The 72,089-nt window shown below is 34.3% G+C and overlaps 5 protein-coding genes across 5 annotated transcripts; 3 read left to right on the plus strand and 2 right to left on the minus strand.

The window, feature by feature from the left end:
* Positions 1 to 19,719: 19,719 nt before the first annotated feature.
* LOC133329595 (cAMP-dependent protein kinase catalytic subunit 1) lies at positions 19,720 to 21,524 on the minus strand. The gene has a single exon (XM_061538066.1). It carries the CDS (start codon positions 21,033 to 21,035, stop codon positions 19,974 to 19,976), a length of 1,062 nt encoding a protein of 353 aa, XP_061394050.1. The 5' UTR covers positions 21,036 to 21,524; the 3' UTR covers positions 19,720 to 19,973.
* On the plus strand, positions 21,043 to 24,867 carry LOC133329597 (NHP2-like protein 1 homolog). The gene is made up of 2 exons (XM_061538069.1): positions 21,043 to 21,285; positions 24,401 to 24,867. Exons 1-2 carry the CDS (start codon positions 21,043 to 21,045, stop codon positions 24,779 to 24,781), a joined length of 624 nt encoding a protein of 207 aa, XP_061394053.1. The 3' UTR covers positions 24,782 to 24,867.
* A 5,234-nt stretch (positions 24,868 to 30,101) lies between these two features.
* Positions 30,102 to 34,069, minus strand: LOC133329605 (serine/threonine-protein kinase 25). The gene is made up of 8 exons (XM_061538078.1): positions 33,663 to 34,069; positions 33,090 to 33,188; positions 32,383 to 33,021; positions 32,176 to 32,321; positions 31,431 to 32,109; positions 31,012 to 31,374; positions 30,755 to 30,948; positions 30,102 to 30,519 (listed from the first exon to the last, which is right to left on the minus strand). Exons 1-8 carry the CDS (start codon positions 33,675 to 33,677, stop codon positions 30,507 to 30,509), a joined length of 2,148 nt encoding a protein of 715 aa, XP_061394062.1. The 5' UTR covers positions 33,678 to 34,069; the 3' UTR covers positions 30,102 to 30,506.
* A 2,810-nt stretch (positions 34,070 to 36,879) lies between these two features.
* On the plus strand, positions 36,880 to 39,209 carry LOC133329602 (uncharacterized). The gene is made up of 2 exons (XM_061538074.1): positions 36,880 to 36,950; positions 37,007 to 39,209. The coding sequence occupies exons 1-2, from the start codon at positions 36,880 to 36,882 to the stop codon at positions 39,207 to 39,209; spliced, it is 2,274 nt and encodes a 757-aa protein (XP_061394058.1).
* A 12,522-nt stretch (positions 39,210 to 51,731) lies between these two features.
* LOC133329603 (uncharacterized) lies at positions 51,732 to 52,508 on the plus strand. Its single transcript, XM_061538076.1, has 3 exons — positions 51,732 to 51,789; positions 51,884 to 52,060; positions 52,300 to 52,508. The coding sequence occupies exons 1-3, from the start codon at positions 51,732 to 51,734 to the stop codon at positions 52,506 to 52,508; spliced, it is 444 nt and encodes a 147-aa protein (XP_061394060.1).
* The last annotated feature ends 19,581 nt before the right edge of the window (positions 52,509 to 72,089 follow it).

Consider the following 72,089-nt stretch of genomic DNA (forward strand, 5'->3'; position numbering starts at 1 on the left):
ACAGATCTACATTTGGAAGATTTTGAAGACAGATGAAAAAACTTAGAAGTAGATTAATAATAGGTGTCTGAATATAAACATGGTCCTTCGACTTCAATTTATATCTGTCTTGTGAGGCCATTAAAAGTCGAAACTCTGAATAAAACCTACAAAAACTGAATTAAAAAATACAAATATAAATTGCATACCATGACGAGATTATTATTGCAAGGATTTGGCATTCGATGTCAAAGCAGAGCTATATTTCGAAGATTTTAAAGAAATGTGAAAAAAAAACATAGAAGTAGAATAATTATAGGTGGCTAAACATAAACATGGTCCTTCGATTTCTATTTATATCTGCCTTTTGAGGCAGATACAAATATAAAAACATTGGTCCTTCGACCGAAATGCATTGTCATTTAGAAATATAATTTTTTATTGATTGCAATATATTGCAAAGATCAAAACTGAAAGAAAGCTATTTTACAATTTGAATAATTAATTTGACTTTTAAAATTATTTTAGCATTTTCGAAATTTCTTCCCTTCTATAATTTTCCAAAACAAAATATTGTGGTCGACCACAAACAGACACATAATGCCTTTCAACATTGCATTGTATTTCTATTAAATGTAATTTAACAAACGATGAGGATATGCAATTTTCTGTGAAATTGTTGTCTGTGCGTGTGTGTGTGTTTTTGTAATTGCTCATTTTGTGAAATTTTACAATTAATCAACTTCCTGGCTACAATGTAAATTAAAATTAAATTTAACAAGCTTGTGGACAGACATCGACGACAACAGCAATTTTCATAGTAATGACTCAAATCTCAATCTCGAATCTCAAATGAATTAGATTTTATTTAACCACAATGCAAATGGAGGAGGTGGTTCCTGACGTTCTGAGTAATCTCAGCCAATGCAACACAATTGCAACAAATCGTATAAATACACATATTTATGGTTCACCTCCAAAAATAATATTTGAAATAAAAATAAAAAATAAATCTAAATGTGTGCGATGTGCGGTTGCAAGGTGGTTGTTGATAAAAACGACACCCAGCATTCAATCAACTACTATGGATCAAGAGATTTTTTGAGTTTAATCTTCAGTATGAGGGATTTTAGATTTAAGTGAAAATAAATCCAAATAGAATATAAAATTGAATTAGATTAAAGAAGTCAACACCATAGCAAATACTGTAAGATAGTTTTTTATATATATTTTTGAGCTCAAGAACTCGAAGTCAAAAAAATATCAAATGGATCTCTAAAAAATATATCGAAAATTTGAAAATAAGTTTAATAATTTTCTATATATACAAGAATTAGTAGCATTATGATGGACTGACTGCCAATTGTTATCAATAAATATTTCTAAGATTAATACGCCTTTTTTGTGATTTACAAACATCCAGCCAAAATACAATTAATTAATAAATACAAAAAATTAAACCACAATTTCTGATGGCTGCACAACAAGAAATCACATGATATAAATATTGGAGTTCAAGTTAAAGTTTTGTTTTTTCTCGCATACACGTGAGATCATTAAATGTTATTTGTTTTAAAAATAATAACAAAATGTAAGTCAACCTACTGAGCAGCGTACATCCGCAGAGAACCCTGAAGCGTAAAGGCTTTTGAACCATAATTGAATAAGCAAAGAGAAAACATCAGTTGTTGAAAAAAGATGAAAAAATCGGAACAAAGAAAACGTGCATGACACAACAGCATCAGTTTAGCGTAAAATGAGTTGGCATTTAACTTCACCAAGAAATTAATGTTTTGGAGAACACAATATAGTCATGAAAATACTCCTCTTCTATCTATAAAAGATCTACAGAATAAAAATCCATCCGATGAATGACTATTCATTTTATTAAAAAAAAAAAGTATTAAAGGCCTCTTCTAAATATGGAATTTATCTTATAAATATAAAAAAACCGCTACTATCTATAGAAGATCTACTAAAGACCTCATTTATCCTATATATATAGAATATCTCTTTGATATATAGAATACCTTCTCTTCAAATAGTTTAGGGATCTATTAAGAATATGAATTTGTAAGAAATACAAAAAATGAACATGAACAGCTGATTGCGTATGGAAACAAAAGTCTAGTGCATACTTTTAGGGGCCACTACAGATTTTACGAAAAGACTCATATATTTATATAATATCTCTTTGATATATAGAATACATTCTCTCTATATAGTTTAGATGATCTATTACGTACGTGAATTTTTAGTAAATATAAAGAATGAATATTGTACCTGAAAATAAATGTCTGGTGCATACTTTTAGGGGCCACTAAAAATAATATCTCGTAAACTTTTAAGCGTCACTCGAATGAATGGCGCCTCATATTTTCTCTATTATTTTCTTACGTCGTAACATGGTTGGATTTTGCAATATAAATTAGTATTCGCTAATCATCCTATTGCAATAGCTTATTTCCTTAATATATTCTACTACAGCTCGATCAACCTGACAGTAATGAACGACCCGTTCACTTGACCATTAACAATAACTACAACTACTAACCAGAGCAGCCTTATGTGGCCATACCAGAGTCGTCGGTTTCTCATGTCTTATATTACATGCTTCTATTACACAATCATAGGGAATTTGCGTAATTAGACAAATCTCAATATGTTTTATGACGTATCGATCGTTTGGCAGCATCTTGTGAATTTAGGTAAAGGGTATCTTGACTTTAGTCAATAATTTATTGTTTACCCCAACAGTGGTGTCTATATTCTATCACTACAAAATCTTCTACATCAAATGAGTTGGCCCCTTTCGCTTTAGCTCTTTTTTTCTCTATAATCTTGAAAATTCGTAATATATTTTATAACGTATCGATCGTTTGGCACCACCTTGTCAAAAACATAGGGTTCCTTGAATTTAGATTATCAATTCTTGTTTACCCCAACAGTGGTGTATACATTCCGAATCACTACAAAATCTCGCACACCAAATTAGTTGACCATCACCCCTTTCGCTTTAGCCTTTTTTTACACTATAATCTTGCGACCACGCAATGCCGTCTTCAGCCCTATCTCTGATCTGCTGAACACCATTTCATTTATTTTAGGGAAGGCTTTTCTATTTGTAGAATATCTCTTTCTATATATTTTAGGGAATCTATTGAGAATACGAATTTCTAAGAAATGCCAAAAAAGACCAAGAACAGCTGATTGAATCTGAAAATAAAAGTCTAGTGCATACTTTTAGGGGCCACTAAAGATTTTACGAAAATTCCACTATTTTTAGAGATATTTAAATTATGTTTTCTTAATATTAATTTAATGTAACCCAACGTGCCCACAGCCTACAAACTGCAGCAAAGCAACAATTGGGTACCAAATACCACCATTAAGAAACTCATGGTACGATCAGGAGTGTCGCAAACGTATTTTCAGAAAAAAGAACAAGAAAAACGTGAACGGGAGCTAATCGTACAGGAGTCAGAACGAACTCTGGAAATTTTACCAACCAATTGACTCTGGAAATTTTACCAACGATTAAAACACGAAACCGAAGGCTTCGGCGCAGGAACATCCTCCTTTTGAGATGAAGATGGGAACCTGGTGACATATGCAGATAGCGTGTTGAGAATCTGGAAGGAGCATTTTGAAAACTTTTGGCATCAAAAAGTGCCGGTGAAGAAGATACCCCAGAACCAAATAGAGAGACAGTATAGAGTGTATACCATCTAGCCAAGATGAGGTCAGAATAGCAATCAATCGGCTGAAGATGGGGCCTACAAATCCATAAAAGTCCTCTTGAAAGATCTTCTATCAATGTAAGACCTTGGAGACCCATTGAAGGATCTCCTATCTACAACAAATCTATTGGAAGGATCTGTTAAAAGTTCGTCTATGTATAGAATACCTTTCGAAATGTTTAAAAAAATAGAAGGCGGTTCAAACATAATGTTATGCATAGACAACGTATAAGTATCTCCCTAATTAACATAAATTCCATTCTTCCATATGGAATGCTATGCTTTGCGACTTGTTTATATATATATATATATATAATATATTTATATAATTATATAAAAGCAAATACTTGACCTAATCTATAATTTTTATTAGCCAATAAACATTGTGGAATTTTCAAAAATATTTCGATTTGTTTTTGCCAAAAAAAATCTTAAAATTAACACGATGCCAAATATATGTCTTAAAATAAAAAAACGATGAATCGATTTGATTTTCTACCCCCAACACCTAACCCTCTCCAATCTATCCCTCACCACTATGGACATAATTCCTTTAAATATTTACAAAACACAGCCAAAAACAAAATTAAATAAATGGCAAAAAAATTTCGCCGCCGCTGAGATGGTGATCATGAAAAAAAAAACGGAGAGAAGATGTCATAACACAAAATTTTAATGGACCCCGAAAAAGAAAAAAACAAATGAAAACGCTCAAGATGTGTACATATAAATATAAATACATACTTTTTTAATCTAGATAACATATTGTATTTTTTTATGAATATAAAAATAACTACACATAGTATATTTAAGAGAGAGAGGAACAACAAATTATAATAATACACAGTGGTATGAATGTACTAACAGCTGCCTGCCTGTCAGACAGTCAGTACGGCCGGCTGTCTGACTGCCTGCCTTCTGATATACTATAGGTGTCTGTATTGCTGCTGCCGCTATTTTTTCACATTTGAAAAATGTCTGTTTTCACGTTTTGGTATCGCGAAAAAAATCCCACGCATTTGAGACGAGAGGAAAACAACAAAACAGCGCCTTTCGATAATCATGTTCACACATTTGGTAAATAATGTTTTCAAAGATGAAGAAACACAGGCACACAAATTGAAAATATTTTTTCTTTTGTATTTTTTATAAATGACCTACACACAATGACAGCCAGCCAGCCCGTCATATTTTTGCAGTTTTTTTTTATTTTGTTATACAACTCATTAAATATTTTTATTAAATAAGCAAATTAACTAATAATAATCACTTCAAGGCATACGACGATGGCTACCAGTTGATGTTATTGTTTACAAAACTAAAAAAAAAACTATCGAAATATGGGAAGTCATAATGACTTCAAAATAATTCCACAATGTTAGAGAAGTCAAAAACTTTTTTAAATGAAAACTTTAAAAATATTAGGCTTAAACATAATTCACTGAAATAGATAAGATGAACTTTTAAAAAATGTTAAATTTGCATTAAAACCCCCAAACAGCTGATTGCAAATAAAAAATAAAAGTCTGGTGCATACTTTTAGGGGTACCAATAGTTATTATAATAATTCCATAATTTTAGAGAGACCCTAAGAAAATTATTAAATATGAATCTGGTAGTTCGCTTGCCTATCAGCAGTTGGCACATAAACATAAATTTCTAGTGCATACTTTTAGAGTCTTAGACAGTCACATAATTTTATGAAAAATAACATCAATAACATTGCCAAAAAACAACCGTTATCTCAGTAAATTTCTATTAATGACTATGTTACTGTTGTATCTTGTTCTATACTCCCCTAGTTTCATGCTAAAAGTAAATTTTATTCTAAAATATCTATTTATAAATAAAAGATTTATGTTTTAAAATTAAATTTACAATTTTGAATAAAAAATCTCTGCCGTTATCTGGGTTAATATTTAAAAAATCAAATTGATCAGCTGATTGCAAACGAAAATTAAAGTCTAGTGCATAATTTTAGGGGCGTCTGAATAATTTCATAATAATGGAGAGATAATTTTCCCGGTGATTATTAAAAATTGGACATCAGCAATGTGATAACATTCTCGAGCCATATTTAACATTTTTCTATAAATGAAAAGTAAAACTTTCTGTATTATTCGGGATATTAATTAATCTGAAGACTGATAAATAATAGAAACTGGTCATCTAAGGACATATATTTCTTCTTTAATGTTGTTTGATTCAATTTTACCTTATAAAATTTGCCTGTATGGCTGAAAAGAATTCATGTTACGAAGTTTGCTTCTAAATTTAGTGATCGAAATTATATTGAAGTTTAATTAATTTCTAAAAATATTTTTTTCTCTCAAGATCCTCAGAATTTTATGACTTATTTTCTAATATAAATGTCTGTTTACTAAATTTGTTCGTTCCGGAACCAACTACTTTGAAATACCTATTCCACAAAAGGAACGATCGGTACTTTTTCCTGTTCTTTCGTTCATCTAAGGTCTTTTACACCAGTCGTTGCTTTTGATTCAATCGTTCCTTGACAAGATCCTTTTGCGGGGCGAACCAAAAAATATGAAACCGCTTTAGAAACGAGATTTCCCCAAAAAAAATTATTAAATCGGATCCTCTGCATCTGAGAAATAAAGTCTAATTAAGCCCAACTAAATTTACGAAGACAGTATGTACCATAGAATTGAAGAAATCATTTCATGAGAAATCTTTTTAATTTTTTAACTTCAACTTTGGTGAAATTGACCTGCTTTCAAGTTTAAAACGCTTAACCTTTAACAAAATTAGCTAAATAGTCATTAATAGCACATTTCCATTCAATTGAGGCACAGCCAGCTGAGTATCATTTATATTATTAAGCATGATGCATACTTTCAGGCTGCGGTATTCAAATGATTATAAGATAAAGGAAGTAGCGAATATATTATCAATATTTAGAGTATCTTGGTAGTCAAATTCCCATATATGCTACCATGTTTCATATTTGAGACTTGCTTACAAATGTATTTGAAATAGAAAAAGCTGATTACAATTTAGTTTATTCTGTACAATGCATAGTTTTGGGCTCCGGTATTAAAATGAAAGAAATAAAAGAGGTTGAAATGTTTTCAAAGTATTTCAGTGTCACTATACGAAAATCATAAGGTGAAACTGCAATCGCTGCTTGAGGTATCTTATGATTTGTTTATCAGTATGAAGTATATCTATTTTTTGTACCGGATAAAAGTTTTTTTTCTTAATATTTTGTATTAATCTTTAGTAAAATTTCGAGTTTCAAATCTATAACCTTCTAAAAATGAGCTAAAATAACCAGTGGCATTACATTTCCAAACAATTGAGAAGCAAACATCTGATCAACATTTATATTGTTGTGTATGGTGCATACTTTTAGGCTGCGGTATAAAAATGATTGTGAGATAAAGGTAGTTATCAAAATACCGAATATATTATCAATATTTAGAGGATCCCGTTAGTCAACTATAGGAATATGATATCAAGTGCCAATATGATGTGTGAGACTACAGTAGTTTTAGGTTGCGGTATTAAAATGGAAGAAATAAAGAAGGTTGAACATTTTTAAAGGTATTTCGATGTCGCTATATTAAATGCATAAGGTTGAACTACGATCTCCTCTTGATGTATCTCATGATTTCTTAAAAATTATGAAGTTTATCGATTTTTTTTTACCTGATAATAAAACCGATGCAGTATAGAGATCCTTTCAATTGATATGGGTCTCCATACTACATCGTTTTTAGTTTTTGCGCACTTTGCTAGTTTCTACAAGGAAAATCGAGAAAATCGGTTATGTCAAAATATATTTTTCGGCATAAAGTGTATATAATATCCCTCTCCATGTATTTTTGCAGTCCACAATAATAAAAACCCACAACAAACACCATTTTTTTGTAAATAAACTACAAAAAATCCATTTAAAACCCTACCCTCAGGCAATAATAAATTTGCTACTATGTATATACAATGAACCTGACACGACACAATACAAAAACAACACAAATAATAATTACAACAATTATTGATTTGAAAAACGCAGAGAATAAACAATAAACCGCAAACGAAAAAACGTTATTTTTCCAAAATAAATACGACAATAACAAAACGTTTTCGGTCTCTATTTACATTGGCACATAAAAAAAATAACAACAGACACACAAATAAAAAATAAAATAAAAAATAAATGAATACAAAAAAGAAAGAGGAATATCTATCGCTGCTGCAGAACCCAAAAATAAACGAATAGCAGCAAAAAAAAACATTTATGGCAACAAGAACAACTAAAAAACAAAGCTGTTAAAATAATTTACCCTACCCTAACTCTTCCAAACAACTATTCACTACTTATGGCCTGGCCCAACAATTTTAAATGATAATCTCTTTTTTGGAAAAAAATGGCACTCTATTCCCCCTCTCTGTTATTTTTTCTAAATCTCAAACTTTTTAACACTTCAACCCAATAGCAACAACAGCAGCTACTTCATGCTCAGCGCCACCGCCACCGCCACCACTACTAGGCCGGCCAGTCCAGCTGCAGAGGTTCTTGTCTGACAAGTTTAAGTCATGGACTCAAATCTCCACCAACCAAGCCAATAATAGTTTTTTTTTAAGGAGGTTTGCATGTTTTATGAACTAGTCAAATTTAGCCTCGAGACAAATCAATTAAGACGGGTCATTCGTTTTTATGGATTTTTATTTGTTCATTGCCCCCTTTCGTTGCGGATCTTCCTCGCTATACTACCACACCCTCGAATTGCTGTTGATTAGTGGTAGTTATTTTTTGAACTTTTTTTAATGTTGCTGTTATAATTGTTGTTGTTGTTTTTGTTTGCAAAAGGCCGTGTCAATTTTTATTAATAATGTCAATTTTGCATAGTTTTTTTTTAAGTAAATTTTATTGATTGATGTGTTAATGGCACAGAAACATATGTTCTAAGCAGTGTGGAATATATTCAAATAAAATAACGGTTTGAAAAGTGGAGAGAAATTTTTAAATCAATGTTTAAAGTAATTAAAAAAAATTAGTTGGAGTCGGTCGTGTCTAAAAATGTATGCACTCGATGATGAGTCCATAATGCGGGATTTGATTGGCATAAATGGATCTAATGATTTCCAAAAATGAGTCCAATGCTTTCAGAAAAGAGAGTATAAAAAATATCCTACAAATAGCGAAAAAACATCGAAATCGACTGAATGAAATAACAGCTATATCTCCGAAATCAAAATCAAATCTTCGAGTGAAGTACTCCATAAAAAAAGGAACATATTTGGTCCTTCGACCTGGCTAAAGGTTGTAACTTCATCATTATTCAAGAAAAACCGATTGATAAATTTGGTCCTTCGAGCTGATATCATATAGATTGTTAATTAATATTTATCTGGATCTCGTTGAACTATAAATAGGTTAAAGAGTCTGGGTTTACATTTAACTACTAATGGAAAAATACATAATGTATCCTTCATTGATATTTGGTCCTTCGACCTGGCTTAAGGTCATTATTCAAGAAACGCCGATTGATATATTTGATCCTTTGAACTGATATCACATAGATTATTAGTTTGAGAAGAAAATAATCATATATTTACATCAGGAAGAAGAAATTGTTCAATTGTATTTGTCCTTCGACTAGCTCAAAATTTTTCACAATAGGACAAGAACTGAAATTAATATTTCTTTAATATACCTCTTTTGAAATACATTCACCTACTGAATACCCATTAGTCAAATTCCAGAAGCATTGATTGATATAGTTCTCGAATAATATATAAATTAACGTACTATCAAATCTAATCATTTGTCCTTATAGCTTCGTGTAAAGTTAGACTTAAAAAAACTCCGATTGATATATTTGGTCCTTCGAGCTGATATCTGTATATCAGCTAGTTAGAGATGAAAATAATCATTCCATAATCATATTTATCATATTTACTTCAGAAAGAAGAGAAACTTTTTCAATTTAATTTGGTCCTTCGACTAGCTCAGTATTCTTCGATTAGGAAAGTCGCAAAAGGATAAGAACTGAAATTATTAGTTTTAATTGAAATGAAATACATTCATCTACTGATGATGTTCATTAGACGAAATCTAGAATCGTATATTGAAATTTTTGGTCCTTCGAGCTGAAGTCATATAGAAAATTTGTATGAAGGGAAAAAAATAAAAAAGCCACATATCCTAATGGCAAGAGTACACATGTTGTGGAATCAAATAAATTCTTCCAAAAGTCGAATAACATATAAATGTATGCACTATCAAATTTCATCATTAGTCTATTTAGACTTCAAAAAATCCTGATTTGTATATTTTGTCCTTCGAGCTGACATCAGCAGATTTAAGAAGAAAATAATAATAACTACAGGGAGAAGAAAAAACTTTTCAATTATATTTGGTCCTTCGACTAGCTCAATTTTTTTTTGATTAGGGAAGTCGCAATATGATAAGAACTGAAATTATTATTTTTAATAAAACCTTCTTTTAAATGAATAACATTCACCTACTGACTATACTCATTAGTCGAATTGTAGAATCATTGAATAATATATTTGGTCCTTCGAGCAGAAGTCATATAGAAAATAAGTTTGAGAGGCAGATGACAAAATAGCCAAATGTTCTAGTGGTCGGAGTAGGCTCGCTGTGAACTCTAATAATACGACTTTTAAATGTTGAAATATCCCATAGTATAGCTAACCACACTACATAATGTATCCTTTATTGATATAAGGTCCTTCGACCGGGCTAAAGATTGTAACATGTCATTATTCAAGAAACGCCGATTTATATATTTGGTCCTCCTTCAATTTATATGATTGTTAGTTTAAGAAGAAAATAATCATATATTAACTTCAGAAAGAAAAAGAAAAATGTCAATTATATTTGGTCCTTCGACTACATCAAAAATTTTCTCATGAAATTGAAAAGTATGTGGTCCTTCGACCGGGGAAGAATATAAATGGTCCTAGACAATAATACAAATGCTTGTTATGGATTATTCCCCCTGAAATGCTTCCATGAAAATCAAGACCGTTTTTTATTATCTTTTATAAATATATTTTTTCAATTGCTTATATCATATTTATTTTTAACGACCTACATTATGTATCCCCACTCTTTCCCCCCTGATTCCTGATTTTAATTAAAAGATGTCATCATTCTATATATCTCAATAAATTAATTACCACAACAAACCACACAAATAAATTAAGAAAAATTATTTTCATTTTGAGTTCATCAGGTTTTCAGTGCTAATTCGAATGCGAATGAATCACATGTAAGTGGATATTTATTTAGTCGACATTTTAATAACATTGTATAATTTGCGTATTTGTTGTTTTGAATAAAATTGAAAACAAATTAAACAAGATTAAAAGCTGAAACTGTACATTTTTTAGATGTAATTAAATGCAATTTAAAAAAAATCACTTGATTGTCAAATAGAAATAATTGATGGAAATTATTGCATTATAAAGAAGAAAAAACAACAACAACGAATGACACATTTTTGCGTAAGTTGTTGTTTTTTGGGATTCACAATAAGCGAACTATATTCTAAATATTTGTAATATTAAACATTGGTTTGCATTCTGCCATCTCAACCTACCTACGTACCTTGACATAGTTGAAGGTAACACTTGGAAGACAATCATACATCGAACCAAAGTGTGTGTGTTGTAAAAGGAAACCCCCTGACAGCCAACCAAGCCAAAACAAATGTGTAAGAGACCTTGACAACCTTAAAAGTAAATTGATAAAATTGCTTTACAGGCACGTTTGAATTTTATTTACCACCCTCCAAGACTGATGATATAACTTGAGTTTTTTTTATAGAAAATTAATTGAAATTTACCTTACACCTGTAAGCTTGTACTTTTCCGCTTACAAACAGCTTAGTTAAATGTTACTCAATTTTTGTTTACCATTACATCTAGAACACAATATTGTTTTGTTACTCTTAAGCCAAGTATTTTTAAGGTTCTATTTTTGTTGTATTTTTTTTTAATCCACATTTTGTTGCATCATTTTATTCCATGTAATCCACAACTGCTTAAGAAAAAACTACAGTATTGAGGAATAAAGAAAAGGGGACCTAATAGGAAAAGTACGTAATAATCTTTCATCCCATCCTCCTCGTACTATAAGATTGTGCTCTAATATTTTCTAAAATTAAACTTTCGTGTTGGAGGGACAGTACAGATAGGCTAGAACTTTTTAAACTTCCTACAAATTAGACAAATAACACTACCATAATCATATTTACTTCAGGAAGAAAAAGCAATTTGTCAATTTTATTTGGGCCTTCGACTATCTCAAAATTCGTCGATTAGGGAAGTTGCAATAGCATAAGAACGGAAAGTCTTATTTTCCTTTGAAATACATTCACCCAATGACAATACTCATTAATCGAATCGTAATAGAATTGTTGAAGACATATTTGGTCCTTCGAACTGAAGTCAAATAAAAATTAGTATGAGGGGAAGATGATTAAATAGATTAAGAGATTTTGGACTCAAATAAATTATTCTAAAAGTCGAATAAAATATAAATTTACGCTCTATCAAATCTCATCATTTGTCTTTTTAGCTTCTTGAAAAATTGGACTTCAAAAATCGCCTATTAATTAATTTGGTCCTTCGAGCTGATATCATATAGATTGTTAGTTTGAAAAGAAAAACTTCATGATATATTTATTTCAGAAAGAAAAGGTAATTTTGTAATTATATTTGATCCATCGAATTGTTCAAAATTCTTCGATTTGGAAAGTCTCAAAAGGATAAGAACTGAAATTATTGTTTTTTGTAGAACCTATTTTGAAATGAAATACAATCACCTACTGACTATACCCATTAGTCAAATTTTAGAATCATTGAGAACCATTTAAAATATATGATCTCTTAGATATTATAATGGCCTCTAGAGCAACTAGAAAAGCTGACAAAAATAAAGTTTTCGGTTCATTGTACCCCTTAATATCATTTCAACATCGCTGAAAATTATAGGCATCGTCCATGACTATAACCGTAACCTTATGCATAATTTCGAAGCGAACAGACACACTCCCAAATCCGAGTGCAAACAACCATTTAATTGGTATCAATTTAAATGTCAACTCCTATTGGATATATTATCAACGTATCGGCTATATGTCCTTCAGGAGTAAATTTTGTCATTTTTCACACCAAAGTCTGGGACCATTTAAACCGCTAAATATTGACCAATCTTTAACAAAACTGTCAATGCTTATTATATGGCCAGAGCCTTCTCTCTGTGTAACGACAGAACGACCAGAAAAACAGACAAAAATAAAGTTGTTGATCCATTTCATCCCCTTAATATGGACGAATCATTACCAAAAACAAAAGTGCTATTCTTTGAACAGAACACATCCTGCATGCAAAATTTCGTGACGATTGGTCCATAATTGTGGCCTGTGTCGTATTTACACACTCTAACGTACAGATGGACGGACATACATGTCTAGATCGACTCCGCTAGTCGAGATATGACGATTGGTATGCTTAAAAGTGGGTCTTGGGTATTTCGCGGCCCTACAAACTTTTGGGGCAGCACAAAGCTATAATACCCTGACAACATAGTTGTGTAGATTTTAAAAAGGCATCCTTCTTGAAAATCCTGGCTGTATGCCACTGAAAAAAAGTTTTATTAAAAATCCACAAGTATAGGCCCTTGAAAAAATTATTCCTCAAAAGTTCAGGTCTGTAGGCTGCGGAAAAAATATTACATATTAATAAATATGGAGAGTAGGTCCTTTCAAAAATTATTTCTTGATAGCCCAAAAAATATTTCTATAATCCATATCAGGTCTTTAAAGCATATATTACTCTCATCAAAAGATTCTTAAAAAATATTCTTTGGAAGTCTCGCCAAAGTGGGTCGTTTATACCGTAGAAACCCAGTTTTATAGATTCTTTAAAAATCCCAACTATTAGAAAAAAATATTCTTTAAAATCGTGCCTGTAAATCCCCCCCTATGGCGCCTATTCTAGCTTGGAAGAAAATATATTTAAAAGGTAAAAAACAGTCATAATAAAAATCTGAAAATTTGTAGCCCTCGATTAAAATCAACTGTTCATTTTTTTTCTTTAAAAATCCCGTCTACTGAAAAAAAATCTTTAATAATCCTGCCTTGGAAATATGAAAAATATTTTAAAAGGTCAAAAACAATCCTAATAAAAATCATGATATAAAATCTTTAAAAATTCCGAATACTGAAAATATTAGAAATCCTGCCGTATGTCTTGGCGACTTATTGTTTCTTGCAAAAATTAAAAAAAATATATTTTAAAAGGTTAAACACAGTCATAATAAAAATCTTAAAAATTCTACCCCTTGATTTAAAATCATTAAAAATCCCGACTACTGAAAAAAACTTTAATAACAAAAAACAGTCCTAAAAAATCTGAAAATTCTAGCCCTTGATTTAAAATCCACTGTCCAAATATTTTTTTTCTAAATAGTTTTCTAGTTTTCTATACTTTTCACGCAATGTCAAATAAATTCCTCATAAAACCAAAAAAATCTGGCCCCAAAAAATGACAATATAAAAAAACCTAACTAACTAAGCGACCCAAAAACAACATTCCATTCTAAAATATTAAAAGTTATTGACACATTATTCAAAACAATAGCCACTTATTTCCGGTAAAACAGAAGCAGAAGAAGAAGCAACAAAATTAATAATCAATGATCGGAAATATGATAGCAAAAAAAAGAAAAAAATACAGCAAAAAACTAAATTTTGTGAAAAAAACTAAACTCGAATTTAAAACTCATTAGAAGTGGGAAAAAGTCACACATCAATGATAATTAGGCGATAATAAATTTGTACAGAGAAAGAGAAATGACAAAACACAAAAATAACTATATTTCAAATGAAAAAATAATTATAAAGAACAATTTTGGAAAATTTACACAAAGTTATGTGAAAGAAATTCTTTGCTATAGACTTAAAATAAAGAAATCAATTGTTAAACCAGTTGTGAGCTTTGAAATAATTATTATTTCTTTTGAAAACGACGACTTCGAGGTATTAGCAAAAGTAAACAGCCTTGTCACAGTGCCCTCGAATAAACTTAGATGGTAGTTTGGTGGCGTTTGCAAAACTGTCATCGTCGTCGATTGGGGGGGCAACAAAATAAAAGACAACAGCTAAATGGCAAAAAAGCAAAGCAGCAACAATTTCAACAGTTAATAATAGATTCTAAACGCGTTCGCAAAATAAAGACAGCCAAACAAGTGCAAATACACTACACACAATGGTGTAGAGTTAAAAACTAGCAACGGCATTTGTTTGTTTTTTATTTTATTTTTTCATTTTTTTTTAATAACAGAAAACCAGTTGCTCACCACCAATGCTAAATAAAACAGCCAACAAAACAGTAAACTGGCTTATGAAGCTAATTAATACGTTTAATAAATTCTAAAAACAAAACACAACACAACAGACCCACCACCAGTACGACGACGACAACAACAGTCGTCAGTGAGTGTCTAAAGAACAGCTTAAAATTAAGCACAAAACCACATTTTGTTTTAAGTACATGGCCGCATTAAACAGATTTTAAGAAAGTTTCGGAAATACAAATACACATTCAGCAAATTTATTTTTATAAATAAAGAAGACAGAGTCGTAGTCGTTTCCGAAAGGCAAAACTTAAAAGCGAAAGTTTTAAGAATAAATCAGTGAGCAAGTGCACTTCTTCTTAGCACATTGACCCAATAAAAACGACATTTTTTGGGTGATAATCGTTGTTATTTGAGATAACTGTCAAGTTTGCATGAACAATTTTGTGTAAGTTTTCCGTTTCTTAGAAATATTTACTTTTCCATCAGCGCATTGGGAAAATATTTTGAAGACAAACAAATTTTAAATTATGAGATAACAGCAGAATGGTTTCATTTTTTCGCAGAAATATATAACCGAAAAACAGAGGAGGAAGTGTATGGGGTTATTTTTAAAACAATAATATTGGACATTTTTATTATAAGAAAACAAAAACAGCTGAGAGAGAAGCCGACGATCAGAAATGAAATAAAATTAAATATTTGTTTTAATGGGAAAATAACAAAAAAAAAAAAAGATCTTTGTCAGTTGTAAGAGATTGTTGCAGCATTATAAAGTTAAATCTGACCAAAAATTTCATTAAATTAGAAAAAAAAAATTAAAAAGCTGTTTTTCTTGAAATCTAGTACCCTAATATACCCTTTTTATTGATTTATCTCTTTATTTAAAAATGGTTTTTACCTTGTGAGAATTCTAAACCTAAAATCAAAACAAGGAAAAACGTCGGTTCAAACTTAGTATACCCTTCAACACAAGGTGGACATTCGGGTCTTCCAGATACTAATATAGGGCTAGGACTTTGAACATACCGAAAATGACGCGTGACGGTTAAACAAGATGTCTGAAATCCTCATAATAGCGAATATCGATATTACCGTTATATAAAGGCTATATAATTTCATTTTTTTAAAGAGGGTTTCTACTATTTGAAAATTCTAAACCTAAATTAAAAACAAGGAAAAATGTCGGTCCAAACTTTGTGAACCCTTTACCATGAGGTTGTGAAATTGTGTATTCCAGGAGAACACGAAATACCGAACTGCTGACACTCAGCTAGGATATGTCTGAAATCCTCATGATGGCGAATATTATTGGCAGTGTTATATGAGGTTTATATCAAAAGAGTATGCGAAAATGATAATTTTTGGTAGAAAGATTTGATTTTCAATGACAATCCAAATGAAAATCGAAACCCAATCTAAAAAGTTAACAAACATCGATATTTCTTGGAAATATATGACTACAGCGAAATTAGTTGAAAACATGACTAAAATCCCGAGTAATTGGGATTACCGTTATATGGGGGGAGAACCGATGAGAACCGAAAATACCAATATACAGCAAATTTGGTTCCAAAACGCCCCCAACATCCGCAAAATACAGAATACCGTTATATTGGGGATATACCAAAACTTGGACTCATATATCCCATTTGCAATACCAATCATCCTAGATTACTAGCAATGATCGGGCAGAGCTCTAACTTTAATAGGGCGAACTTTGTCGTGATTCCGGTGGAAAAAAATATTTTTTTGTAATCAAAAATATGTTTACTTTTTTGGGTCTTCGACGATTATTTTGATGTGTTGCAAACAGAATGACTAATATAATATAAACTCCAAAATATGGGGAAATATTTATTTTAAATACTACGAGTAATATCACAATTTCAATAGACATATCGAGCCATATTCGCCGAAAAACGTAACCCTCAAATTTGAAATTTTACATGAGAACTTTTTTTAATAGTTTCTTGAGAAACAGTGGAAGGAGAATCAGAAAAATTTTAGATCTTTACCTAAAATCGCCTTTTCAAATTAAAATGCTATCATCACGGTGACCTTATTTTGGGTACATAGGACCTCATCGATGTTGCTTAGCTATTTCGGATCAAAAACTTGTTTTTATACCCTCAGCCTTATGGCTAATGAAATATATACACTTTGATACGACAAATATTGGTTTTATATCCCATGTTTCATTGGACCAAATACGTTTCAGACAAATTAGGGATCGATTTACAAATGTCTGTCTGTCTGTTTGGCGGCTGGTGCGCGCGATATCTTAACCAATTTCCTTCAAACTTTGAACATCGTAATATTTCTTCCAAACTTCCTGGTACCTCCCCAACATATGGTCAAAATTTTCAATATTTATAAATTCAATATTAGGCGAATGGAATGTCAGCTTTGAACCAAACTTTCCACAACTATTATCTTTATCAAGCCTAGATCAAGTCCGGACCCCGACCCACTCATCACCAAAAATGTGTTCACAGCCAAAACACCATACACAATTTCGTATCCCTGAGTCTATATTTGCGACGTGTAGTTTAATTACATGCTACACTGGACAGACGGACGGATTCACATAGCAAGGTCGATTCAGCTAGGAAAATAAAATTATATTCTAATTGGTCAACAAACTACTCTTGGATATACTATCAACTTCTCGGATCTATGTCCTTCAGGAGTGAATGTGTACGCTAAAGAAATTTTGCCAAATTTTACAATTTTTCACACAAAAGTCTGGGTCCATTTAAAAAGCAAAATATTTGCCAATCTTCATCAAAACTGGTATGCTAATTTTTTGGTCAGACCCTTTCTGTGTGTAAAATTTTGTGATGATCGAACAGAAACTAGAAAAACAGACAAAAAATTTTTTTGGTCCCTTTCGTCCCCTAAATATTAACCAATCATTACCAAAAACAAGATGGGGTCTTCTTTGGCCAAAACCGGTCGTACATGCAAAATTTCGTGACCGTTGATTCATATCTGTGGTTGGTATCGAGGTTACAAATTATAATGGACAGACGGACGGACACATATGTCTAAATCGACTTATTTAGTCCAGATATACTTAAAGGTGTTTCTAGGAACAATATTTCGTGACGTTACAAAATGTTGGGCCACACAAAGGTATAATACCCTGACAATATATTTGTTTGAGGGTACAATTACGCTTTATACTGCAGCGTCGTTTTTCAAGAAGATAAAAACGATCTAGAAGTCCTACTTTATACCTCATAAAAAGAAAATGTACACAACCTAGACAGGGTATATAAATATATATGTATTTAATCAAGTATATACTAGAATCTCGATAGCAATCTCGATTTCACCAGAACTTTGAAGCAAAAGATATCCTAATAGCCAAGGTAACCGAAAATGTCATCTTAATTCAACATTGATCAACAGATTTATCCCTTCCCTACACACATTTTTTTCAATTTTTGGAGTGAAAATGTCCTAAAAAAAAATCCATTACTTTCCCCATTTTATCGTATACAACGTGTAACATGGACAACATGCTAAATTCCAAAGCCATGACATGAATATACACATTAAAGAAATGTCTGTTTTTTTAGCAATCAACGAAAAATAACAAAAAATAATAAATTATTATTAAATATTAAAACATATGTACAACAACAGCAAAAAAGTGCAAATAATTAGTATATGACAGGTGTATAGGTATATACACAAATGTATATGCATAGCAGAAAGATGACAGGTGAAGATTGTGGTGTGAAAAGATAATAATGATCCATGACCAAGAGGGAATCAAAATAAAAATGTACAAGAGGAAAATCAAAGTCCAAAAAAACTTACCATATATAGTTAGTTGTTCGTATTAACAATGATGGCTGGTGTTGTTGTTGTTGTGGTTGTTATTTATTTCTTGTTGTCTTTAATGCAGTTTAATAGATGTGATTGTGATTTCGTGGGTTATATGTTATCCAACGTTGAAGGTTTATGATTTGTGTTTTATTATTTTTTATTCACTTATTACTGACAGATTATGTCCCGGAATATGTTGGTGTTATTTTAATAGTTTTATTTATAGGGAGAGTTTCTTTGTAATTAGCTGTAGGCTCAGTTCAGGGATCACGCTCTAATACACTTTTGCTTATAACTTTAAACACCAATTATCTTCTCTTTCTCTCTCGGTTTTGTTTTTTTTTTATGGAAATTTCAATTTGTCGTTTTATTTTCCTTTGTGATATATCACAACTCTCCATACTCTTCTTTTTTTGTTTTCTTTCACTCATTATTCTTCACACTTTCTCTTGATCCCATCAAAATAAATAAGTTTTGTTTTTTCTTTTGTTTTTTGTTTTCGAAAAGAACAGAACACGACGTGTATTATTTTGTTTTTGTTAACACTACGTAACGTAAACGTAGTAGCAAACATTATGATTGTTGATTGATACGAAGACCACGGTTATTTATGGTGACAACGAATGTGATTGAATTTAGTTTTTTATGTTTTATTTCTAGATTAACGTCTTTAATTAGTTTATGATTGTTGGTTTTTGTTTTTAGTTGTAGTTTTACTTTATAACTTTTTTTCATGTTGTTTGGTTTGGTATTTTATCTTCTTGTTGTAGTGTTTTTGTTTTGTTTTTTGTTAATAATATTATAATTTACAAAAGTACGACGAACCATTTGATGTACCGCCACATTTTCTTTAGGTACCCACCACTAACCCACACAACAACCAGTGATGAGAAATATGATGATTGGCGACGGCGACAGCGGCGTCTGGGAGCTGGAGCATTTTTGCTGCGACAACGTCGACAGGACGACGCATACATATTACAAAAAAGAAAAGATGTATGTGTTTGTTTGTGTGTGTAAAGGGTAAATATCTTGTTGTTGTTGTTTGAATACAATTAGAATTCAGCAAACTCCTTGGCGCACTTTTCGGTGCTTGAGATCCGCAGCGCCTCCTCCTCATAGTCGTCAAAGTTACTAGTGTCACCGGGTCCCTTACACCGTGGCACAAATGGAGCCTCAATTTTCTTCTGGAAGATCGCAATCCAATCTGTCGAAGCGAACCATTTCTGATTTTTGATGTCATTCACACCCGCCTTCAGATTGCCATAGCGTTTGGTTAAATCGACCTGCAACAGGTTGCGCAGCAGATCTTTCAGATCCGAACCAAAGTGTGAGGGGAAACGTACTTTGCCCGATACAATTTTCTCGTAGATCTGTATGGGCTGGTCGGCAAAGAAGGGTGGATAACCGGCGGCCATTTCATAGACAAGTACACCGAGTGCCCACCAATCCACAGCTTTGTTGTAGCCCTTGGAGAGAATAATCTCGGGGGCGAGGTATTCAGGGGTACCGCACAATGTCCAGGTGCGGCCTTTGACACGTTTGGCAAAACCGAAATCAGTTACCTTGAGGTAGCCCTGTGAGTCGATCAGCAGGTTTTCTGGCTTCAAATCACGATAGATTAGATCAAGATAATGCAAATACTCGAAGGCGAGTACAATTTGCGCAGCATAGAAGCGCGAGTGGGGCTCCGAGAAACGGCCAACCTTACGTAGATGCGAAAACATTTCACCGCCCGGTACATACTCGAGTACCATGTACAAGTTGGAGTTGTCTTTGAAGTGATAGCGCAACGACACCAAGAATGGAAATGAGATGGCCTGTAGGATGCGCTTCTCGTTGAGCGTGTGCTCGACCTGTTTTAGTTTGACAACCTTCTGCTTGTCCAGAATCTTCATGGCATAGTAGTCTTTTGTCGGCTTGTGTTGTACTATCATGACCCGGCCAAAGGAGCCGGTGCCCAGGGTTTTGATGCGTTCAAAGTCTTCAAGAGAGGCGGTGTTGGTTGGATTGCGGCGCCATTTGTCCTCGAACTCTTCTTTGGCCTGTTCGAGGAACTCTTTGACGGTTTCGGCAGCATCCACTTTTTTATTGGAAGTGGTGGCGTTATTTCCCATTTTCGAGATGGTACCTGTTAACGAAGAGAGACGGAAGGTCGCTGTGGTCGATACCGATGATGATGATCCGGCAGCGTCTGTTGTATCGCCCGCGGTAGCGGTTGTTGCCTGCGTGGTAGGCGGCGACGATATGGTAGACTGGGCACCTGTGGGTGGTGTTATTTTGGCGGCTTTTTGCGCCGATGGGTCTGCCGATGTGTTGGTGGTGTTCGCCTGGGGCCGTGCAGCAGCTGTGTCCAATTTAGTCGCGGTCGTCAACGGTGACGGCGACGACTTGCTAGACGACGCGCCGGGACTGCTTGGCTCAAGCTGTTTGCTCAACTGTGCGGACTCCTGCTGCTGTAGGGATTTGTTGTCCTCACTGCCGCTGCCAGAAGACTGAGGAGTCTTTTTCTTTTTTAAAAAGCTTAAAATATGTTTCGCAATTTTGAAAAATTTTCAACAAACTGGTGTCGACAAAATACTGGACTACTGGCTGTCACACTGGCACACGTTAAAGATGATCACCACTTTTCTAGTATTCCACTTTGCAGGCTGTGTATGATTGTACTAGAGATGAAGACGAAAAAACTGCCGCCGTTGTTGTTGTGTCTACACGAATTGTTGATTTCTCTTTTAGAAGAAAATTTATCACTGTTTTAATTCGTTTCAAATCTTTTATTGTGATTTGTATTTACTTTTTTCCTTGTTTAGTGTAGTTTTAATTAATTAATTAATTGTTGTTACACTTCATTTAATTTTTTTGTGTTGTGGGCTTGGATTGCTCGTTTCATCTGAAAAAAGTAGCGGGAAAATGCCAATAAAACACACGATGATTACCACTGAGTATCAATAAGAGAGATGACACGACAAACGAACGAACACAACGAACACTCTCAAGCTCTTTTTTGCTTTTTTGCTAAACTTTGACGTTTTAATTTAGAAGTGTCAAGTGTTTGATTTCAATTTGAAAATGGTTAGTTGTTGTTCTCTTGTTCTCATTGGCAAACAGCACTCATATCTCGCGAATGACATACACACACATACACAATCAAATACAGTTGATTTTATTTTATCAAATGAACAAAACAATAAATGCCGAGATAAAAAGATAATGCTGTCGGATTTACAGTACCCCATTTGTAAAGGGGGGATAGAAAATTGAGGGACTCGGAAAAATTTAGTCAGAGTTGCCGTAATTTTACACGGAAAGAAATTCTATTAATTTTTCATAAATTTCATTGGCCTCAATATGTGACTTGAACTATTTATGGAAGTTCTCAAATTGTTGCAAAAAATATTTACATTTTTCCCCCTTTTGCCAATTTTAATTTGCTTCACACCCTTTCATTTAAAATTTAATTTATTGTAATTGCCTTTTACAAAAACAAAAAAAAACTAGAATCGTTAAAATGTAAATTACAGGTGATTTACAGCTGTTACAGAAGTGTGGCAATACTATTGAACACAACGTATTGCAAACACACACTCAAATACACTTTCATGTTGTATACTCTTTTTTCTATAATCGCAATAACTATACATTTTTATACTCTCTGCTTTGCTGTTATTATTCCCTCTAACACCTCTTCTTTTGCAAGTAGTGATCTATGTATGTAACAGACAATAACAGCTGATCTCGTAGAGGGGGATACAACAGTCTCTTCTTCTTCCTCTTTTATGTTTGACAATTACGACATTGTGTATTCTTCCTATTTGAGGAAATTTTCTTATTGGAATTTATTGTAAATTATTATTATTATGATGCACCCCATCACTTTGGCAATTCTCGAATTCTCGGATTTCGTAATATGCGACAACACCACACAACAAACACACACACTACATACAGACATTGCGCCTCAACAAACACTTGTTTGTCCAATTTTTCTCTTTTAATACACTTTTTATTGTTACTGCCTATTTTTCGTTTTCTTTGTATCGGTATGTTTTCACAATATTTTCACTTGTTTTCCAACAGCAGCAGCATCACTTTGATTCCTCCGATTTTTTACACTTATTTAATAAAACTTTTTTTTGTCTGTTGCTTCTTCTTTATTGCTTTTCTTTGGTTCCTGCTCTGTTCTGCTTACTGCTATGTACTCATTTTTATTACATTTTTTTTGTGGCTGCGTGAAGGATGTCTGTATGTATTGAAAAGGGGGGGCTACTAAACAAATTCACATATATTTCAATTGGATTGCCATATACGTTTGAGTGTGTGTATGTGTGTGCGTGCCTGAGAGTGAGCGAACAAGAGTTTCGTTTCGTCGTAGTCATTTGTCACTGTGTGTGTGTGCGAGTATGTTTGATTATCATCATTTTTTTCCATTATATTTTCGCTATGTACACACATTTTTCACTAATTTAGCCTCGATTTTTTTACATCGAAATTCACAAATTGTTGTTTAGTATTTTTTTCATAATTGCCACATAAAAATATTTTTTCATATTGCTATAATGCCTTTGACCGAGTTGAGGTATTTTATATTTTTTTTTCACACTGTGCTATTGAATAATCGATTTTCCGTTTCGTCTTGGCATAGGCAGCACATACTGTCATCCACCACTTAAATCCAATTAGAGCAGTAGCAGCAAATGAAAATGAAGAATATTTTCCAAAAACTTTTCTTACTTGTTACTTATTTTTTTTTCATCGCCTATGCTGCAAACATATGTGCATGTATAATTTTGCTTATATGATTTGTGTGTGTGCAATGAGAGCGTATTCAACTTAAAATTAGAGAAATATTATTTTCTAATTAAGCGATTAAGTTATTGTAGTGATTTATTTAAATATATATTTTGTATTTGCTTTTCTTTTTTGTATTTTTTGCTTCTTGTGTTTAAACGATAACACGACGACGAGACGCGGGCGTTCTTACTTCACTCACGACTTTTACTTAAATGATGATTATACTTTATCAGAATGAGAGGCAAAAAGAAAATCGAAAATAGAATGCTTCTTCTTTCGCCAATTGGATTCCTAATATTCAGCGGGAACTAATAACATTCTCTCGGTTATTGGTTATTCACAACAGCCATATGTAATGATAACACAGCAAAAGTAGTGGTATCATTTTTTTATGATTTGGCATTACCTTTTCCACAGACACCAGCTTTTGTATGGCTCGCCCACAAAGTCTTAATGCTGCCAAATTTCATTAGTTCAACTACAAAATAAAAACACGTGCGTAGTCAAAACGTTTATTTCTCTGGTATCGGCAACAACGCCGAGTGTTTATTCAAGAATTATTGAATTTTAAATTAAAAAATTACCTAAAACACGTTGTTGTAACACCACAATTTTAAAATGGTAAGTTATTTATTAAAAATCATCAAAATCACAGGAAAATAATGTTATTTTCTCTCCGTGTTTCTTCTAGGCAGATGAAGTCAATCCTAAAGCTTTCCCATTGGCCGATGCCCAATTAACAGCTAAAATCATGAACCTTTTGCAACAGGCATTGAACTACAATCAATTGCGTAAAGGTGCCAACGAAGCTACCAAAACATTAAATCGTGGTTTGGCCGATATTATTGTGATGGCCGCTGATGCCGAACCCTTGGAAATTCTCTTGCATTTGCCCCTGCTGTGTGAAGATAAAAATGTTCCTTACGTCTTTGTACGTTCAAAACAGGCCTTGGGTCGTGCATGTGGTGTTTCGCGGCCAATCATTGCCTGTTCCGTCACCACAAATGAGGGATCTCAGCTAAAGTCTCAGATCACTTCTATTCAACAGGAAATCGAAAGACTTTTAGTTTAAGTTTTCATTATTACCCCCTTTTTTATAACTATATAGTATCCATGTAAAAGAGCATTTTGTAAGTTTACAAATTTTTATTCTTTAAAACTAATAGTGACAAATCCCCCTTATATACCACAACAACAAAAGAAAAAAAAACACTTATTTTGTACAAATAGTATAAAGAAAAACAAAAAATACTAAGAAAAATCCAAAAAAATAAAACAAAAAATCTATAAATTTAAATATTTAGACTTTAATTTTGTAATGAAGTTAGCAGGAGGAAAAATTAGAACCACGTTGGAGCCAAATGTAAACATTGTGAGATACTAATACAGTTCCAAATTGTTCTACTTATGTATGGTACTACCGCTGGGTTTACAAATTAAAAAAACGTGCTTTACAAACAACAACGTGTTTATCTAGAAAATGTGTATTGAATGTATTTTCATTAGTTGAATTATTATAGTACGGAATATTGATATTTAATTTACTCCTTTTACAAAATATAAAAAATTATCTTGAGTAAGATTCTTTAATATTTATTATCAGTGAGGTTCTTCAAATAAGGTAGATTATGTTTATATCTTAAGAGATTACCCCAAGTAATTTTTCTAAGATAACTGTCACCCAATTTAAGAAAAAGAAAAGAAACAATTCGTTAGTTTTTCAACATTAATATTAGATCAATCTGTAATCGCTGTGCCCTACTATAATCTAAATTATTTTGTTATAAAAACTTTAATACATTAAATTAGAACGGGAATTTACTATGAGTAGAATTATAATCGGACGGAATATTTGTATATGCACTTTTTATTGTAAATAGGGGCTGAAACTATGTCAAAACATTAGTCAATATTGGAAGTGTTCTGTTTATCCTTCGTAAACTGGAAATGTCTGCTTATTTATAGTCATATTGCTTGGAAAATGAAACTTGGGCTATATTGAAAATCTTGACCAAAGATGTTTTGTAGCCACCTAAAACTGGTTATTCCTAACTATTGATGGAAAATGCGTCTGGAACCATGTAGTTCATAATATAGTATGGGGCCTTTATATAAGTATTAAAACATACACCTAAAAAAATCCGGAATACCAATTTACCGTCAGATATGTAGTAAAACGCGGCTAATACCGACAACAAGGTGGTACTTTTATGGCGTAAACCTATATTGAACACTAGCATATTTCCGCTACTTAGTTAACGAATGTGGGAATTATTTTACCGACCATCCATATCTCAAAACTACACATCAATTCTGACCTCAGCAGAAATCTATCTCTATACTACATTTTATATCATTTATTACTCTTGTAAAACACATTTCCAAAAAAAGCCAAATTTCAAATATAGTTTCACTCAAATCCAAATTTAGTACCAGTTAGTGCTCGTTAATATAAATTTCCACAACTACCTACCTTAAGAATCATAATTACAAATTATCTTAATTCCAAATTTCAGGATTCCAAATTATATGAAATTTAGTACCATTTAATACCCATAAGTACAAATTGTCAAACCTACATCTATATTCTCAATACTACACCTCAACAATAATCTTATTTCCAAATTTATGTGTTCCAGCTTTATCGGTTCACCTAAATCCAAATTGTACCAAATATAGTACCATTTATCTATATATCGCTATCCTACAACTCGACGGTAAAATTAATTTCAAATTTCAGGATTCCAGCTTTATCCGTTCCACCAAATTCAAATTGTACCGTTTAGTACCTCTTAATATTGCATGCTACGAAATTGTAACAAATTTAGTACAAATTTCCAAACCTACATCTATACTCCTAATCCTACACTCCAACAATAATCTTATATACAAATTTCAGTGTACCAGCTCTATCGGTTTACCTAAATCCAAATTATACCAAATATTGTACCATTTAATCCTTTCGTACACATAGGTACGATTTTTCAAAACTATCTACATATCGCTATCCTACACTCCGACAGTAAAAATTACTTTCAAATTTCAGGACTGCAGCTTCATCCGTTTATCTAGATTAAAATTGTACCAAATTTAGTACAGTTTAGTACTTTTCGTATATACAAAACCATCTCCTTATATCGACCCTACTTCTCAACCTTAATTCGCATTCCAAATTTACGCAATGCTACGAAATTGTACCAGCTTTATTAAATTTTAGAAGTTTTCGGATACTTGTAGTTCGAATGTCCAAAAAAAACCTAGCTACATATATTCTAAACTCCATCAGTTTCCCTCAATCCAAATTTCAGAGATCTTTTAGTGCCGTTATAGTACGAATTTCCTAGAACCCAGACTTATTTGACACCTTCGGACTTTGGGTGACCCAAAATTCCTAGATTCCAACTTCAGCCGTTTCGTCTGGGGGTTGAGGTATCGTTAAGTCAGTCAACCACTTTGCACTTTTATTGGTATAGATTTTCTGTAAATATTCCAAAATTGCATTAACATCGGTTAGAAAACGGAATTAAGACAAGATTTATTATTGCGACAATGTCAAAACATTCCAGAAAATTCGATTGAAATAATGATTCAAAAACATTCAAAATACCGAAAATGGGCGCTTCCGGTATGGGGTCTATACGTGCCGTGAACGATTTATTCCACTTTCAATACCGAAAATCCTAGGAATATCTTAACATTGCGATCTTAATTTCAAATGGGCACAGCATTTAAAAATGTACTTTCGACAAAAAAATCCCTTGAAGTTCACCTTCGTGACAAACAGCACCACGGTAAAAACCTTTGAACACTCACATCTCAGTAAATTTTTGATAAATTTTCCATGCAAAAGTCCTTTCCCGATGACATTATTTTCTGATTTTAAAGCCAATAACAAACATGCATGGCAACTTTAATATATACAGTGGTGGTCACAGAATTAAAACATTTACTGTGGTAAACATTTTTTGATGAGCCCTCGATTCGTTTGAAGTATTTTTGAAATTTTTTTAATTCAGAACACTTCGATATACTGCACTTAAGAGATTTAGTGTGAAAATGGAAAATTATTGCATGCAATTTTTCCATAAATAACGGTTTTTACGAAAATACGTCGGCTTTGAAGTGGCCATATAATTAAAACATTGTGTAATTTTTTACTTTACTACATTTTTTGCAAAATATTTTTAAAAAAGCTCTTTAATTTAGTTAAATTATGTAAACTAAGCACCGATAAAATCATTTACGATAAAAATTTTTGAAAAAAATTGTAAAATCTATCAAAATTGCCAATAATTTGTACAGAACACCCTACATTCAGAAAATAACCCTTATTATAGAAAATAAAGGTCCGAATGCACCAGAAATTGCTAGAATTAGTAGAAAACAATAAATAATTCTCAAAATAAATAAATATTTGAAATAAAAACTGAAAAAATAGGAATTAACCTAAAAGAACGACTCAATTTCGAAAGCCTTTATTGAAGAAGGCCCGAATATTTTTGCAGTATGTGAGGAAATATCGATTGATATTGGCATTTATTATACCAAATCGATTGTTCGAGTAGTACAGAATATATTTTATCAAAAAATATATCAGTCACACCAGAATGAACAGAGATCAACACTTATGTTGACGAGAAAACGTTTCTGGTACACAGCAGCATGTTTGATGGTTAACTCTTGACCCTTAAAATCTATTGAACATGACAATATTTTTCCAAAATAATATTTTTTGAATGGAATAATGCCTATTTAATCTATTTTAGCCCAAAAGAAAGAAAAAATTTACAATTTGACAAATATTTAAAGTCTTGTGTTGAGCATCAAAAATGCTGCTGTGTGGCAGAAACTTTTATTCGTCAACATAGGCGTTGATCTCTGTTCTTTCTGTTGTGACTTGTACATTTTTTGATAAAATATATTCTGTACTACTCGAACAATCGATTTGGTATAATAAATGCCAATATCAATCGAAATTTCCTTACATACTGCAAAAATATTCCTGCGTTCTTCAATAAAGGCTATAGAAATTGAGTCGTTCTTTTTGGTTAAATACCATTTTTTCAGTTTTTATTTCAAATATTTATTTATTCTGAGAATTATTTATAGTTTTCTACTAATTCTAGTAATTTCTGGTGCATTCGGAACTTTATTTTCTATAATAAGGGTTATTTTCTGAATGTAAGGTGTACTGTACAAATTTTTTGCGATTTTGATAGATTTTACAGATTTTTTCAAAAATTTTTGTCAATAAATGACTTTATCGATGCTTAGTTTACATAATTTAACTAAATTAAAGAGCTTTTTTAAAAATATTTTCAAAAAATACAGTAAAGTAAAAAATTACTCAATGTTTTAATTACGTGGCCACTTCAAAGTCGACGTATTTTCATAAAAACCGTTATTTATGGAAAAATTGCATGCAATGATTTTCTATTTTCACATTAAATCTCGAAGTGTTCTGAATTAAAAAAATTTTGAAAAATACTTCAAACGAATCGAGGGCTCATCAAAAAATGTTTACCACAGTAAATGTTTTAATTCTGTGACCACCACTGTAAGTATTTAAATATAAATTCAAACCCCACCAAATATTTATCCTTTTTAATCCCCTCTTATTAAATAATAGACAACAACATATATTTATTTATTTTTTTAAATCTATATATGATTTGTTTTTATTTCAGTTTTTCATGTTATTTTATTTGTTTTTGTTGTTGTTCTTGTTTATTTTATTAATAATTTATATTTTAATATGTGTCTCAATAACATTGTTGTTGTATTTATTTTAAAGATTTGTTGTATGTGTGTATGTATGTATATATATGCTTTCTTCTGTAAGTTGAAGATTTTTATACTTTTGTATCCAGTTTTTACTTTTACTTTTTTTGTTTAGAATATTTAACTACATACAAATAATTTCCAAAAAAATATGATATTAGATCAAACAAATTTTCATTTCGTGTATATGTAAAGTGTATGTCTGCCTGTGTCGTGTGAAATATGTACCTTCGTTTCTTATCGGATTTACCAAGAGCTAAGATCAAGCTGATGATGATAATTATTTATTGTTTACTTGCTGTTTTTGTTTGTTTCCAAAGATACCTTTGTTATTGTAATTTAATAATAGTTAATTTTTTGTTTTTTACTATATATGTTTATTACAAAACAAAGGGAAAAAAGAATGTACAGTAACATTTAGAGTGAAGTAACTATGTTATCATTTTTACTACATTATCCATATGTGGTACTTGTTGTTGTTGTTGAAGTTTTATCTAGTCAGTTTGAACTCTTCTTTCCTGTTTGGTAAATCCAATGTTGTTGACTTATCTGTGATAAGAATGTGTTTGTGGGTTTTCGTTTCTTATTGTTGTGGTGTTTCTTTTTAATCCTCTGATTTTCTAGTATTTTTTGTTTTTTCTTTTTGGAGATTGATTGATTAATTTCTTTAGTTATTGTAGTTATTTGCCGTTTTACTGCAGCAAATTTTGCAGTTTTGCACATGCGATCTGTTTTTGTTTGTTTAGTTTTCCGTGCTTTGTTTCTTTTTTTTTTGTTTTTCATTTTTTGTATTAATTTAATTTTACATACAATACGCAGGGGGGAACTATCAAAGTGGAAGTATGGTAGAAAATAAAGAAAGATAACATAACATCATCGTGAAGAACGAATAATAATAAAAATAATAATACAATTAAAATATTTGTTTAATAATAATAATAAAAACACGTTAAGCAGGAATAACATAATAAAATTCCACAACAAAACCGGACTTGGACGTCGTAGGGGCATATAACCTATTTCTTGTTTCTGTAGAGACATACAATCAAATGCATGGAATACAAAAACAAAGAGAAAGAGAGAAAAAAATACACATTAGTTAAGTTTGTTTTTGAATATTTTCGATATGATCATAAATATGACATACAACATTTTCACATTTTTTATTAAAGTATCAAATTTCATTCGATAACTTTTAAAGTGAAGAATATTGTTGTAGTATTTATCATTATGTTTATCTATTATCCAATATTAAAAGAATTACCTAATTGCTCTATCCATAATATTGTTGATGCGTGTTTCCGAATATCCCGGTACCAGTTTATGTATGATTTCTTTTAGAAACAGGTCACTTACACCAGGACGACTACGTTCGGCCAATTCGAATACCGATTTCAAATCGCCTATATCCAATACATTCAAATTCTTATTGGAATTACTGCTATATTTACGTTGAATCTGAAATAAAAAAATATTATTTTAATATAAAATTTCCCTATGATATTATGCGGTGCAACTTACATCAGTGAGTATAGGAAAAAGAAAATTATTAAGACAGGCACTGTTAGTGTGTGCCACACGACTACCACCGCTGCTGCTGCCACCGCCAATATTTGTTGAGGAATTACTCTTATGATTTGTATTGGATGATGTAGGTGAAAGGGAGGCCGATTCGTGGTTTATAAAATCGGCTGAGCCTGCATGGGAGTTACCATTGTAAACATTGCCCATACTACTGCTGGTGGCCAGCATATGACCACCACCACTGCTGGATGGTGTTACAGCCACCGAGGAAATAGAAGCTGCCATAGTACTGCGCCGCAGGGATCTCTCCTCATCGTCGTCTCGGTGTTGCTGTTGTTTACCATGATCCATTAACTGCAACTGAATCAATAATTAAAGACAATTTCATTCGATTTAATTTCATTTATAAAACTCACCGATGATCGTCTTTCAATATCTGCATCCAGAGATGTGGTACGAGTAGGTCTCAAACTAACCTTTTGTTGTTCTTTAAAGTTAGTGCTCGATGAGCTGGACATAACTCCCGCCTTGCTGGAACTCTCCAACAAATTGCCAGTTGAGGACATTAACTGTTTATGTTGCGAGGAAGAATTGGCATTGGACGACAACGGTGATGACGAGGAGGAAGCAGAGGAGGAGCTATTGTTTGATACTTGATGATGGGAATGCTGTGCTGGGTGATGGAGTAGATGGTGATTCGTGTGATCACGGGTATTGATCGAAGCTGCCGCATTAGAGGACGTAATAGTTGTGACCGATGAAGACGGGCCGGAAGCGACTGCAGAAGACGAGGCTGCTGCTGATGTTGCCGCCATACTGTCACGCTTGTTTTGAGACGTTGATTGAACGGAGGAGGATGATGATGAGGAAGAGGCGCCTACCTGGGAATGATGCTTGCTGCCATGGTGCGACAGTGGTGTCAATGTATCCATACCATGGGCCAGTTTATCCATTTTCAGTTCATGTTCATCCAGTCTATTGAAATGGTTATTAGTTATTGCCTTGTGTGGAGAGGTGGCCTCATTTCCAAAATGAGCCCCTTTCACAGTCATAATCCATGGTTCGTCATTATTGCAGCCCGGTTTGGAGTCATCACTGAAAGCAAAAAACGAAACATTAGTTTGCTTTAATTTTCCCCCATGTTTAATAGCAATGACTTACGAATCGGAATTCTCAGATTCTGTTTCACTTTCATCACCCTTTTGTAATTTCCATTTCTTGTAACGGTCTATCAGATCGATAAGGTACGAATTTTTCTTAGCTTTTTTAATAAAAGGATACTTGAGTAATTCCTTTGCAGTAGGACGCTAAAACGAACGAAAGTAATTATAACCTTTAAACACAATTTCCTCGTGGTTATACACTCACATTCTCTGGATCCTTGTTAAGGCACGCTTCAACAAAATCTTTAAAAGATTTCGTATAATTTCCCGTCAATTGTGGCGGATTATTTTTGGGTATAAGGAATAAGACACGCATAGGATGCAATTCAGAGTTGGGAGGTTCACCCTTAGCCAACTCAATGGCCGTTATTCCCAGCGACCAAATGTCAGCTTTGGAATCGTACATGGACTGTTTAATAACCTCTGGTGCCATCCAAAATGGTGTACCGACAAATGTATTGCGTTTTGATGTGGTGTTCGTCAACTGGCCGGCTACACCAAAATCGGCCAATTTCACATCGCCCATTTCGCTCAAGAGGACATTGGCAGCTTTTATGTCTCGATGTAGTTTCCTTTCTGAATGCAAATAGTCCAGACCCTTGAGAACTTCACGTAATATTATGGCTATGTGCATTTCTTCGAAAGAACCCGCCTTCATTAGATCCAATGCCGAACCGCCGCCCAAATACTCCATGATAATCCATAGTTTGGTTCCCTTGAGAAACGAACCAAAGTATTTGGTAACAAATGGCGAGTCGCACTGCGACAACACCATAATCTCCTGTTGTATATCTTCGATTTCATCTTCAGCCTCTTCCAAGTCAATAATTTTTATGGCCACCACCTATAACACAAAAAAGAAATGAATAAATGTTATATAGCTATACACGTTGTCTTGTTTATTTGGCTCACCTGTTGAGTACGATTGTCAATGCCTTTGAAAACTTCACCAAATGATCCTTTACCGATGCGTTCCTGTTTTGTGAAGATTAACTCCGGATCGACCTTTTGCTGCAATTTTTTGGAGAAAAACAAAAACGAGAGGGTGTTATTCATTTGTTAAAGGCATATCTGTTTTTGTTATTTTCCATTATTTTTGGTGTGCTGTCGTCGTTGTTGTTGGTGTTGCCAGGTATGTGTGTGTCTCTGCTTTGTGAGCACTTCGGCTCTTACGCTGCATTTTTCAGCTATAAATGTGATTTGTAAGACATCGAAGCAAATGAAAAATTAATTTCGAAAGAATGTGGTTGAAAAAAAGTGGCAACAGAAACAACAAGAACAGCAACAATTGCGATAAAGTAAAAACAAATAGTGATTGATGATCTCATTTGTTTTGGTGTCGATGGTCCCGGTCGGTATATGTGTAGAAATGGGAGAGCAAGGGAAACCCTTATCTATGGCCATAAAGTTTCATAAAGATATGCGCTCAAGGGTTTTTCATTTTTGCCCATAAATGGTAAGGAAAATCGTTCGCTCAGTACTTACCTCTGTCCACGACATGGTGGGCAGATAATGATGTCGGTGGCAATGTGTTGTTGTCTGTCTAACGCTGCACTCGACTTGACAAGTACTACTACCTCCTTTGGTGCTGGAGCTGGTGACTGCTGCAACAATTGGCAGCTATGGTTTCCTCTTCCGCCTTTTGCGGGTGATGCAGCAACAAATGCAAACAACAAAACAAGACACTTCTTTTCCCTTAAAAGTAACAATGATCCACTACAAGACGGCGACTATAACTTCCGTAAACATCAGCAGCAGCAGCGATAGTAAAAAAGCCACAAACTCTAAGCACACACCTCACTCTCTCACTCACACAGTCACACGCACACGAAAGCAGATTTCAAATCGTTTTACTCGATCAGGAGGAGGAAAGGTGTGAGGCAAACGAACATTGGTTTACGGGGTCTAAGACGGCCGTAAGAGAGGGAGTGTACACTGATGACGATAGTAATGATGATCGTGGGATCCCCTTTTTTGTGGACACTCCACCACCACTGCCGCCGCTACGCAGCACACAGAGAGCAGTCTGTTTGGAAAATTGGGACTACAACGGGAACCCACGAACACGTCCTCTCCACTTCTTATGTAGCACTGTGTCGGATTGTCTTGTGCCACTTCTTACTCGTCGTCGTTATTGTTGTTTCGCAACTTCGCGCTGCTTGCATTCACACCAGAAATATATGTATTTTTTAGCTTTGCTTCTACCTCTTCTACTCGCTCAATGACTGACTACTGCTACGTTTACAATTAGCGCTGCGACTGTCAATCTGTGTCTTTTACGCTGCTGTTCCGCTGCGCTCCTCGGCCCAGACTGTTGTGGCCCTTACTGTTTATTACTGACTTGACGGCTTGTTTCTGGCAATGATTCCCTATTTCGAATCGAATACAACACCAACTTCCAAATGTGACTTCTTTTGTTTGCCGATTTTCCTTCTTGTGTTCACATCTATTATTCGTTCTTCGTCTTTCTTGTTTTCAGTACGCCTTATGCATACAAATTGGAATTTAATAATATAGAAAAAAGGTGTAGAAAACAACTTGGAATTCTTTTTCTAATCTGTGTCGAAAGACAAATAGATCTTGTTTTACCACTTCTTTTTTGCCTATTTCATTCAATCGACTTGCTTTGTTTTCAATTTATTATCGTCTCTGTTTCTGTTTGTTTGTTCTCTTGCTCACGTTCGTCCGTGGTTCTCTGCTGTTTTGCTGCTCGCTCGCTCTCTCTCTCTCTCACACAGATGACAGGTTAAACTTTCTTTTTTTCAACGTTTCAGATTTTTTCGCAGATTAGATTTGCTATTTTAACTTTTTCCCAGAACTTTTCCGATAGTCGAAATGATAAAAATTATATAGCCATAAATTTTATATTACGAAAAATATAAAACTATCCGATTTAATTAACAAATAATCATGCTCGTTATGTAAATAAGCAATAATAACTATCCGAGATGTTTTTCTTCGATTCTCTAATATTTTTCTTTTTTTATTTAAGATGATTGATATACGAAAGCTAACTGCTGTGGAATGACAAATGTCAAAACAAACTGAGTGGGAAAACATATGTGAGTACAATTTGTCTCAGTCAATGACAGCTGTTTTGGATTAGAGTTGCAATTTAGCCGTTATAAAATAATTTATGAGAATTCTTTTTTATTTTTATAATTCGAATAGACTATAAAAGTTATGCTTATTATAAGTTTAATAATATATTGTTCTATCAATGGATATTTTCTGTTATATGGCCGTCATCATTACTTAATATGGTTTATTTTAATAAACGTCTAATTCACAATTTTCAGCTTTTATATACATATGTTTTAAATGAAACATATACCATTGGTTTAAGGAGAAACATATAGAAGAACTACATAGTTGAGGCTATTGATATATTCTTCCTCAGCGGTACTAGGGAGATCATTGAAAGTGGTTCCATAATGGCGCGTTTGGACTAAATCTTCTAAACCGAGGTACTAGATCCTAGCTTTTTAGACTAGCACTGAGATGATAAAAATTAAATCAGCTGATAATTGATTAAGTACACATTTCTATTTCAAAGTAGCAGAAAAATATTTTCATAAATCCAATTTAGATTTGGGATTTTAAAATAAATAAACACTTTCTAGAGGGAGTGAAACATTTTCGGGGAAAATAGTGTTTTTTTCTCTCGATTATGCAAAGGATTTTCATCAAGTCGAGATGTGTGTATTTAATTGAGTTAGCAATTAAATATATAAAAGCTATAGACGAAACGCGCCCTAAGAAATAAAGAGTCCCAACAGCATGACATAACATTTCCTCGAATAAAAGTCGAGTCTCAAATGTCATCTCGATCTCAAATGTCATTCCATATCGTATGCTTCAAATATAATTCACTGGATTTCTAAACATGATTAAGGAATCGACATTTGAATTCGACAATTTTTTTTATGCCAAAGTTATATATAAAATGTGTGAAATGTGTTTTGAAAAATTTAGAAAAATGGTCTGTTCCCGTACTGCAAGAATCTACTCGATTTTACTATTTTCTTCGATATCATAAAGGAAAAAAGTGCTATCGGAGTAAAAAATAGTAGATTCTTGCAGTACGGGAACAGACCAAAAGTATATTCGAAAATCGATTTGTTTGATGATGAACTCGATTTTGAAAAGAAAAACTGGTATTCCATTCATTTTTCGAGGTTTTGGTCAAATGCTAAAAAATGTTTCAATAGCAATGGCCTATTAATAGTGTTTCACAAAATCTTCAGGTTTTTTTAAAACCTGAATTTTAAGGAATTTGGTTGTGATTATATTGTTGCCAATCGCATTGATGCTATCGGTGTTATCATTTATCAGTGAATTAATAGTAAATTCCTCAACTGACGGCGGCAAGAGCGTCTGACTCTGTTATCAACCAATCAGCTGATTGACATTCATCCAATGCGCCTTTCTTTTGTTATCGGTGTTATGTATCACTCTCATTCGTAAACAAAGCATAATTCTCGGCATTTTTCACCTGTCTCCCTATTTCGCATTTTACTTTACACACGTTCGTTGTATTAATTCTATGTCGACTTCTTCCTATCATTTACAAGGATTCTTGTGATTCTAGACCATCAACAGTGATAGGAAAAAGCCCCCTCCTTGCAGAAGTGGTGCTCAGACAGACATTTTTGGTCATAAACAAAGTATTTGTTATTTGGAACGTTAAAATTTCGATGAAATGCCATCATTTTGTGCTGTGGTAAATTGCAATGATCGGTATGGACATTCGGAGAATATTTCCTTTCACAAGTAAGTGCGGGATAAATTTATCTTATTCATATTTATACGCATTGCCATATTTGCAGATTTCCTCTAAAACGAAAAGATCTACTGGTGCAGTGGGAGGGATTTATACAAAAGCAAAGAGGTCCCGATTGGCGGGCTTCACGTTGGAGTTCATTGTGTAGCCGACACTTTCGCGAAGATGATTTTCGTTCATTGAATGAACGTAAGACACTTAAAAAGACTGCTGTACCCACGATCTTGGATGTGGGTAATTATACGGAAGCACACAACAAAACAAAGCCAGCATGTGGAGGAAATGTACCAAGGGAAAATGAAAGCCAAAAGGATAAAGAATTTAAAGAAATTATGGCAATACGAGAGCAACTGGAAGATGTCGGAACAAGTGGTAGCACTAATATTGCCAAAACCAATTGTCGACTTTGTGGCATTAGTGCAATACCCGTGGTTACTTTTGCATCCAATTATGAGCTGTATGGTATGCTACAGAAATGTTTCCCCACCTTGAATATACAACAAGATGATGCATTCCCCAAAGTGTTGTGTTCCTCCTGCTATAAAAATCTACAACATTTTTGTGAATTCGTTGATATTGTGTGGGCAGCACAAACGGAGTTGCAGAAAAAATACAAACCCAAGGCGGTGGAGAAACCACCTCTGAAAATAAAACAGGAACCATTAGCAGTGCGTGTTAAGCAAGAAGTGGCGGAGGTGGGCTATGATCAGCAACAAGAGTTGGGTGCAAATGATGAATATGATGTTATGGCCGATGGCCAGCATGATGAGGCTGAGGGCGGTGAAGCTGTAGACCAAAAATTTGAATTTTGTGATTTTCCCATCAATGATTGTGACATTATGGAAATTATTAATTTGGACGATCCGTTTATAAATATACCCGACGATGATAACAATACCATTGTGAATGAGGGTGAAGAGTGTCCGAAACGAGTTAATGAACAACGCGCAAGTCATATGCCCACGGCACATGAACTGTTGCAGGTCCATCTGTTAATGGATGAACATAATTATGCTTATGTGGATACAGATGATTTTAAGGAGGAGCAACAAGTATACAAGACTGAGAAATCTGATGGTGATGAAAGGGCTTTTGTGGATCAATCTAATTTAGCTACTGAAAATCTTGTCAGAGAAAATAACATTTTATATAAAGATGCTGGGCATAATTACATTCCAGATCAATCTTACACCGAAGCAAACTCCTTTGAGAATCGTGCTTTGAAGCCCATTGTAACATCGGTCAGTGCAATACAACAACCCACGAATAAGGGAAATGGTATTGTTGTACTCAATGAGAGCATTGTTAAATCGGGAGCTGGAGGTTGCCATTTACATTCATGCATGGTTTGCCATTTAAAGTTTTTCTCTGTGGAAAATCTCAAAGAACATTATACCCAAACACATGGTACTCCCATGGTGACAGTGCCGGCCAGTAATATATTGGTAGAAAGAAATAGCACTGAGAGTAAATGTCACATGAAAACGGAAGTTATTGAAAATTTGGAATTGAGTAGTGCAAAGGATGTTGCTGCATGTCCCCCAGAAGAGTTGCCTAAAGACGCTAGTGAAAGTAATGAAAATCAAAAAGACATGGCAACAGAAGAGAGAGATATTGAAATGCTTGAAAAGTTGAAAAATAATTTTAAAACACGCCGAAGAGAAGTGAAGAAAGATAAAGTGCCACAAATAAATCCCAGACAAACAAATTATCGACGTCGTAATATTGCCAAGAAAAATCCGCACAAAATCTCCCTCAATACCATGGCTAATCAATATCAACAGTTGAGAAAACTCTATCAGACATTACAAAAGAAATGTTTAAATTTAGAACAAAATGTTGAACAACTGCAGCTGCAACCAATAACAAAAATCCACAGAACAATTAAAGAAAAGCGAAAATCTAAAATTTCGAGTAGTTTAGAAACAACAACAACGAAACACATACCTTCAAATCCAACCGAAAATAAAAACTTTTCCTGTCCGGTGTGTTCAAAAATATTTCCAAATTCGAATAGTTTACGCCAGCATAGTATAACACACACCGAAGAACGAAAACATATATGCAGTTTATGTCAGCGATCTTTTAAGCGCCGCAATGGCCTGCTGCAGCATCTTAAGGGATTCCATCTACAAGTTAAACCGTTTACATGTCAAGTGTGTAAACATAGTTATGCTCTGAAATGTGATATGTTGCGTTGTAAACATTCTGCCCTGAAGGCCAGTGTTTTATTAAATAAGTGTACATAAATTAGACTCTTAGGATTAGTGAACAAATAAAATAATATAATTAAGCAACTAAATAAATTATTTAACAATAAAAATATTAAGCTATTAAGCAAATGAAATGTGGAAAGCGCAAATTTCAAAATGTTGCCTTATTCAAACTGCAATTGGCTTTTTAAAATGCAGCTAATATACACATCAATAAAGCAACATATCAAGTCAGCAGAATGTACCTGTAAGAACATATTCAACTTCAACACTCACTTAAGAACTTGAACATCTGTATGGGCTGTAAGTATTTTTTTTGTATTCTGTGTAGATCTTGTTTAGAAATTAGATTTTAAAATTTGATTTCTTTATGTAGTTGTAGTAGAAGGAAAGTCTTTAATATTTTAGGAATTATAAATGAATTAGAAATATATTTTACCCATTCTGCAAAAGGTTTCCATAATCTAACACGAAACGGAATTTGTTGACCTTTTTAAAATAATTTCTAATATTTTCCGAATGCACTGTTAGAGTAAGGCTTTGGTCATAACTATATGTTACAACATGCATACATCAAAGGCAAATCTGTGAATACTGCCTTACATGAGGTGTTCGGACACATCGAGCTGATGACAGTCAAATATTAACGTTTGAAGTGGACTAAACACTACCGACACATCAGGACACAATTTCAAAATAGAGTTTCGAGACCTAACCTCACAGTCGTTATGTTTTTTTTTTTCTGAATAAAACATTTTTACATTATCTGCTAGTAGATCCAAATTATCTCTCATAGTTGTTTCATATCATAAAATTGTTAAATATGGTATCTGTACACTTGTTTTCGCATTCTTGGCCCAAATCGATTAGATATCATTTGAAGAGTCTTCGTAATAACAATGTTTTTTATTTGTACATACATACATATGTATGCGGTTCAATGTATTCAATTGCCAGTAAGGAATCCCCGTTCGTCATTCGCAACAATTCAATGCTGATTAATTGTTGTTATAATATTTTATTGGATATGATTATCTGATAACGAATTCTGTGAAATGACAACATTTAAAGAAAGAAAAAAAGAAAAATTCTACCTATTTATGAGGTAAATTTTATTTTTAATCTGCTATCTTTATTACATACACGGTTACGTTGGAAGTGTAGTGGAAGTTTTGTTGTTTTGTTTTTGGCCCAAGAGTTTTTAACACCACGAAATAGTTTAGTATATTGATCATCAAAGGAATGTGTGTCCGCTCGACTCTCAGCTATCAATTGTAATGAAACTAAATGCTGCATTTTGAATTATCATCTTTAAAATAGTTTTGGGGGTTCGGGTTCGGTCATAGATTATATTTGTTAATCGGTTTACCATCTATTGAAACTGTGGCGGTGCCTTGTATGTGGGTAGAGGTCAGATACTTTGAATGGGATGCCTTACAAAATTCATGGTTATATGATTTTCGCCACAACTGACGTCCTACCTCCTTTTTTAAGCCATTGGCACCGACGACGTTGTTGTTGTGACAGGTTGACTGTTGGTGAAAGGTCCAGGGGTGCTCGGGCATTGACCAGCTGAACGGCGTCAAACAAGATCAACATCATGCAAAATTTGATAAATTTAAAAAAGACACTCGGAAACATTTTCCATTGCGGTGTTCAAAATACCAAATGCAAATACTGCAGTAGTGTTATAAGCATAACTAGGGCTACAGTAAATAATTTGAAGCGAAATTTAAAAGAATATCACCCATTTGCTTTAGTTGACTCCCAAAGACAGTCGGTAGAAGGGAGTTGGAAACCCCGGAAGAAGTGACACAGGTGTCCGGAGCAACAACTGTAGTGCAAACAAATGTGCGGTCAAATATTGGGAAAGATCAAAGATCAATTGATTAGGAAAAGATCATCATTCTTTGCGGTTGATGGAACTGGCAGCTTAAATGCAATACCATTTGAACGATATAAGGCAACCATTTGACCATTTGAACGATATAAGGCAACTGAGCGAGGTGAACGACCTAGTTCAATTTTAAACCAGTGAGCGGAGCAGTATAGTCGGACGGGGCCGACCATACGATACCCTACACAACTACCACGGAACTCAAATTTTCTGCGGATGTTTATTCCGAGCCTGGGCAATATTTCGTGATATTTGCACCCTCTTGCCCGATAGAGGTAAACAGCACCTCTTCCTCACACTGACACATTACGAGTATTCAATACAGCTATTGTCAAGATTTCCTTCACCGTGGGTTGTGTTTTGATGTTCGGCTTACATTTGTGGTCTATAGATCGACTCGAAAATAACACAAAAAATTAAGTTTTCGGTGCAATTCATTCCAAAATTATTATCTGATCATCACCGAAATTTAGAGGCGTTGTCCTTGACCATACCCGGAACCTCATGGAACATTTCAAACGATCAACGCTATAGTTCCGCTCTCTAGAGTGATAATGGGTTACTAAATAATATACGAATACGGAGATACTTGTAAATATTTAGGTGTAACTCTCACATCCGAGCACATACAATAATATAATTGGTCTTAATTTAAAGGTCAACCACTCCTCTTGGATATAATATCAACTTCGCGGGCATATGTCCTTCAGGGGTAAACATATACGCCATAGAATTCAAATTTTGTCATTTTTCACACAAAAGTCAGGGTCCATTTGACCCGCTAAATATTGACCGATCTTTATCAAAAGAGGCATGCTTATTCTTTGGCCCGACCTCCTTCTCCATGCAAAATTTCACGATGTTCGGGCCATTATTGCGGCCTGTGGAGCGACCAGAAAAACCGACAAAAATTTGGTATTTGGTCCATTTCATCCCCTAAATATTAACCGATCTTTCCCAAAAACAATAGGGGTCTTCATTGGCCAGAACCCATCCTACATGCAAAATTTCGTGAAGATTGGTCCATAACTGTGGCCTGTATCGTGTTTACAAATTATAATGGACAGACGGACGGACGGACACACATGTCTAGATCGACTCAGCTAGTCGAGATATGACGATCGGTATACTTAAAGGTGGGTCTAGGACCAATATTTCGCGGCGCTTTTGGGGCTGCACAAAGCTATAATACCCTGACAACATAGTTGTGTAGGGTATAAAAATTAACTAGTTTGTTCGATCACTGTACAGAACGAGATTGTCCAAGGCTAGTGTGTGTTGTGAGTGCTTTGCTGGCAGGAAGGACACCTTTTTAGGATTCTTGGGACAATGCGTTCCCGATACGAATTGAGAACAGTCCTGAATCCGGACCTTAGTTGTGCCAGAATCGAACGGGTTTGCGTAGGAAGAAGCCTCTCACTGTCCGAAATTGCAGGAGGATGTTGGAGTAGGACTTTGTTGCATTTGTACCAATTTATGGCTTCGGAGACAGCCAGTTGATGCACGGATTTCATCGCGTTCGCGATCGATAATCTGTTGACGTCCGATGGAATGACAAACCGAATTTCTATAGTCATCGAAATTACCTCTTATCTACCTCCTCATACTTTCTTGTTTAGCTTCTTATCTTTTCCTTTTCTCTCCTACGGATCTCTCCATATTTTCATGGATGATCACAATGGACCAGTTGGACTCAGAGTGCAGCAGCCACATTAGCGATTGCACATTCCCAAACCTAACCTATTCAACCTCATTATACCCCCATATGTATTGCATATGAAAATTGTCATTTTGCTTGGAACATCTTGAACATGAATATATTCTTAATCAGAAAATTGTCGACTTAGCCATGTCGGTCCATCTATCTTTCGATATTACAATAGAGAACCTAATATTTAAGATATAGCTCACATAGGTTCCTACTACTGCTAGCATGTTTTTGGTTTTGAAAAAGAGTCCTCCATATAACGGCACCACCACATATTTGGTATGTTGAAGATTTTCGTCGCATTTTCAGGTACGGTCCCATTTTAGCTGCAATTTGATATTTCGGGTTCTTGGTTGGATTAAACAATTCTTCACCAAACATTTTCATGTTGTGACATAGCTCACATATAAAGATCACGTCTTCTTTTTGTTATCTTCAAGCGCCAGGGGCATTTTCTCACTGAAGTGGCTTTCATTTGGTATTTCAGGTACTTCATGTGTATAAAACATTATTCCCTATTGAAATTGGGAAAAATCCATAGATTGTTTCGTCCATAAAATGGGGCACCAAAGCTATAAAATATGGCCGATTGGCAAAAATTTTTTCACAACGTACAGAAGTTGGTATAACATATTGTGTGTAATGTTTCGTTGAAATCGGTTAAGATTTAGATATAGGTCGGTTTACATACAAATGGATATTGCATTATTAAGTTCGTCCAATGTCATGTCGAATGTTTTTTGAAAAATCCGACGTATGTAAGGACCCATCTGTTGAATATTCCCAAAGTGGTCAAGGGTATCATATAGTCGGCCCCGTTCACAGAATTTGATTCAAAAATTCTCTGTTAATGGGTAAACGCTTCTTCTTCTTGATTTTGGTAATTATTCAAGTTGATTTGAAATTTCTACTTGTCTTGGAGACTAAGTTTTCATTTGCGAACAATTCAGAACCATTTGAACACTGACTCTTAGATGTCGCTTATCTTTGGCACTTCTTTCATATTTCATCGTTGACTTGATTATTTTTTTTCTACGTATTGGGGTTTCAATGAAATTTAACAATTACATTTATTGTTTTTAATAGCGATCAAGTGCTGATTAATTATTTATGATACTTCATTGGTCGACAAGAAATTGAAAAAAATTACACAAAATATTTCCTTTTAATAAATATGATTTAAGTAGCAACAAGAAATGTTCAATTGCAGACATTTCAATAATATATAAATTAAATTGCACAAACTGTCTTCCAAGAAGCTATTGAATACTTAATATACCACATCATATTCGTCATTAGTTGTCTAATAATTTGTTTTTATCAGTAGACTTTTTAAAAACTCTATTCAGCTTTGCCTTAAAGAAAGTTGTTTTGAAAATGCCAAAGAAGGGAATGATTACTCAAAAAATTGTCACAAATCTTAAATATTCCAGCCGATTTTTTTGTCAACAAATATGTATGTATCAAACTGGAATGACTGAACATTTTGCTTATGATGCTACCCTTGGGGATATTTCAGGCATAACTCAACATTAGAATTACATTCACCTATACGAAGAAGAATCTATGCACTCGGACATGGGGATTTCCATATGCATGTTGACTACTGTGAACAAGAAACGGAGAAAAAAAAAAACAAAATAAAACGACAACAGCAACAACATGATGACCATTTTGCTGCAGGGGCACTGTGTACGTGATGTTTGTTTAGAAGCAAGTGTTGCAAAGGGTTGTTCACATACAAACATATATTTGAATGCACCAGTGAAATCCATGGATTCCAAACGAATGGATTTTAGAAATCATCGGCATTCGGTTAAAAATAGGAACCCGCAAAAAGTGATATTTCGAGCACGATATATGTTGAAAAAATGTTTTGAAAATATACTGTCCTCTAAACGGAATATTAGAAATTTTCAGGAATAACCTTCTCCCAATTCCGGCGTTTCTTTAAGAGGTAAATGTCTTCATTTATTTCCAAACAAATTTTGCTGACTTTTTTGCATTTACCTAGCTTACTTGTGGTTCAGTGATTATTTTGTATTCCATTTGTAAATTGATTCCTAAATCCAAGAAAAGCTCCTATCTTAAGCATACGACGTGAAATTGTATTTCCTCCGAAAAAATATGTAAAATACTTCATGGACTGGTTATTGCGTATGAACGAAAGTATGTGTTTTGTGGTTTGTTGGAAATTTGTACCCACTCCCTGCCAGCTAGCCAGATGGTTGTAATGTAACAAAATATGGCAAGGAGCCGGCCGAATACGGGATAGAAGAAAGGCAAAATTATGATGTTTCGGTAGAAGCAACCGTATATTGGTTTATAATTAGTAGTAAACTTGCTGTATAATATATACGATTATATGAGTCTTCTTTCCAACGACAATAAGAATTGGATATCATGAAAAAGGGGACGCATCGAAGCCCAAGAAAAAATAAAACATCGCGTTTAGAACCTATCAATGTAGACTGTCACAAATACTCTTTGGCGGTAAAGGAAGCTCGAATATTGAATTTTTTTGCAAAACCTTGAAATTATCTAAGGCTGTACGGATAACATAACATTCACGGCGTGATTGCCTTAAGAGGAAAAAACTCCCAAGACTTTAAAGAATACGAAAAAGAAGACTTTCAAAATGGTTTCGGCAGATGTCGGCAATGTGAGCTCAAATATTTATAAAGGGGAACTTTATAAATATTTGTTTAGTTCGACGGCAGAATTTTCGCCTAACACTGGATTTCGTAAACACTTTCCTTCGACGCAGATCGGCCCATTGATCTTTCGGACAATTTTTCTCTCAAACACTGCAAGAACTGCCTCATCTGCTTGCGCAAGTACCCATCTTGTAGAGAATGGACTGGCCAATTAAAGTTATTTTGTATAGGCGTATTAATTTTGCAGGAATGCCGAACGCAGATAGGATAGGGCTGTCGACGAATATCTATAGATGGCACATATCGTCTGGTCTTATTTTTTGTGCACGGGACACAGGATATTGAGGTTTCCATCATTGGGCATGCATTCCTCTACCCAAATTGTACTAATCAGCTGGTGCATGCTCCTGATCAGCATCTGATCACCGGTTTGAATAGTTCGGCTATTAATCCATCGGCACCTGCTGCTTCATTATTCTTCTGTCGATTAATTGCTATTCTAACCTCATCTTGGCTAGGTTGTATACAATCTATACCGTCACCTCTTATTGGTTCTGGGCCATCTTCTTCATCGCCACTTTTTTATACCAGAAGATTTGCAAAATGCTCCACAATACTCCATCTGTATCTGTCACCAGGTTTTCATCTTCATCTCTACATGGGGATGTGCTTGCACAAAGCCCTCGGTGTTTTACTCGTGGGTAACATTTCCGGACTTCATTCTGACTCCTGTACATCTCTATTTGCTCTCGCTCAGGTTTTCTTTCTTCTCTTTTCACCCGATAATTCTCCCTCTCCATTACGTGTTGCTACTGTCTGCAGGGTTGCCCTATACGCTGCGTTTTTCACATCAGTAGCATTACGACACTTCTGATCGTATCACGGGTTTCTTGATGGTGGCCTTTGGTACCCAAGTGTTGCTTTTGCAGCAGTTTGCAGGGAGTGGACAATTCTTTGTCATTGTTCTTCTATATTATCGGGATAAGGATTGCTTCCGTCAAGCATGTGGGTAAGTGGAGTATGATTCTGCTACCTGTTGTATTTGAAGTTTTTCGACGACGAGTTTCCGCGTTGTGCTAAATTGCATATTTGCTCCTACATTAAAACGAGTGGGAACCTTGGCTGCTACAAGGTAGTGGTCCGAATTGATATTCGCTGCTCAAACACTTCCGTCTATCACAACTATTTGTTATCTCGTTGTTTGATTGGGAGAAATCTAGGAGGCCTTGTGTATGTCGAGATGCTTGAATCTTGCACTGCTAACTACCATGTGTTTTGCTGCCGCGAAGTCAAGGCAATGTACTTTGTACTTTAAAAGGACCTACCGAATATGCTGACACCCAAAGAGTTTACCGAATAATACCCACAATATACCGAATAATTTCGAAACAATTTCGTTATGTTATTTTGAATTTCTTGGTACAATGGGTGATTGCGGCTTGCATTGCTGGCAATGTGGCTGCTGGTTATGTTACATCTTTGTGTGTACATAAATGTTTGTATGTGTGTGTGTCTATGACATTTTATGGAAATAATATTCTTGTCAGGATTAAAAAGGATACGTGACTAGAAACATTAAACTAAACATAACTATTTGAAACAATGAATATCCAGAAAACGACAGGCAGGAGACTATTGGCAGAGCAAATGGTTTGATATTCGGAAGGACCAGTAGCTACCAGAAAAAAAACTAAACAAATAAATGACAAACCGGAGTACTACAAAGTGAAAACAGATCTTCCACATTTACAGCGGCTGAGTGGATGAGTCAAGGCAACATGAATTAGCTTTACCCTTGGCAAAGAAACAATTTCTTTGCATCGGAAGCAATGTTTGGAATTGCAAACATCATTGCGAAGGATTTTGAGTTAGGAGTTCGTTTTTTGTTGCTCTTGTTGTTTGACATCCCACGTTATTGTCGATGATGACAATGGTGAGTTTGAAATAGGCCTTATATGTGAGGGTGCGAGTGTGTGTGAGTTGGGGGTTATGCAAAACTAGAAGACATTTTTTTGCTACATTTTTTTTATATTCTCAATGTTAGGAATATTGCCGTTTTTTAGTTCATAACTGGCATTTGTGGGATATGTACATGTATTGGTATGTGTGTGTAGGGGTTTGTAGTGTAGTTCCTTCATATTTTTTTCGGAAGTTCAGTCACATTCTCCAACATTTGATGGTTGCATACAAATGTTTCAAATATGAAATTGTTGCCCCACAATGTTTGTTTTTCCCCCAGTTATTTTTTCTTGTTGCTACAACCGATGAGAGCCATCTATTCAACATTCCTGGATAATGTCCCATATCATATGGCATCTCATCATCCATATCTACATCGACATGACATTGCATAGCATCATGTTCCACATACCATAGCTATGTTTGTCCCGTCACTTGCTCGCTGGCTTGCATGCCGCATATTTTTGTTTGAGATGATGACGATACGTGTATTACTATCACGTATCATTTCATTTGTTTCTCTTCTGTCGTTGCCGTTGTTGTTGTTATATGTGTGTTTTCGTGTTATTATTTATACACGGAGATTCGAATCATTCTCCATGTTACAATTTCATTGCCTACCCTGCAAGTTTTTTCGTAAAAAAAAATACTCCATAAATCTTTTTCAAAGTCGGATGTAAAATGTATTTTATAATATTTTCTTCTAGCTGTTCGCCTACCACACAAAATTTCTCATCTAAGGGCTCACAATGTTTTGAGTGTAAAAATGACTAATACCATACTTTTTATTTAAAATGTTAAATAATCTAAGTACAAATGTCCGTACAACCACAATTACACATATTAGAAACCAATAAAATCATTGTGAAGGCATTGAAGACCATTTTAAACTTTCTAAACCGCGATTGATCGTAGCGAATTGTATTCTATATTTAAGATCTCGAAGACCATTAGATTAGAAAGTCTATCAGATATTGTGATTGACTTAAGATAAGTGTTTGTAAACTATGAGTGTAAAATATTACCAACACAAGAGTTTTTGCAAAGTTTCCTCGACAATTTCCTGATTTACAACGCCTGTAACAAGACCAAGATCAATCACTGATTATTTCTTGCGACCATCTGTAATTGTAGTAGTCCTGATTTACAACGATATCGGAGACGATCCAAAGGATGTAGCAATGACGTCCACACAACAATAACAAGGCCAGTCTAAATGGAAGGATCATTCATTGAAAATTTATTGCGAATACCAGGAATAGTTCTTGACAACCACATGAATTTGAGTCCCACCATCGAGTAGTTTCGATGTAACTTCAATCTGGTGAAATCAAAAAGAATAATCTGATTATATCATGATCCAGGAATGCTTCATGACAACCTTTAATTTGAGTTCCACCATTGAGTAGTTTGGTTATGTGTCTGCAAACTTTTGGGAAGTATACCATTACAAAGGATACAGGATCCGATGATATCTGGGGATACTCAAAAGATTTACCAACAAGGTCCGGCACCAGGAATGTTTCTTGAAAACTTCAGATTGTTAGCAACACATGAATTTGAGTCCGACCTGCGAGCAATTGAGATATATTTCTCCGGAATAACATAATTACAAATTAATCACCCAAAGCGAATGAAATGAATACATAAATGGGTTCAACTCCGTTTTCTGAAAATCTAAACTACAAGAAGAAACTTTTGAGCAGCTCTTTCAATCTGAAAGACCATTTCCTGCAATGCCTGCAGAAGGCCTTCCCCTTCTGCGTGAACCATTGGTTGGCTCGGTTTTATATGCCTTTTGAACTGGGGTATCCTCATCCATTATCACAACATGACGTAGTCGCTGCAGCTGGATACGTCTGACTATTCCGATGCCCGGCGATATTCAACATCAAGGCAGATCGTCCCGTAGATTTTTCGGAGAATTTTTCTCTCAAACACTCCAAAGCTGCCTCTTCTGCTTCTTCTGCCTCCAATGCTTCATATCCATACAACAGCACGCTCGTCTTGTAGAGTGTGAGTTTGGTCTGGCGAGAGGCGGCCTTCTTTTTGAATTGCTTACTTAGACATAGTAGCATCTGTTGGCCAACACTATACCAAGGTATATGAAATCTTTGACTACCTCGAAGCTGTAGTTCTTAAGTTACACATTTGGTCCGAGTCTACTAGACTTCTTGCGCGTTGATACCATCAGCTTGGTCTTCTCGCCATTTACTGCCAGTCCCACTTTGGTAAACTCCTTCTCAATTTTTTCAAAGGTGGCTGTTACAGCTCGACCCATTATGTCGATGTCGTCGGGGTGGGCGAGTAACATATGCTGTTTGGTGTACAGATTGTCATTTCTGTTCATATTTGCATCTCGTATGACCTTTTCCAGCAGGATGTTAAACAGGTCACACGACAAACTGTCATATTGTCTGTATCCTCTTTCGGTATTAAGGGCTGTTAAAGGTCCTTTCCGATTTTAACAGCTAACCTTGTGACAGTTAAAGTTATCATGCATATCCGTATTAATTTTGCAGGAATGCAAAACGAGACATGGCTTTAAACACCTCTGAGCGCATTGGGCTGTCGAATGAGACTTTGTAGTCCACGAATGGATGGAATCTGGTCTCTGGTGGATTTACCAGGTCTGAAGCCACATTGATAAGATCATTGACCATTCGCTTCAGTCGCTGGATAGCAATTGATATGCTATGGGAAGCAGACTAATTCCTCTATTGTTGGTAAATATCGTCTTGACCTTTTTTTGTGCACGGGATACAGGATGCTGAGGTACAAATCATTGGTCATGCATTCCTCTAGCCAAATTGTACTAATCAGCTGGTGCATGCTTCTGATCAGCGTCTGACCACCGGACTTGAATAGTTCGCCTGGTTATCCATTCATTATTATTCTTCAGCCGATTAATTGCTATTCTGACCTAATCTTGGCTAGGTGGTATACTATATACCATTTCATTTCATATTGGTTCTGGGGTATCTTCTTCACTGTTACTATTTGATACCAGAAGCTTTGCAAAATGCTCCTTCCAGATCCTCAACACGCTGTCTGTATCTGTCACCAGGTTTCTTTCTTCATCCCTAGTGGGGGTTGGGCTCGCATCAAAGCCTTTGGTTTGGTGTTTTACTCGTTGGTAAAATTTCCGGACTTTATTCTGACTCCAGCACATCTCTTTTGGAAATACGTTTCTCCTCACTCCATTCTCCCAATAATTCTCTCTCGCATTGATGTTGCTACTGTTTGCAGGGTTGCTCTATACGCAGGGTTTACATTAGATCACAGCATTGCTGCTAAGACGGGTGTGAACCTTGGCTGGTACAAGGTAATGGTCTGAATCGATATTTGCTCCTCGGATCGATCGAACGTCTAAAACACTGGATGAATGCCTACCGTCTATCACAACATGATCAATTTGATTTCATCGGGAGAAATCCACATGGCCTTGTGTATATCGAGATGGTTGAATCTGGTGCTGCTAACTACCATGTTTTTTGGTGCCGCGAAGTCAATCAACCTCATGCCGTTGTAGGATGTTTCTTCGTGGAGGATGAATTTTCTGACAGTGGGGCCAAAAATGTTTTCCTTTCCGATTTTTGCATTAAAATCTCCTAGTAGAATTTTAATTCCATGACCAGGGCAGCGGTCATATGCTGTTTCTTGGCGCTCGTAAAATAAGTCTTTGGTCTGTTCATCTTTATCTTATGTAGAAGAACTTCGCTTTTATCTCAACTACTGGAGTGAATCTGGAGACGAGGTCTTAATTCTCATATTCATCATACTTTTGTATTGTACTGTTTGTTCCACTGTATTATATAATTATTTCCACTTTCAATTTGGGTCCCTCACATTGTCATGCTTTTAATTTTGTTTACTTTTATGACGTCACACAACTATAAAACAAGTGCAAACTTAGGAACATTATTATAATCAGGGTGTGATGCGTATGTTTGTATGATTAACCAACCCCATCCACTGAGTATGAATTGTTTTCAGTAATAAAAAAAAAGAAATGACTAATCCATTGATATTTATAAGTTAAAAATAAAGAAAACTACTTCCTTGACAATGTCATTGCTTTAATATTTTTGATTACGCTCCAAAAAAATACAAGTGAAGCAAACAAAAAAGAGTCCAACAATTTTCTTGTTGTTGTTATTATTGTCATTTTATGCGATAAGAAGTAAACCACAAGATAAAAATGTGGCCATTTCGTATAAAATTCATATTGACAGCTAACAGAAGTTACAGTATTAATTAAACGTTCGATTAGTGCAGAACAAAACGAATACGACATAAATTAATAATCGAAAAAAATTAATAATCACAAAAGGAAAATGTACGGAAAAGTGTTGTTGTGTTTAACTTTTGTCGCTGCTGTAACATTGCCATTGGGTAAATAAAAAAAAATGAAAATGGAAACATTTTTCGGCAACTTTAAAGTGAATGTGAAATTAATGGTTTTTATGTTGTTTATATATTTATTTAGCAAATTCTTTGAAATGTTACGAATGTCGTGATGTCAATTCCTGCAAAAATCCCAGTACAGTGGAATGTAATCAATCCAATGCCAATGCTACACGTGATGCTCTTTTGAATATCTATCATAATATTCAAATAACCAATAGCACACAGTATTCATGCTATGTTGGTATTTATAGCGGTGGTAAGTGATGTGATATTTATAAAAAAAACATTAAATTTATTTAAATTGTGCTTGTGAAAGTAAAAATATTAAAAAATAAGTTTATTGAGTATATTCAAAGCTTTAAGCTATATATTATATGAATATATTCAATAAATTCAGTTTTTATTCAAGGGCCTAAATTAAATTTATTTGTTATACACAAGTATATATATATTTTTTTTTTAATAATAAGTATTAATCAATCTCTTTTTTTATAGGCAACACTACAGTTTCCGATGTCCGTGGTTGCCTTCCCTCGAATGCCGTCAGCTGCAGTGCACCCCTTGTAAATTCCACTTGGGTAAAACACACTTGCAATATCTGTTCCCAAGATTTATGCAATAAGAAAAATTCCGTCGGTACATTCTCATCCAGCATTGTAACCATGATTGGTCTTTTGTTTTTGGCTAAAGTATTTCTAAATTAAAAAAATCGTTAAAAATTTTTTAAATTATATTTATAAGTCAAAATAGTATTATTATAATTATTGGTTTGTTAATTATTATGTATATAAATTAAATTACCAAAAAAGAATTGTTATAAATGTTATAATCTCAAAAACAAAAAATTATAATTTAAAAATAAAAATTTATACGAAGCCACAAGACAACAATGGGTATTATTTGAAATAAAACGAGAAAGGAAATAACTCCCTCCTAGATGTCCATAATGACCATATATTTTTGAGTGTCAGTCGCAATATTTTAGGGGAAGATTTGAAATGTATTAAATTTGTCATTCCGTTCGAAATATTCGTCGAACACCTTTAAAGGTATAGTCATATCCACTTGCAAAATTCAAGACATAGCTTTTTATACCCTTCACCACACTGGGGTATTATGTCTTTGTGCAAATGTTTGTAACAGGCAAAAGGAAACAAGATAGACCTATGGTTCCTTTTGATAATATGCATAGAACCACTTTCTGAGGCGATTTATGGTTTTCCGTCCGTCTATTGATGTTCAATTGTAAACAAAGTACAGGTCGCATTTATAATCCGAATGAGATCAAAATTTAGCACAGATCACTTATTTGGTCCGATTTTATGTAAATGGTGCCCACCAGTGCCCTTATATTTCTTTCGATTAAGATGATTAGTTAAAATCGGTTCAGATTATGATGTATCTCCCATATATATGTTCCTCCATATATATTTTTGTCCGATTTTAAGGAGCATCGAAACCCCTGAACCTCTTTCGATTTAGCGTGTCAAATTGAGTCTATTATGATGTGTGTGATGTTTCGTTAAAATCGGTTCAGATTTAAATTTAGCTCCCATGTATATTTTCGTCCGAAGAGATGCTTTTTTGGAGAATTTTATAATATTTCGTATCTCTACCAGATCCCTCCGTACGATTTTTTGTCCTTAGGAGACCTGTAACACTTCAGTTCTTTTTAGGAGGCCATTACAAGGCGTGTGTAACTATTGTGGCCATCTAGACTTGGAGAAGTTTTCCTCTTTCGAGAAGTTCTATAAAAGTTATTTCTTTCCTGCACCTGTGAGAGGATATGAAGAATTCAACAGGCACGTGTCTTGATTTCTGGGGAAATACCTGATTCTCCTGGGAAATACCTGATTCTCCTGGGAAATACCTGAACATATGTTATCTATAGTTGAAATGGAAAACACGTGATGTCTCTAAGAAGGCTCTGAAAATTGTGTTGTTTCAAGAGACGTCTAAACGATACGATGTTTTTAGACTATTTTTGGTGATTATTTAGAAGCATTGGTATCCGTAGGAGACCTCTAGAAGTTTAGATGTTTATAGGAAAATATTAGAATGCCTGTAGAAGGTTTGGTGCCCTTCCAAATCTAGAGAACTTGTCCTGTTTCGAGTTCTTTAGAATTTCTTTCTGGTACTTTGTACAGGATCTTATACATTCCGAAAGAGTTAGTCGCAGACTTTCAGATGATCTAGGGGTTCTCACTTTCAATTCGGATACGGATGTGACAACGACTTCCCCTGAGTATAGCACATAAACAAGTACTTTAATGAGATTGGAATATAAGTGGGCGATAGGATTACATCCTTTCAAGTCTGAATATAATTTCTTTCAATTAGGACGGCATAACTTACAATTGACGGGTCTACGAGTATTGTTACGTATGAGAGCAGAAATGCCTTCTATGTGCACCGAGTCGTCGTAATTGTTTATTTTAATCTTATCACAAATTAGGTGACGGAATTGAGTCATTCCCTCTGTCGTCAAGAATAGAGCTAGCAAATAAATTAAAAAAATCCCCATCTTACCATAATACACAAATTTTGCCAACATTTGCTTTAGTTGATTATAGTCACCCACCAATTATGTAGTACGATTTGTCTAATGTTCGACGATCTCCTCATAATTCAACAAAATTTCTTCCCAGTTAACATTTTTTGAGATGAGAGAACATTTTATAGACGCTGTGTCCATATCTGGAGAATTCCGTAATCGGTTTCTCATATTTTTGATATGATATATTGTATTTCCGAAGCAACATTTCCTTGTTTCAAAATCACCATCATCATATCCATATTTTTTTCGTTTACCAGTGCTCTGTCCGCAACCAATTTCATTTTTGCTCCAACTGTGTTCTTATCGACTTCAATAATTGCATACTTCATAGCAGTATCTAAAAATCATAGCAGTAAATTACTATACAGCTCGGTACAATCCTACCTAATATGTCAATTCGAATTGACGTTGGCCAATAATACCATAAATCATTGCTGTCAAGTACTTGTCTTTTCTTGCCCTATTTTTTATATATATGTCGGTTTTCTCTTTTTTTGTAAAAATATTTTTTTTATTAATTGTAAATACGATCGATAAGAGCAATTGTTTACTATTGATATTAATTGGGATCAACACTTATGTGAAGACAATAAAATCAATAATAAGTTGTGGCAAGGTAATATTAGTTTGCAGATTTATTTTGACAGGAATAGATAAGATATTGAATTTTAGTTCTTTTACCTTAATGTGAAACTATAAAAAGGTGGATGTTTAGTATACTAGCAGTAATAAAACTCTATGACATTTGCATGCCATCGTGATTTTCTTTTAGAGACAATTTTTAAATACGCACTAGTGAAATGAACTTATTGAATGCCAAATAAATTAAGGTAATAAAAATTATCGGGTCATGGATGAAGGAAACATCTAAATTAGATCCCTATAAAATAATTAAACAAATTAAAATTTAAATTTGATTTTTATTGATTGACTCCGTCCTTTATAACAATTTTTCAAGAAATCCCCACGCATAGTGCAGACAATCCTTTATAAAAATGTGAAGCTTAAAGTGGAAAAAGTCCTATGTAAAAATTCTTTTAAAAAATCCACGCTTAAAGTGGAAAAAGTCCTTTGTAAAAATTCTTTTAAAAAATCCACGCTTAAAGTGGAAAAAGTCCTTTGTAAAAATTCTTTTAAAAAATCCACGCTTAAAGTGGAAAAAGTCCTTTGTAAAAATTCTTTTAAAAAATCCACGCTTAAAGTGGAAAAAGTCCTTTGTAAAAATTCTTTTAAAAAATCCTCGCTTAAAGTGGAAAAAGTCCTTTGTAAAAATTCTTTTAAAAAATCCACGCTTAAAGTGGAAAAAGTCCTTTGTAAAAATTCTTTTAAAAAATCGCTTAAAGTAAAAATTCTTTTAAAAAATTTGTAAAAATTCTTTTAAAATATCCACGCTTAAAGTGTTGATAGTCCTTTGTAAAAATTCTTTTAAAAAATCCACGCTTAAAGTGTTGATAGTCCTTTGTAAAAATTCTTTTAAAAAATCCACGCCTTAAGGCCATTGTAAAAATTCTTTTAAAAAATTGATGGAAAAAGTTGTAAAAATTCTTTTAAAAAATGTAAAAATTCTTTTAAAAATTCTTTTAAAAATCCACGCTTAAAGTGTTGATAGTCCTTTGTAAAAATTCTTTTAAAAAATCCACGCTTAAAGTGTTGATAGTCCTTTGTAAAAATTCTTTTAAAAAATCCACGCTTAAAGTGTTGATAGTCCTTTGTAAAAATTCTTTTAAAAAATCCACGCTTAAAGTGTTGATAGTCCTTTGTAAAAATTCTTTTAAAAAATCCACGCTTAAAGTGTTGATAGTCCTTTGTAAAAATTCTTTTAAAAAATCCACGCTTAAAGTGTTGATAGTCCTTTGTAAAAATTCTTTTAAAAAATCCACGCTTAAAGTGTTGATAGTCCTTTGTAAAAATTCTTTTAAAAAATCCACGCTTAAAGTGTTGATAGTCCTTTGTAAAAATTCTTTTAAAAAATCCACGCTTAAAGTGTTGATAGTCCTTTGTAAAAATTCTTTTAAAAAATCCACGCTTAAAGTGTTGATAGTCCTTTGTAAAAATTCTTTTAAAAAATCCACGCTTAAAGTGTTGATAGTCCTTTGTAAAAATTCTTTTAAAAAATCCACGCTTAAAGTGTTGATAGTCCTTTGTAAAAATTCTTTTAAAAAATCCACGCTTAAAGTGTTGATAGTCCTTTGTAAAAATTCTTTTAAAAAATCCACGCTTAAAGTGTTGATAGTCCTTTGTAAAAATTCTTTTAAAAAATCCACGCTTAAAGTGTTGATAGTCCTTTGTAAAAATTCTTTTAAAAAATCCACGCTTAAAGTGTTGGTAGTCTTTTGTAAAAATTCTTTTAAGAAATCCACGCTTGTAAAAATTCTTTTAAAAAATCCACGCTTAAAGTAGAGGTAGTCCTTTGTAAGAATTCTTTTAAAAAATCCACGCTTAAAGTGGAGATAGTCCTTTGTAAAAATTCTTTTAAAAAATCCACGTTTTGGTCTATCAAAAGAGCACTGGATTGTACCGAAGCATTGTTATGCTTCAAATTTTTGGGTACCACTCAGATTTGATCGTTCTACGTTGCTCAAACGGAACAGTCTTGACATGTTTTGTTAAAAAATCAGGAGTATTTTGACTCTCCTTTGAATACCCCCGGTCGATTTATGTTTTGTCTCGGGCTCAAATCCCTGCGATGATCTCAAAAACCTAGTTTAAATGTATTTTAACCAAACGACACAAGTATATTTTGGTCATTTTTTGGGATATAAAGAAAACTTAAACGTTTGTTTTGGCCAACTATCTTTTGATTTGGCTCCTCTTCGAATACCTGTTTTCGATAAATGCCTATTTTGTTTCCGGCTCATACTCATAAGTCCAGATTTGTAATTTATTTTTACCAATAGAAAGAAGCGAAAAGGCTTTTTAAGCATTTGTCAAAAGTTGGTGGAAGAAATGTCCAAGGATGCTTCTATCTCACGATATGTCATCTGAGGTATTCTGAAATTCTCCAAAGCACTTGTTCGATCAGAAATTGTCGGATCTGTGTATAAGACTACAGTGTGTACAACCAACAGTCAGTAGTCCGGTCTCGCAGAGCATCAATGTTCTGTGGCACTCTTATCCCGATAATCCATGTTGTAAGTTTTCAGCAAAATTTTATTTCACTATAAACAATTCAACACATTGCGGTACGTTAAACCCCACTGGATACGTTTGTGCTAAAAAATCATACGTTTTTTAATGGAAATTTCGTATGACGCCAAAAATACCAACCTCGTATCTCCAAATTTTTAACCCTGTAGGTTAAAATACCTTTGTTTTTATACTTCAATATTAAACTGCATTTTCTCATCCTTAAATTTACCCCCATCATCCCTACGACCATCCTTGTAATGTATCGCACCAACTAACATGCATGTGTTGTGTAGCTGCATCAATTTTTCAAAAAGACTATCATCATCGATCAATTAATTAAGTTTTTGGGCTTATGTTTGATGTTCAGACTTTTCCAAACGTTGTTCAATTGATTTAAATGGTATTTGGAGCAGGGAACACAGCACAACACAACGGCAGGTAAATATAGAGAGAGCCTCAAGATACATCTTGTTAAGTTGCAGTGTTATATAGATGGATGGATGGGTTTAATAGAATGGAACTGTTTTCTCTTCCCATACTGGTAAATTAAATCGAATGGTTTTGTAAAAGGGAATGGTGATTTTAAAATTTAAATATAGGATAAATACCATACATAGGTGATTAGAAAACTTATTCATGTTAGATTATTTACTCATTCTCATATCTAAATCCATAATGATTATTTATAGTGTCTTGGCAAGCTTTACAAATTTATATTGCAAAAGATATTGATTTAAAAAAAAAATAATGTTTCTATTTTGGATATTCCATTCTCACATTCTGCAAGCAGACAGTCCTAAAACTTTGTCATATAAATTAATAGCTCTCATGTTACCAAAATCCATGCCAATACACATCAGCATGCATCCACTACTGAGTATGAAGCGAGGACGACGATGTCAATATCAGACAAAACTAGACATTAGATATAACTTTGGTATTGGATTAATAAATGAAACTATTAGAAATATCCCTTGTAATACATACATACACTTTTTTTTTGCAAAAGGACACATGTGTCATGGAGAGTGATGTCCTTCGAATTTCGAGAAACATTTTTATACCATGTTTTGATACACGTAGATGATACGTGCGATATACCAAAGGGTAGCAGCAAACATTGATGCATTTGTGGCAATCAAACTGAAAGTTTGTCATTTGTCATTGTTGTTGTTGTTGTTGGAAAATATTTGTATATTTGGGTTCCATTTCCTTGCATTAGGTATTACTCTTGTTGACTTTTTTTTAAATTTATTGTAGATATTTTGAAATATTTGACTCTTTATAGAAATGTAATTGAATTATAGAAACATCGAAATCACTACATAAATGTATTAGAAGTTTGGAGTTTTTTAGGTTACATTCCGACGTAAACTTTCAAATGCCGATACACGTGTCTCCTATTTTTAGACATTCTATCATACTTTTTTTAGAATTTCCCGATAATTATAAAAAATTAAATTTCTTGCACAGTGGAACTGAGACAGTGGTTCTGAGAGACTAGAAAAATCACTGTTTGATGAGCTCTTTGGTCGGAAGATATGATTGGGTATTAGTTATGGATTGAAGTGTTATGTCCGCCTACGGAGAACAGAGCAGAGTATTAGGCGACCACGTACCCATCAGTGTTTACGGTTTGCAGTTTGGGCCATGACTGTATTTGAACGAATCCTTGTTGTTACCTCGTCGCCTCAACCAGTTTTTCAGACTTAATTGCCAAGTCCTTGCCATGATAAGAGGCTATACCATGACCGACCTCAAGTCCTCACTAAATCAAATTTCTTCTTCCCTTCTTCGCAAAATAACAGTATTAATGTATGCGATTATTGGACTGATGCTGGTGTGGCTGCCTTGGCACCCTATGTCTCGAAGTCTACAAGGCCATTACTTAATCGACCAACACAAATGATGACGATCAACGCTATTCTAATGGACCACTATATTGCCTCAAACCTCATTACTCGAAATGACGTCAACGGCATAAGGACCTCCCCTCAACCTTATCGATGAAACCGGAATCAACCCTAGGAAGACTCTCCCTTGACGGACGAGGAAGACGCCATGGATACAACTGTGAATAGCACTTCAGTGACTAACACGAAAGCTATCCTGGTGACTCCTCCAAATCAAAGTGAGTCCTCTCAGATTATGAGTAGGGACGTAAACTCTGGCGAGAAATATAATCCAAATTTCATCTCCTTGTCTTGTCGTGAAGTCTCGAGACTCCTGAGTTGGCCTTCGAAGTGGATACTGGCATGATGAGATTCGCATCGCAAATATGGATCAAGGACAAAGAGATATCTGAAAAGAAGATTTACAGGAAAGCGGTTAATTTCTGCAACCGGTTTATCTGGCGAGAAAGAGAATCCAAATTCCATCTCCATGTCTTGTCGTGAAGTCTCGAGACTCCTGAGTTGGCCTTCGAAGTGGATACTGGCATGATGAGATTCGCATCGCAAAGATGGATCAAGGACAACGATATATCTGAAAAGAAGATTTACAGGAAAGCGGTTAATTTCTGCAACCGGTTTATCAGACAGGACAGAGACTAAATTACGAATAATTCCTTCTAATTAATTCATTCGGAAGTAATCAAAGAACTATCCGAATGAGATTTCGAGTGTGTTCTTAATTGAAAGAATTCCATCATCACGTGCGAAGTCTATCACGGTAGCCCCTCCAAAAGAGGAGAAGATTGTGAGAGGCCCGAGCACAACTAGGACAAGGCTGGCTAGGATTTCTGAGCCTTCAGTACCTCTCAAGGGATCCCTGAGCGCTGAGAAATCCCTGACAACATCCTCAACTGCAAATGAGGGTAAGGGTCTGTCGAAGTCAACCCGAAGGAGAGTCGGTAAAAAGGTCTCTAGGAAAGCTGATAAGGCATATGCGTCGGTAGCGTTGATGGAGAATCCTAACAAGAGTAGTTAGGATGAAGTGAAATCCAAACCCACCTTCTCAAAGTAGGATGGCCAGAAACCAACACTGGCGCCTAGCGACCCTGCTTCTCAACCAGATCTTCCGGAGGATTTGCGTGTTGCAATAATGGATTGAGCTGACCTCGACGGGGTTATCAGAGATGTCTACCTCAGTGTGGATCCCACCACCATTTAAGGGACATGGAGAATACATTGATATTGGTTGAAATTGGCAGTTATATCTGAGAGACCACCCAATATGTGTCAAAAAGGAGTCAAAATTGTTTGTATTGCTATGGGCAACCGCAGTTTTGTTATGTCCGCCGACTTGCTATGTTTAGATGGTATGCTGCTGTCGACAAGCTACTTTCGAATTTTTCACAGACGACAGCAGTAAATTCTTAGAGAACTTTTAAATTCAACAGGTATCCTGGTCACTGAAGATACTTTCATCAACTAAATCTCTGATGGACCAATTGTTGTCATAAAACTAAAATCGCGTAATTTCAGCCTCTGAACGTCGTATTAATTTAATTATCGATTAACCAATCTAAAAGATTTCAAGTTGTATATCAACAATCTCTTAAAAGGATAAGTCGTTAGGAAATAAACTGGATAAGTCCACATAACATCCACATGATGAATGCTCGGGATCACAAATTTCAGAGCAACGAGACCCAAAACTTTATGAACTGTTTCTTGAAGCTAAGTCTGAAGCCTTTAAAATAGGAAACGCAGATGAAAAATTTAAGGAATCGGACCATGTTAACCTAAGAGAAAAGAATAGAGAATTCTGAAACTCCTCTATGAGACAATATCGTCAGATTCCATCAGTGACCGTCTGCACCGTCTGCAGTGTAATATCGTCCCATGTGACGGGACCGTATTGCCATTGCAATATTGAAGTTGTAAAGAGAACCGAAAGATGTGTACCTCACTACATTGCTTTCGAACACTTTTTGTCGAAAGGGCCTACGGATTTCCATGGTAGAAAGAACCAGTAGTGAAGAGCCTTCCAATTATAATATGTTTCAATTTGGGCAACAATAGTTAACTAAAAATAGACATGTTGGCACGCCACATCAGCGTGGAAAATGTGAGCAAGGTAGCGTCGTTCCGGCTAAATCTCATCTTTATTTTTTGTTCTAAAATCAATGGCCAATGTTATCAAAAATCTAATGTTTGGATGATGTAGCACAACAAAAACCTCTTTAAATTATAGTTAAATTCAAAATCTAAGACGCAGGTGTTTATGGAATCCACTATACTTCCTAAGTACATCAACATTTGACCCAAATATGATTGAAAATTACTTCCTCCACTCCAAATACTTCACTGACCCATTGACTATTTTTATAAAAAGAAATACGATTTAATTTTCGTTAACTTACATTTGCAGCTGATTCTCAAAGCTATTCATTCAAGGAAGTAAAGCAACAAAAAAATGCAGGCCGATGCTGTTCAGGTCAGGCAAAATGCATTTCACAAACACAAACAGCCTTTGTGTTCTTTAATGTCGTTTCCTGTCAATCTGTCAAACATGATAATTTTAGTGGCAGCTGGTCTTAAATTGTTCAAAGCAAACAGAATTTTTGTTTTGTTGGGTGTTGAAATTGCTGACAACCCCTGGGCGAATGCAGAAGCGACCGGCCATTTGTGTAGAGTTAAAACTTTAATTGGAAACAATTTTTGTTGAGCAAAATACAAACAATTGATGATGAATTTCACTTTAACAAAGTTTAGTATTTTAGGCTACCATCGAAAAATATATCCTATTTTATGCAAACTCAGTGCCCAAGCTGCATGCTGCATTCCTCTCCTCTCTGCCGTAGAGTTGAGGTGCCTGTGCTAGGACTGGTACATTGCATTAATGTTTGCTTGCTTGTTGTACCATCGGTGTCTCGGTGGCTTAAAACCAATATGATCGGGCATCATAATAATATTTGACAGCTGTTCGGTTTGCAGCATAGACACATGGTCGGTCTAGCTTTGGCCTCCGGTTAGCCAGCCAGCCATTCGTGTTCACTTCCATGTTTGTCCGCTATGATGTGCTGCAACTGCATCATGGCCCTTCTTCTTTTTTTGGGGGGGATGCGGCAATACATGCGGCAATACATCCATACATATGCTGCTGGGATAGATGGATGGATTGTATATCAATATATGTATGTGAGTGTGTGTGTGTGTTTGGGTGCATCTATAATAAAGTTAAAGTGTGAAAGTTGGTGGCATTAAATGACAGTTACTGTCTGTTATTTGTCATTTCTGTCGCAGTTTCTGTTCTGTCCATTAGATGTGTAGAGCAAGGGTCAGTGTGTGCCATTGCTTGTGTAAAGAACCCCATTGCGACCATCACCATTACCACCAACAGCATCAGCACTAGCGATACATGTCAATTTAAGCGTTTATATGCTGGCTAATCAGGGCGGGAGATAGGACTGCATAGGGCCTGATTGAAATACCGACAAACATTAACCGATGAAAGAACAGATGATGGAATTTGAAATGTTTTCTTTGAAACATTTCCTAAAGACTAAGCGATGACTTTCAAAAAATGTGTAGATGTTTCAAAGAAACTCCAATAAGAGTAGATTTTTCTATTAATAAATTTAAAGGTCTCTCTTCGTTGTATTTTTTAATATTTTTCAATGGTCTCCACAAAGTGCAGATTATTTTCAAAATTTTTCCTAGGACCTTCGAAAAAGCTTCGATTTTACATAGCCTCAATGACTTTCCAATTATTGTGGGCTTTGTAAAAGTATTGTTACGAATATAACTTTAGATTTAAGTTAATTTAGATTAATTCCGTTAATTTAAGAATTTGAATTGTAACGTAAATTTCTACTACGCAGTTTATTTGAATAACTTCACAACAACAACTACTGTATAGATTTTTCTACATCCTTCCATTTCCTCTTTCATTTTCTATTTTGTTATTGTCGTACAATTCTTGTTAAACGTCATCATTGATGATCGCTTAATTCCTCTTTCTTTGTTACCCCCTCGCCTGTATATGTGTTGTTGTTATTGTTTACTCAATGTAAGTTTGTATGTGTGTTTGTTGCATTGGTAGATTGTTCGTGATCTAGGCGTTACCAGATCGTCTAGAAACTTCTGTAGCGACAAGCGAGGCTCATATAAATAGGGGAAATGGAAAGGCAGTGAGTCAGTTGTGAATCAGATCGCGAATTGAAACCGTCGAGTAAAGTAAAGTGCAAAGTAAAGTTGTGTGAATAAAATCATTGTAATAATCGTAATCCGAAAGAACCCGCGTTTTATTTGGTACGAATTGTATCGGGAAATAAAACAACGTCTACACGGGATTAAGCAAAATCCAAAATCGTAACAGTATATATTTTATAAATAATTCAGTAGTGTTGGCGGGTTATTTGGGATACCATTTGTATTTTGTTTTTGCAAAATAGTCAGGCTTAATCCCAGTTTGTTGTTTTTATAAAAAAAAAACAACTATTTATTAGTGGGAAATGTATGGCATTGTCCGCCGAGGGGTAAGGCAGGGAAGACTATAGTTTCGGATCTCGCCACTGATCCTCATCAGTTCCCTTAGTTTTTTGTTGGGATATTCTCCCCAGAAGCTATTAATAGCTTCTTTACAAAAAACATTTCAAACCCAAATGTCTCTTGTGACAATTCGAAGTTCTTACGTTACCAGCGATACGACCCCAATGAGAAGTTCGTTTCGTTGGCGCCTGACTTCGTGGTCAACAAGGCATTTACAGACAACTACAATACATTTCCCACTGCTATGTGTCGTCACTTTGTGACGAATGCACATAACGTTGTTGTTGGTATTGCTAGTTAAAGCAATAAACCAGTGTTGGCGGGTTATAAAAAAAAAACAACTATTTATTTATAAATAATTTTAAAGGACTTTCCATAAACCATCGATTTTTTGAAATATGTCTCAAGGACTCCTTAAAATTATTTAGGGCCGTAGATTTTTTATAAATAATTTTCAAGGACTTTCCACAAATCGTCGGTTTTTTACAATAAATCTCAAGGACTTTTAATATTTTTTAGGGGCGTAGAGTTGTTGTAGCTTCCTTCAGGATAAAAAGATAAAAATATTTTTCAAGACCCTTCAGAAGAGCGTCGATTTATAAAAAATCGTTTTCAAGACCATTCAGAGGAGCGTAGATCTATAAAAAATTATTTCAAGACCATTCAGAAGATCTTAAAATTATAAAAAATATGTGCCAAGACCCTTCAGAATATCGTATATCTATAAAAATATTTTTACAAGGCCCTTAAGAGCGTAGATATATGAAAATATTTTTCAGGACCCTTCAGAAGAACGTAGATTTATATAAAAAAAAATATTTTAGCGTTGATTTTTTAAGATATTTTTATGATCTTTTAAATAGGATATATTTTTTTAAATACTTTTAGGGTTTTACAAACTAGATTTTTTGTGTTCATAAAATCTTCGTTGGACTTGCTTTGAACTAATGGTCGTTTTCATTTAATAGACCTGGCAGGGCCTACCGTAATACCTCTCCATATCGCACAAACAGCACCTCCAGCTATTCATAGATTTGCATTTGTATGCATGTGACAGTATGTCCTTATTTATAAATGGGGTAGTTGGGCAACTATTACCATGTATAAACCAACAAACATACAGACATACATACAATCACACATATCAAACCATACGCACATACATACATTCCATATGACTGTATGTATGTTCATGTATTCGCTTAAGCAATTAACATAATTGCCAAAGGGCCTCAAAGGACAACAAAAACAGTAACAATCAAACACGCACACACACACACACACTCATACAAATATAGAGTACCAAGTCCACTATACAATACAGTTATTGTGTACATGAAAAAACCATGGAACTGACATGGGAAGGTCATGTGGCTGTGACTGCGTGTGTGTGCGTGCTTGCATTCGGCTTGGTGGCACTGTTGTGCATTGTTGTATTGTTTAATAACATTTTAATAATTTTGTTTTTTGTTTATTTTTGTTGTTATTGTTTATTATTCATTTTGGTTTCTTTTTGCAAGAAAAAAAGCAGAACACCAAACAGAAAAAGAAACGTATGTGTACACAAATATGTATTTTATTAAAAGCAAATTATAAATAAGCCTTAAGGCCATTTTAATTAAGCTTAATTTTCTTTGAGTTCACTGAGTGTGGAGCGGAATGGCGATGGGGTGTCACATAAATCGGTTCATCTGGAATGTGTGATTTTTTTTTTATTTGAGGTAATTATTATAGCTTTAGTGGATCATTAATAATGATATAAATTTCAAGGACTTTTTAAAAAGCGTAGATTAAAAAATGCATTGTCTTTCGAAGGAGAGAATTTTTTTCAGGGGCGTAGCATAAAATAATCCATTGTCTTTCGAAGCAGAGCATTTTCTAGGACTTCCTATGCGAGTATTTTTTTAATTAGTTTGATGGGCTTTGTAAATAGCATAGATTGCTTAGATTATTTTTATTTTAAAGAGCTAGATTTCAAGTCCTTCTGTAAAAGAATTTTTGAAAATATTATATTTTTAAGGACCTCCCAAAGAGCGTAGATTTTTTTTAAAATATTTTTGGGGTATTTATAAGTTGAAAAACCCTAAAGATGAGAGCGAACTTTTTTTTTAATATTTTCTAAATTCTTAAAAAAATATTTGTATTGGTAGATTTAGAGAAAAAATTCTAAGACTGTTTAGAAGAAGAAGCCTTCTAATATGCGTCGATGTTTAAATATTAGTTTGGGGAAAAAGAAATTCATTATTTATATATGAACTATAGGACTTTTATTTATCATCCTTCTGAATGTCCGAATTAGGCCAATTATACGCCATTTTGTTGTAATATTTGTTGCCATTTTAAAGGTAACTTCATAATACCTCATTCATAGAAGTAATGCTCTCTATTTGCAAAAAACTCTGGTAGTCGATTTTCGCAATCCTCCATAGATACCAATTTTTAATCGGAATGTATGGCGGATGCATTAAAACTTCCCAACCAGCTCCCGAAGTTTCTGGTGAGTCGCTGATATATGTGACCTAGCGTTGCCCTGATGGAACACAACACCTCTCCTGTTGACCAATTCTGGTCATTTCTGTTCAATTACTATCTTCAAACGCTCCAGTTAAGATCAGTATTTAGCGTTTGGCCATATGGAAGCAAACCATAATAAATAATTCCCTTCCAGTCCCATCAAATGCAATGCAGAACCATCCTGCCAGTTAGTTCTGTTTTGGCCACCGTTTGAGGTGCTTGTCCGCTCTTTGACCACGATCGTTTTCGCAAATAATTGTCGGATGGGATCCGTTTCTCATATCGATTCACCATCAGTTTAAGAAATGGGTCTATCCCATTCCGATTGGCAAGGGCGTCGCAGATGGAAATTCGATCCATCCTATTTTTTCCGTTAATTGATGTGGCCCCCAAACATCGAGTTTCTTTTAGAATCCAGCTTTGTGTAAATGGTTTAACACAGTTTTATGGTCGATTTTTAGCTCCTGGGCGATGTTACGACTGCTAACATGCCGGTCAATTTCGATCATTTCTCCGACCTTCTATAAGGCGTGGTTTTTAAAGGTAGTTCTTAAGAACTTCTATAAGGCGTGGATTTTTAAAGGTAGTTCTTAAGACCTATAGGGCGTGGATTTTTAAAGGTAGTTCTTAAGACCTATAGGGCGTGGATTTTTAAAGGTAGTTCTTAAGACCTATAGGGCGTGGATTTTTAAAGGTAGTTCTTAAGACCTTCTATAAGGCGTGGATTTTTAAAGGTAGTTCTTAAGACCTTCTATAAGGCGTGGATTTTTAAAGGTAGTTCTTAAGACCTTCTATAAGGCGTGGATTTTTAAAGGTAGTTCTTAAGACCTTCTATAAGGCGTGGATTTTTAAAGGTAGTTCTTAAGACCTTCTATAAGGCGTGGATTTTTAAAGGTAGTTCTTAAGACCTTCTATAAGGCGTGGATTTTTAAAGGTAGTTCTTAAGACCTTCTATAAGGCGTGGATTTTTAAAGGTAGTTCTTAAGACCTTCTATAAGGCGTGGATTTTTAAAGGCAGTTCTTAAGACCTTCTATAAGGCGTGGATTTTTAAAGGTAGTTCTTAAGACCTTCTATAAGGCGTGGATTTTTAAAGGTAGTTCTTAAGACCTTCTATAAGGCGTGGATTTTTAAAGGTAGTTCTTAAGACCTTCTATAAGGCGTGGATTTTTAAAGGCAGTTCTTAAGACCTTCTATAAGGCGTGGATTTTTAAAGGCAGTTCTTAAGACCTTCTATAAGGCGTGGATTTTTAAAGGCAGTTCTTAAGACCTTCTATGAGTCGCATATTTTTTATGATATTTTTTTCAGGTGCTCTAAAGACGTGAATTTTTAAAGATATCTTTCTAAGATGTTCTATAAGATTTAGATTTTTATATAAGACGTAAATTTTAAGGATATATTTCTAAGGCCACGTCTTTGAATTTTTAATGACATTTTTCTTAGGCCTCATAATCAAACTCTGAATATCTTGTATATCGTTTGTACCAACTATGTGAAGTATCTACGTTTATATTAATACGATTTCCATTTCATTAATACCACGTAATTAAGGTATCCATCTTTTGATGAAATAACTTTCCTAAAGATTTTAATAATTTGATATAATGGATAATATTTTATGTTAGATATTCCCCATTTCAGCATCGCCTTCTGTTTCGCCCTTGGTAATATGATTTTTGAAATATGAAATGTGCTTTTTCGCAAACAAACGAAACAATAAAGCTTAAAGCCAAAGCAATATTTCCACAATCAGTCACATTTTTTAGCAAAGTACTAAGGACCGGAGCTTAGTGATTCCAATGCAAGAAGCATATGCAAAGGTCCTGGCCTTCAGATAAATATCTTCAGTTGTTGTTTTCCATATTTCACATTTCAATGTTCTATGCATTTTGAATGTCTGATTAGTTTCACAGCGACTGAGAAGAATGGAACAGGATCCAATGTGAAATGAAATATGCGAAGATGTGCTTGTAGGAGTGGAATGGGTGTGAGCCTCCATTAAAATTGTGTTGTTTTGTTAGATGTCATCTTGTATTTTTCCATTTTATTAACTTCCACTCATCCTGGTAAGGTTGAGTTTTTCACTTCGCAGGCTGACGCTGATGATGATGTTGACATTTTACTGCATCACTCAGTTGTTGTTCGGCAGCAATAATTTCTTATGACAGCTATTACAATCCGCCATGATAGATATTTAGATCGAAAGATGGAATATTGCCTGCTGTTGTGGAGATGTTTTTCCTTTAAGTAAAACACAAGCAACGAGAATACGTGACAAGACGTACACTTTAGGCGTTAGCAGTAACTTCGTCTTAATTTACGTAAAGCGCCTATGACAGTAACGTGGTGCTGCAGCTTGTCATTTGTTTTTAGCTACAAAATTGGTAGGCGTCATAATTCTTGTGAAAAACACCACAAGGTTGTGGTTAGGTTAGGATAGGTTGTTGTTTTCCTCCTCTCACTAACTTAATGCGATTTTCCTTACAAAAGCCATCATTATTAGTGGCAGGAAAAACAAATAACAAATTAATTCAATTATTCTCTTGACCATTTACCTTCTAAACCCTTTTGTTTTGGTTTTGCTTTATTCGAATTGATGATGAAAATCTTACATCTATAATAACCGAATGAACAATTTTAAACCGTTGAGTGGTTATGCCTAGGCCCTTGTATAACTTAGTGGTTGCCTCACATACACATATCACCTAGTTGCACTCAATTGTAGTTCGTACTACTTTCCGTCTAGGATTTCATCGGTTATGCAGATGGACTTTAGGGGCAGATAGTAGATGGCCAAACACCTGCTAAATTTTACCAAAAACGAGTTGAGCATCGAGTTACGTACTTAAATCATGTTTACTAGCGCTTTTATTGGGCTTACCATAACCCAGCGAACCAAGTGGAATGTGATTTGAATAATTTTGAATAATTATAAATTAATATATTCTTGTTATATTCAGCTACCGATGATAAGAATTAAGACAGTTAACGGTTTTTTAAGATATTTTCAAAGGTCGTATGCTTTAAGAAATTTTTAAGGATATATTACCTTGCCTAAGGGGAAAGGCGTAGATTTCTTAAAATGTTTTTCAGACATTCCGTAGGTCGTATAATTATTAAAAAATATGTTTCAAGAATCTTCAGAAGACATTTCAAAGAGTTAAAACAAGGGTTTTGAAAACACCCTTCCAAAAAAGCGTAGATTTTTCTAAAATACTTTTCAGGACCTTTACATGAGGGAAAGAGGTTCCATTTGTTTATGTTCAGTTCAATGCACAATTGATAAGTGACAATTTTTTTGCTGGGTAGCACGAAAACCGCAATTGTGGTTGATACCGATGATAAGCGAAGGCGGCAGTTAATGGTTTTGTAAGAATCCATATATGAGATATTTCCAACGATATTGGTCTTCTCATAAAAATATCTGGCATCACATAGATAAGCTTTAGCTCTTCGTCATAGAAAAGCTTCAGGTCTTCGCCATATAAATGCCTTAATTCTTTGTCATGGGAGAGTTTTAACCCTTTCAGTGTTTTTGTCGAATATATTCGACATTTAAAATTACTCTCTTCCTTTGCAATTTTTCGGTTATCCTATGTACCGTTACAATTGATGTCTTTGTTTTTGATGAAAGAGAGACAAAACTGTCCGAGGGTTAAAATAAGAATTGATTTTTTTTTCTAAACTCTGGGCCTTCATATGATTTTAAGTACAAAATTTTAGATTTTTATTCCGACCAAAATTTTTTTTGACACTGAAAGGGTTAATTCTTCTTCTTTAGGTCTTCTTCATAGAATAACTTTAGGTCTTCTTCATAGAAGAACTTTAGGTCTTCTTCATAGAAGGGCTTAAGGTATTTATCTTATAAGAGCGTTTTGTCCTCATCATAGAAGAGATTTAGATCTTCATCATAGAACAGCTGTAGTTCTTTATCAAAGAAGAGCTTGGATCTTCATCATGGCATAGCCTTAGGTCTTCATCATAGGAAATCTTTAGGTATTCGTAACAGAAAAGCTTCAAGACTTCTTCACAGAAAAGTGTTAGGTCTTCATCTTAGAAGAGGTTAAGCTCTTCATCACAGAAGTCCTTTAGTTATTCTTCATAGGTCTTCGTTGTTAAAGAGCTTTACATCTTCTTAATAGAAGAATTTAAGATATTTCCGATCCTCCTAAGTTCAAATTATCCATCCTAAATATGAAATCTCTCACATTCTGCATGCAGTTAATAATGTTTGTAATGATTACACAAAAATCAGTTAACGATATTATTACAAATTTTGGCCCAGCTTCAGGATTACTTCCACTTCTACTAAACGCATTGCAACAACCACACACACAATACCAGTCAGCCAGCCCGTCAGCAACGGTGTCCTTCTTCTGTAAAATCTCATCACAAATTGTTACAGGTCTTATTATACGGTATCAGAACGTAAACACAGTATTTGTGCATGGTTGGTAACTGTATAACACGACATGTGTTCTAGGATAATGAAAGGATCATAGAGACTTATAAGCAACCATATCATACGTACACACACATACATTTCCCACTCATAAGAGTCAGAGGAAGAGAGAGAGACAATGTTTCAAAAGTTTTGTGGCCAAAAGACAAAATTAAATAAAATATTCATAGAAAATCATTGCTACAAAGGAATGTCATTTGAGTACAAACACATACACATGTACATAAATGACAACAACACACACCTGCACATCACACATGTAGTCGAATATCACTTGCCTTAGAGGAGTTGTACAGGATCTGGCATCATAAATCCCAACACATCATTTGATATGTCATGGATATTTTCTGTGAAAGATAATCATAAGATTTGTGGAAGATGTGGCTTTCCAAGGACTTAGTGGAAAATTGGCCATCTCTGATTTGGGAAAACAATCAAAAATTGTTAGTAATCTTTTCGAATAGAATTAAAACAACAACAGTACATATAATACATGTTTAAAAAATCTGTTTCTTCACATACTTATTTCATTGACCATGCATGGGCATTTGTTGCCTTATGGATAAATTTCAATTTCTTTGTATTGCTCAGAAACGACATTATGCTTAAGGTACTATAAGGATTGGTTTGAATGCATGTGTGTGTCTTTTTCTAAGGATATCCCGAACAATTTCCTCTACACAAGGAATACACACATATATCAAGGTGATGTCGTCGCTTGCCAATTTATTGTTGCTGTGGCTCCTATGTTTGGAGAAATAATTTACACTCTGAGTTGACACATTGTTGCCTATCTCTAAGGATGTCTTAGTGACGTTTATTTTTATACACTCTCTCCTATGGCATGTGGAGTTTGTTATTCTCTTTGTGACACCTTAAAGTAATCACTCAGTAGGAATTGGAAGAGGAGGATTCCAGATACGTTGTCATAGTTGTCTACCTGCAGACACTATGTCAATGGAAGCACCCACATAATGTAAATTCAAGATTTGTGGAATTTGAAGATTTTATATACTAACGGAAAGCTAATAATTAAATTTTCCGTCGCTATAGAAGGGTATACAAAGTTCGTCGTATATGTCTCTTTTATTTTGCTTATTCACACTCCCATTATGACAAATGTACGAAGTGTCATTGTCTCTGTTTAACAAAATATTGTTGATGGTGTGAAATGTTTTTGTTTTTGC

Source organism: Musca vetustissima, unplaced genomic scaffold (assembly GCF_032173495.1).
Source record: "Musca vetustissima isolate MV318-11 ecotype Yass unplaced genomic scaffold, APGP_CSIRO_Mvet_v1 utg8193, whole genome shotgun sequence".
Lineage (NCBI taxonomy): Eukaryota > Metazoa > Arthropoda > Insecta > Diptera > Muscidae > Musca > Musca vetustissima.

Excerpts from the sequence above, each read along its gene's own strand:
- LOC133329595 (XM_061538066.1), bottom strand. The coding sequence starts at position 21,035 with ATGGGAAATAACGCCACCACTTCCAATAAAAAAGTGGATGCTGCCGAA.
- LOC133329597 (XM_061538069.1), top strand. The coding sequence starts at position 21,043 with ATGGTACCTGTTAACGAAGAGAGACGGAAGGTCGCTGTGGTCGATACC. Across the intron at positions 21,286-24,400 it reads CTGTGTCCAATTTAGTCGCG|GCAGATGAAGTCAATCCTAA; the intron begins GTCGTCAACGGT and ends TGTTTCTTCTAG.
- LOC133329605 (XM_061538078.1), bottom strand. Across the intron at positions 32,322-32,382 it reads TTAACAAGGATCCAGAGAAT|CGTCCTACTGCAAAGGAATT; the intron begins GTGAGTGTATAA and ends CGTTCGTTTTAG. Across the intron at positions 30,949-31,011 it reads TTTTTCCTATACTCACTGAT|ATTCAACGTAAATATAGCAG; the intron begins GTAAGTTGCACC and ends TTTTTATTTCAG.
- LOC133329602 (XM_061538074.1), top strand. The coding sequence starts at position 36,880 with ATGCCATCATTTTGTGCTGTGGTAAATTGCAATGATCGGTATGGACAT. Across the intron at positions 36,951-37,006 it reads GAGAATATTTCCTTTCACAA|ATTTCCTCTAAAACGAAAAG; the intron begins GTAAGTGCGGGA and ends CCATATTTGCAG.
- LOC133329603 (XM_061538076.1), top strand. The coding sequence starts at position 51,732 with ATGTACGGAAAAGTGTTGTTGTGTTTAACTTTTGTCGCTGCTGTAACA. Across the intron at positions 51,790-51,883 it reads TGCTGTAACATTGCCATTGG|CAAATTCTTTGAAATGTTAC; the intron begins GTAAATAAAAAA and ends ATATTTATTTAG. Across the intron at positions 52,061-52,299 it reads TGTTGGTATTTATAGCGGTG|GCAACACTACAGTTTCCGAT; the intron begins GTAAGTGATGTG and ends CTTTTTTTATAG.